Raw genomic sequence first — 60,948 nt, 5'->3', positions numbered from 1 at the left:
AGAGTATACCCTTTGTTAATGCCAACAATAAACAGAAGTGAGAGAACAAGAAAAGTAAGAAATTACAGAGCAGCTAGCAGTGCAAAACAGATATAAACCGATGTTCAATTAGGTGTGGGTTGTACTGCGTCTGGTTATCCACCGCTTACCAACCTCAGAGTCTGATAGCTCTAAAGATCAAAACCCCCACGCATAAAGCAAAGTATGTAACTAACTACATCTCATACATATATGAGAGTACAGAGTCTTCCCGAACTTTAGTGCTTATTAGAAAGTTCCTTTCAAAAATTCGAAAGTAGAGTCGGATGTCGGATGTCGTTTAGTGTCAAAGAGGAAAAATGTCTAGAACACGTTTATTAGAGTATTATAGAATGCAATATCTCAAGCTAGTTACAGAAAACACTAGAAGCAAAAAACAGAAAAATAGAAAGGAAGAACTGATCACAAATCACAAAGTGTACATAGCATTTCCTGAGGAAAGACATGCCTCGGTTGAAAGCATTTGGAACCAATTCAGGTTGAAATATCTTCTTTGGTCACCTTTATGCTGAGTTTGGCTAAGAAGGGCTCCCATAAATTTTCTGTCACTTCATCACATAGCACTTCCTCTAACTGCTTAAGATTCAAAATTGACTGAGGAAGCTTTTCCAGTCCGTTGCACTGTCTCACGTCGAGCTTTCTCAAACTTTTCATTTCACCAATGTCTTCAGGCAACGTCCTTAGGCTCAAGCAATCAGATATGTCAAGCACGTCTAGCATTTTGAGTTTCCTAATTGAGTCTGGCAACTTGTGCAAGTCTCTACAAGACCTTAGCCTCAGCAATTCTAAATCTTTCAACTCTCCAATCTCTTCCGATAACATAGATAGATCACAGTTGGTAATACTGAGTTTCTTTAGGCTAGTAAGACTACAGAACTTATCAAGCGATTTCTCCAAATCATTGCAACAATCAATATTAATTTCCACTAAATTTGGAAATGCATCTGAAATCTGTATGCGACGGGCACTGAAAGCTTTAGCCATACTGCACCTGGATAAAGATATCTTCTGTAGACTCTTCAATGCAAGGCTGTTCTTACTGATGGAAGCTAATGAAATGTTCTGTAATCTGATTGTCTTCAGATCTGACAACTTATCCAGTAAATGAAATTGTCTTAATTCAGCAGGTTCGGAACCATAATTTGTGACTATCAGAACCTTCAATTTATCCATTGTCTTCACGAATCCAGGTAAAGCATAGGCCTTTGTATGAAAATTCAAAATTAGAACTTCAACCTCTGGTAGTTGCATGTTGTGCCAGTTCTCTGTGAAGTTGTTATCTACAAACAATATCCTATTGTGAGTAATGGAAGGAGTATCTAAATGTAAACGTGCACCGTGCACTCAAAGTGTCATATACGTGTGTGTGTAGTATTTACTTTCTCAAGAGAGAGATGGGACTACCAGTTGATATAGATAGTAGGCGAGCCTTGACTGGTTGATCTTTATGTTCCTTCAGCCACTTGGGAAGATTGTTTCCACAGATATCTATAATCATCCTTTTTCTATGTTCTACTGGGTCCTGTCCCGTTTCATATATGGCCAGCTGTCTAAGCAGATAGTGCTGGGTAACAAAGTGTTCACTGTAGTAGCCATTGACATCTATCTTCTCCTTCCTGTTTATGATCAAAAATTCAAAACCAAGTCGCTTAGACGAGATCATCTTCTTCAGTATAGATATTGTGATAACAAATTATGAGTACCAACTACCAACTAGAGGCGATAATAAAGGAAACTTAAGTAGAAACTTGCATACATTGTGAAGATATGATTAGCCAAACTCTGGTTAGTGAGCTCGTAGAGGTTCGAAATGGATGGAGCGTCCTCTAGCTTATATAACACCGCCCAAATTTCAATGAGGGCAGCAACAGGTATTCTTTGATTTTCAGGAAATGAACCAAGGTCCATGAAACATTCCTTTACTGTATCCATCTGTTCATTCAAGGTATCTTTGCTGCTTTGGAGAAAGCCAAAGAAATCAGTCTCTGAGTCAATAATAGTCGAATTTTCATACCAATTGCTTAGACTTTTATCCCAGGATTCTGTTGCTCGATCACCTAGTGATCTTCCGACCTCCTCAATGGCGAGTGGAAACCCCCTGCAGCGCTCAACTACCTGCAATAAAAATTTCAATTGAAGTCGGTTATTATTTAGTTTGCAGATTCAAAAATGATTTCTCTAAATGTTCTCAATGGTGTTTCATGGAAGAGTAAGACATTGGTTTAACTGTAATTTAGTTTTAGCTCATGAGCTTTTGACCAAAAGAAAAATAGTTTTAGTTTATAAGCAAGGTAAGCATATATGATTGCAACCTGATAAGATAAAACGAATATGTACACTGTTGGAATAGAATGGTTGGCATCAAAATTACCTTTCTAGCAAAATCATCTGTAAAACAAGCGGGCTTATATCTGGATGCTGAATGTTGAAGAAGAATGATTGCGTTGTATTCATCCAATGGTTCAAAATAATATCGGCTAGAAAATCCTGGAAAATTGTAAATTGATGTCACCAAAATCTTGCAATTCGACATTTTGCATTCATTGAACTTCTTAAGAAGGAATTCCGATCCAGGCCAAACATCATCCAAGACTAACAGTATAGGATTTTGTCCTGCTTTATTCAGAAATTGTTGCAGCCACTCAACTGCAATTACTGTGTCATCTATGTTGTCTGGTGACTCGGTTTTCTTGTACTTATTTAGTTTTCTTACAATCCTTCTTACAATATCTCCACAGCTGAGCTGTTTCGAAACATGGACAAGGAAGATATTGTCCTTGAATGTACCTGTCCACATACAAATGATACAATACAAGAAATCTGTCACTGGATGGTCATTGAAAATTTTCTACAATTAATGGTGAAGTCACAAGTTCATTATATATCTTAAGCCTTAAACAAATGATACAATTTATTTTTGTAACTATTGAAAGATACGATCAAGGAAAAACATATCTTTGAAAGCACTCTCCTTCTGCCCAACTAGAAAGCTTGATTGAAATTTTGAATCCAATGAGACACGTTATTGTACAGCCAATGAGAGTATATCTATTCAAAAAGATGCAATGATGTTAAAAAAAGATAGTACCTTTGACATCCTTATCTTCACAAAAGTGTTTTGCCAAAGTGGTTTTCCCGGATCCTTGAAGACCAGTCAGAACCAACATTTGGAACCCATTTTTGAGAAGATCTGTCTTCAATTCCTCCATAGGTTTATCAAATCCAACGGGAAGTGTGGAAGCTTTGACTTCATCCCAATTAATTGGAGGCAAGTCATCCTTTGAAGGCACATTGACCATACTCCACTCGACCAACCCTCTGAACTGCTTCTGTTCTTTCTCCGATCGTTCAATCTGGTCGTAGTTTTTCCGGATCAAAAGCAAGCTCTCCTCCTCACCCTGTAGCAATTCTTCCAGTAGGCCGCCATGTTTCTCCGTCCCAAGCAAAATCTCCTTCACATCATTTGCCATTTCATCTACTTTTTTGGAGGTTTCCTTTGTCAAAAGTAAGTTCAACATTACGTTCCTCGTTTCCTCTACCTTGAGTTCCTGTAACAGACTTTTGAGGAACTCATCCAATTTCTCAAGTTTTTTCTTGTATTTTATCCGTTTGAGGAAGTCGACCTTGGAGCACTTGACGCACTTGCGGACAAGAACTAGGCCCTCCAGGATTTCATCTTGTAACTTATCTAGTGCCTGGCTTTTCAGTTCCAAACCCATGTTTAGACCTACCATCTCTTCGATCAATGGTTTCAAAGAGACTAGAGTGGATTCGATCTGTCCTAGGATGGGTTGAAACTTCATGGATTTGGCAAGTTCCACAGCGACCTTAAACAGCTGTACAAATACTACTCCAATAAACTCCATTCTTGAATATCTATAAGAAAACCCGATACTGAAATCAGAGATTTTTTCTCTTGTTTTCAATTTAAACTTCAGACAACATTACTTGAAAAATATGAAGTAAGGAAGACGGTAAAAGAAATTTAAAAACCAAACCTAAAATACTTTTATATGGTAGATCTGGTATAGATCTGGATTTTGTTGAAAAACACAAAGGTGACGATAGTTGAGACTTGAGAGGAAGACAGAGATGAGAAGTACAAAATGAGATGCCCGTATGGAGTAGAAACTCTCTTATATAGATTACTAGCAGGTGCCCACACTCTGTGTGTGGGTGCTTTTTTTTTTTGGGTAAGGAAGTGGGTAGTTTTTTAACCAAAGCAGTTTTCTACGACAATAATTACTATTTATTTTATTTTAAAGAATTTAATTTTTTTTTATTTTTTTAATTTGACATTATTATCCATGTTGGTTATTTCAGTTTATAAAGTTTTTTAATATTAGAGGGTTATAATCGTCAAATTATTCAATTTTGGAGAGCAAGCTCTATTCACTTAATAATAGTATAGATGAGATCGGAGAGATCTTATCTCATTTGACTAATTACAAGAATGTCTATTAATATATAACTATTTACAACATATTCAATTAAATCATTTAAATTTTTTAATTAAAAATGCCACCTCATTTATAGTTCAACTAAAATTACACAAAATGACCAACTCTTATGGAACTGACAAAAGAGCATCTTCTAAGCAATTCAAACATTTCTAAAGACCAATAAAGCACTTCCAACACTGTCTACAATACCCAGGGGAATTAAATGACATCGATGCTGCAGCTACTGTTGGCAACAATTCTGAAATCCTGAGAACCTGATGACTCCCTTCCTTTAGAGTCACAAGCAATAATTCTGTCTCCCAAGCCTGAAAACTTACAAATTTCTCTCTAGTAAATAAAGAAATTCTATCAAAATAAAAACAAAAATAAATACCCAAGCATGTAGCCCTAACCCAAAATGTGGAACCCAAGCCCAACAGACTCCAACCCATGAATTTGGTAACCCTAGCCCAAACCAAGGCCCAACTGTAACCACCTTCAAACCTATACAATCCACTGCCCTCCAACAGACCACCCTTTAGAATATATTCCGGTCGGCAGTACCATTCGATACATCATTTGGTCGGCAGTACCCTTTAGATGGCATGCGATAGTTAGTCGGCAGTACATTCTAACTATCTATAGTTAGTTGGTAGTTAATTTCTAATAAATTGATTTTTTTCAAAAACGACATTTTATTATCCTGTATCCCCTATATATCCTCGATATTTCCGATATCTCCCTTTTTACCGATATTTAAAACCTTGCTCCACCGACTGCCGCCTTGAATAAGACATCACCAACATCCATCCTAGAATCCATATTCTAATTTGGTATTATGTAATGTCAGTTTGCCAAGTTCTGCCAATCATTTTCTATTCACACTATCATGCGTTCACGCATTACAGCATGGTCAATCACAGAATCAAACATAGACAATTTCCAAATAAACTCAAAAGTCTCCTTCACACTATCAACTATTATATTATTATACATATATAAGTTGGATGCACTGTTCATATAACAGTGAAGTGATGGTTTTGCCCTTGAATTTTGACTGAAATTACAGTTCTGACTTTTTATTTTTATTAAAATTTTTTTTTAAGAGAGAACAATTTTGTTTTGTATTTCTTAATTTCTATAAATCATGTAAAAAGTTTATTATTGTTTGCATTTGTTGCTAATCTATTATTAACAACAAAATAAATCATATTCTAAATAGCGTCGATGTTTATTAGATTATGAATATTCATCTATTATATATGAAACTTGAAAAAAAAAAAAAAAAACCACAGCATCACGCAGATCAATTTGCTAGTAAGAAACTATGCATTCATTTTCCAAGAAAATATTCAGAAGTAAAAAGCTAGGACAGAGGAAATTATCTAGCACTTTCGGTGAATTATCTTTCAATCGTTCAAAAAGTAAGCGATTCAAAGGCCACCATTATTGCTTTCACCGACTGTTTAAAACAATAGAAAATTACATAGTAGCACATGACCAAAGATGTAAACACAGAAAACCTACATTCAAAAAGATTTATACAAATAAGGACATGAACCCAGGCCCAAAAGTCAAATAATGAAAGCCTGACTTCTAATTTTAATGAAAATGACCAAAATACTCACTTTGATGAGATATTTACACGTATGCCATTGACCCAATACCAACACCCCAAAACACGCCATTATCCACGCCCTCAAACTCCTCCTTCCTCTCTCAAACCCTTCGCTGCCTCACAGTCTCTCTTCTTCTCCCGCCACTGCTCATCTGCCGCCGCAGTTTCTTCCGTCGATATCGTCACTGCCAGTAGCACCGAATCCCCTGTGCACCACCCATGACTGGAGTGGGTGACCTTCGTCGACCGGTTGAAGACCAAGGGCTACTTCATCAAACCGCCGCCGGCTGCAGAGGATGGCGAGACTGACCGCGTTTATACTGACATGAATCAATTGAGGGATGCTCGCCTTAGCTTTGCTAGTGACTGGTTTGATATATTCAAGTAATATTCTTTATTTACTGCTCTGTTTGAATTATGAGTCTCATTTCAATTTGGGCATTTTATTTGATCAAATTCCAAGGCTTTCTGGATTATAGGCTAATATTTCAGATCAAATTAGCTTAATTAAACTTAATGGTCTAAGAACACTACCGTATACTATTGAGTTTTGAGTGGATTCTATAACAACAATTAACTATGAGTTTTTGAGTGGATTTTTATAGCTAAATTGTTGATGCAGGTGGGGTTGTCTGTTAGTGGGGTGCTACTGCTGGCGTTTTTGTGGATGTTGAAGGCAGTTCTTGAGGTAATGTATACAATTTTTGGTGTATTTTGTTGTTAAGATGCTTTGATTGAGTTCACAAGACCTTGTGATGCAGGAACATCTGTATAGTCAGAACATGAACTTAGTGAACCATTACTTTAAGGAGCTGCATATTTGAAGTAGGGGACATCTTTTGAATAGGAATAAAACTCTCTTTATAGGCCTTCTCAACTAAGGTTAACCTCACTTAAAATATAAGGCTTGAGTTAATAGCAAACTTAATTAACTAAGAGACAAAAGCATGAAGTAGTGGATAGGAATCTGTTATAGTTAACAAACTACAACATGAAGTAGTAGATGATTTCTTACCAGAGGACTTGTGTATGTCATCAAATGACCCTCCCTATTTAATTGCTTGAAACGTACATGTGACTATCTTCAGATATTTAATGCCCTATATTGAAACATTTGCAGGATGATCCTTGCTATGCTTATCCAGCCTATAAGTGCTATAGAACTGTTGAAAAGAACAAGCCAGAGAATGAACAACTTCACTTTTGGTGTCAGTATTGGTATAGTTATATGAACTGCTACTTTTGTCTGAAATAGTCTTTGATGGTTCCTAATTAATGTATCTTTTAATCTTTTTTTCTTCTTGAGTTGCAGGATTTTGGTGGCTGTTTTGACGGTATGTGAACAAGTTGGTGATACAAAAAGAAATTTTAGTAACCCGAGATTCAACCAGAGGCTTTAATTTCATTCATGGATTGATAGATCTAATTGCTCTTGCTACTGCTATTGCTACTACTCCTACTCATGCTCTTGCTACTGCTACTGCTACTACTAGTGAAAATGAAGCTGCTACTGAACCAAGAACATATTTAGCAACAAAGAAGAAAAAGAAGTTTGACGAAGAGATCTGAGATTCTCTCTCTTAGCAACGTGTAAAAGAAAGAGTATGAGTGCAGTAGCAGGATTGGATTAGTGCAGTAGCAGAACTGGATGAGTATGAGTGCAGTAGCAGGATTGGACGAGTGCAGTAGCAGAACTAGACGAGTATGAATGCAGTAGCAGGATTAGACGATGATAGTAGCAGGATTAGATGATGACGAGTGCAATAGCAAAACTGGACGAGTATGAGTGCAGTAGTAGGATTAGGCGATGACGAGTGCAGTAGTAGGATTAGGCGATGATGAGTGCAATACTTTAGGTTGATACATTATTAAAAAGAATAGTGATAAATGATAAGTAATTATAAATTGAATGGGGCAATTGTTTCAAAGTAATAATAATATATTGTCAATGAGATGTGCCCAAGACTTATTTTCTTGTGAAATTACATGAGTACAAGTGCAGCAGTAGAACTGGACGACACGAGTATAAGTGTAGTAGCACAACTGGACGAGTATGAGTGTAGTAGCAGGATTTGACGAGTGCAGTAGCAGGATTAGGCGATGACGAGTGCAGTAGCAGGAATAGGCGATGACGAGTGCAGTAGCAGAACACGAGTACAAGTGCAGTAGCGGAACACGAATACAAGTGCAGTAGCAGAACTGGACGAGTATGAGTGCAGTAGTAGGATTAGGTGATGACAAGTGCAGTAGCAGGATTTGACGAGTGTAGTAGCAGGATTAGGCGATGACGAGTGCAGTAGCAGAACACGAGTACAAGTGTAGCGAGTGCAGTAGCAAGATTAGGCAATGACAAGTGCAGTAGCAGGATTTGACGAGTGCAGTAGCAGAACTGGACGAGTATGAGTGCAGTAGCAGGATTAGGTGATGACAAGTGCAGTAGCAGGATTTGACGAGTGCAGTAGCAGGATTAGGCGATGACGAGTGTAGTAGCAGAACACGAGTACAAGTGCAGCGAGTGCAGTAGCAAGATTAAGCAATGACAAGTGCAGTAGCAGGATTGGACGAGTGCAGTAGCAGAACTGGACGAGTATGAGTACAGTAGCAGGATTAGGTGATGACAAGTGCAGTAGCAGGATTTGACGAGTGCAGTAGCAGGATTAGGCGATGACGAGTGCAGTAGCAGAACACGAGTACAAGTGCAGCGAGTGCAGTAGCAAGATTAGGCAATGACAAGTGCAGTAGCAGGATTTGACGAGTGCAGTAGCAGAACTGGACGAGTATGAGTGCAGTAGCAGGATTAGGTGATGACAAGTGCAGTAGCAGGATTAGGCGATGACGAGTGCAGTAGCAGAACACGAGTACAAGTGCAGTAGCAGGATTACGCGATGACGAGTGCATTACCGGAAGAGGGGATTTGTGTTGGGAAATGTACTAGTGAGACGAAGTTTAGAAAATTTTGGTACTTCAAAATTGTGGAAATTTCAATGGATATTTTGCTTAAATTAAAATTTAGAAAATTTGATGGAAGTTTTGATATATGTGGTAAATATTCGTATCTAAAACTAGTTTTGAAGATATTTTGGAGAGTTTAAAATATCGATAAAGCTAAGTTACGAAAAAAAATAACATAAAAAAAAAAAGTAATATAAAGTGATTATTCTAAAAAATAAAAAAAAAGTAACATAAAAGGAATTAGAAGTAAAAAATAAAATAAAAAAGTCAAAAAAAGTAGTTAATAGTAAAAAAATAAATTAATTCATGACATGTGGCAAGTGGAGAGCAGATTGTCCCTATTTGTAATATTTAACCTTATAAATGGATTAGAAGTCAAAAGAAGTAGTTAAGGGTAAAAAGGTAAATTAACTCATGACATGTGGCAAGTGGAGAGCAAAATGTCCTTATTTGTAAGATTTAGTCCTTATATGTTTAATTCAATCTTTAGATGATGTATTTGTTAAGTCATCTTTTGTCAATAACTTATATGTAATTTGTTATTAAAACAAAGCATGTCGTATGAAGTGACTCATCAAACTTAGCAAGGCACCTTACACACTATGACACTAATCAAGATAATGGAAGTTTGGTCCACTTCACTGGCTTGGCTATGATGCATAGTACAGCTTTCATGTGTCAGCTTTAATCTGTAACTTGGTCTCGGACCTCTTACCATTGACTCAGACTTTGAAACATTGCAGCTACAAAACATTTTGTTAAGACCTTCATTACAAACGGAACCTCCCTTAAACCCAAGTGTTTAGAACACATTCTAAAGTCTAAACTAGATTTTCAATTAAGTTGAATATTGGTATCATTTCCAACTCCCAAACAAGTTGAATGTGTTTTCAGGTCGCTTATATTTTGACCTTCCCTCAGAAACTTTCTTCATCTACTCTGAACAAACTTTGATCCTTCATCAGAATCAAACTAGATTAATAAGAAACCATACTGTTTACATATTTTTCAGGAAAGTATACAGCGGTAAAAAGCAAAAAGCAGAAAGGAAAATTTCCCATCACTTTCGGCGAAATATCTTTCAAGTTTCAATCATGCAAGTCACCAAGTTAAAAAGCAAGAAGCCGAAAGGAAAATTTCCCATCACTTTCAGAGTTAAAAAGCAAAAAGCTAAAAGGAAGTTAAAAAGCAAAAAGCAGAAAGGAATATTTCCCATCACTTTCAGATTTAAAAAGCTAAAAGGAAGTTAAAAAGCCAAAAAGCTGAAAGGAATATTTCCCATCACTTTCGGCGAAATATTTTTCAATCATGCAAGTGACCATTATTGACTAAAGTACTGTGACTTGCAAAAATGGGTCCCTAATTTCCTCCTTCCAGATGGCTTTGACCAACTTCGATAAATGAAGCGTGCTGTACGTGTATGGTTAACAGAACTGTAGAGATGATATGATGGATGATAATGTGCTTTCTGTGGTTCTATCCCGCTGGGGATTCGGCTGTCATGCAGATGCATATAGTATGCAGATCAATTGTAGACCATTCATTACAATCCTCTTTTGATCCTGCGGTTCAAAATTCATCTCATCCTTAACTTGTAACATTCAAGCTGCGTTGCACTGTTACACTGTTCGTCCCGCATTGTCACTTCTCCCTCCTCCTCCTCCTACAGTCGTGCAACCCTCTTCATCAGTTATCAAGAAGGATCGAGAGAGAGAGAGAGAGAGAGAGAGATCCGTTGTCGTCGCCGCGTGAATCCAATTGAATCCGGTAATTCTCACCCCTAATTTTCAGGTGATATTCAGAGGCTTTGCGTCTTTGTTCCGTAGAAGTACAGAGAAGGTGAGAGAGGGAAAGAACGATAGGGAGAGAAGACCTATTTCGATTCGATTCGTTTCAACTTCCGCTAAGCTGCGCTCTCTTTGGTTATGTTTTCAGGTATTTTGATCCATTTCAATTCGATCACTTATCAAGAACGATCCACATGCAGAGGGATAGAGAGAAGAGAGAGAGAGAGAGAGAGTGAGAGCTCATACTCAGAAAAGGGGATTCTCACCTCCTCATCTCAGCACGAGGTTAGTTGTTTCTGAGCCGATTTGCTTTTTAATTTCTGATAGATTAGTTAGTTCTTTTTTTAATTTCTGTTTCTGAATTTGTGATTATGTTCCTAATTGCATTGAAACAAAGAGTATAGCTATTTCAAATACTATAGAAACTGATAGATTTGATAGATTTTATGTTTAGCTGTTTCAAATTGTTTTGGGTTTAGGACTTTGGGATCAGTTTGTATAGATTTGATCCGTTTACTTAGTTGTTTTTCAAAATAAATACAACATCCAACATGTTCTATGTACATTCAGAAATGGAAATCATATGAAAATACGGTTATGATTCAATGAGATTGTCGTCCCAGGTCCAAATAGAATAAAAATAAAGATTTTGATTCTAAGAGTGACCCCTGCATCAAGTATGGGAAGACCAAGTCTCTCTTCTTCCAATCTCCTATCTTTCTTTGATTTTCTTCTCTCATTTTTTATGATTATTACTATGTCTGTTTCTGTTAATGGTACATCCTACTATAAAAAGGTATAAGGGGAAGTCTATACTTTCATTTTGGTTGAAGCTGGATCGTGTATTACATCAAATTATGCTCAAATCTTTATGGTTGGCCATCAAATTACAGATTTTCTACCAACTAATTAAACCAAGGGTACTAATACAATTGAGTAAAGTCATCCTGTGAAAGCAGATTATCTTATAGGTTATATATTAGGCATGGTCTTGAATGCAGTCAATTTGAATGTTTTGTAACTACCCTACAATTATTTACTTTTCTCAATGAAAGAAAGTGCATGCATGCTGAAATTATAAGGAGGAATAGAAAAGCCAGAATTGGTAAAGCAAAATGCTCGCTTATGGATTTAAATAGAATAAAAAAAGTAATACATGGTTTAAGCATCTTCGTTGTAGGTGATCCAAGTCCTAGAGTGCTGGTTCAGCATCTGCCTATTTTTGGGTTTTCAAGTTCTCTTCTTTAATACCAATCCGTGACCCGTATTATGTTGGAACAATTCCATCTCCTAATGTCTCTTGACATTGTCTTTCATGGATATATATACTTCTGCCAACACACTCTTTGGTGGACTTTATTGATTTAAGGAGAGATTGCGCGATATTTTTGCCCCTACTTTACTATGGAAGGGGTAATGATGCACCATGCATTGTTTCCTATACAGGGATATTCCTTTTTCTCACCTCACTTCATCTTCCTTATTCAGTTATGCCCCTGTTGAGATCGTACCCTTTCTTAACATTCATTAGACCCCCTTCCCCTCCTCCTCCTGCTCTCCCCTCCCTCCCTCCCTCCCTCCCTCTTCTGAAATTGGCAAGGGTGACGGATACTCTTATTTGGAGGCTGATATCAATGTTTAGACATGTTCATGTACTTTTATCAATATTTGCAAACTCTGTTTGCCAGAAGTTTCAACCCGCTTTTGCCATAGATAACATATTAATTATGACTTTTGTATTCACAGTCACTTACAGTAGAAGAAGTGATCCATAATTTGACTTTCTTATATTGAGGAGCAATCACTTGGAAGATCCTCCAAACTGATCTTGCCGCAACTCATACTTCCTAAGACGTTTAGGACAAAAGCAGTCAGATGATGAACCCAGGAATTGGATCTAGAGGATAATTGTGAATTTAGCAATTGACTTGGAGAGGACTGAAGTATAAAATTCCCTAATAATCTGGTCAAGATGCCAGATTTTGGGCTGTATAAAAGAACCCTTTACCTATATAATGCATCAATATTTGTAACCGTTGTCTTATAATGCATGAATAATATACCTGCAGCATCGCGCGGGCATAATTGCTAGTGCACATCTACTCATAGGTTGTCTTTATGTGCTCATTTTCACTCGTACAATCCCGCGTCCAAAACACCCACTAGCAAATCAAGATCCCAAGCTCCTTGTGCTTACCAAGAAAAGATTTTCCTTTCCCAAGCTCTCAAATCCACGAATCAAACAATATCTTATGAAGACTTATGTTTACCGGGATAGCTTTTAATGAAGACCACTACAATGAGAACTTTATAAAGGTTTTCTATTTGACAGTTGTGAAACTCACTTTTTTATTACATTTTCGTAAATAAACTGTTATATATTTAGATATTAATCAGTAGATCATTTATAAAATTTTTCAACCAAATTAAAAATTATTAAGCCATCATAATTGTGGTGATTTATTATTTATGGACATGAAAAGGCTCATGCTGGTTTGAAAATTTTGATTCTTCCATTAATTTGATCTAGTTTGGTATGTTAACAGGTAGCAATTTGGAAGAAATTTTTTAAAAGTGATTTACTAATGCATACATAGACATCTATAAGTTGATTTGTCATAATGTAATCGAAAATTGAGTCTCACAATCGTTGATTAAAAAGTCATCATGAAGTGCTCATTTTAAAAATACTCATTAGAAGCTATTTACCTACTGTTTGGTTTAGTTAGGTAGTGGCAGACTTAATTGGCTTTTAAAGATTAAGACTGGATCGCTAATATAAAAGGCAGGTATAGCTCTTTTCTCTCCGAATTATACATATTCTTGCATGATAGAGAAACTTTAGTTTTCAGTCATGTATTGCTTGCTTTTAAGTCTCTTCTTGTTCGTTGTTCTGGGGATCTAATTTTGTGACCCTGTTTTCCTAATTTCCGTAATCAGCCAAAAGTCACAGACAACCCATATCTGGTTGTCTATAAGCAGTGTAGATAACCGCTTGTTCATCTCAAAAGCTATATATATAGCTAGTTTGGGCGTCTTGTCTATTCTGATCACCAATACAGAGGTAATGAGAGTCTATTGCTAAATTTTATATATATTATTTGAGTATTTTGTAAGCTATGCTGTCGATCTAAAAGTTTAATCGATTGAAATTAACAAGTACTAAGTCTTCTGGGTTTTGTGTTGGCTAATTTTGTTGTAAAGAAGCAAGAATGGCGGACCTTGTGGCAGGGGGTGCTATAGGAGTACCATTTATTGTGCTGTATGAAGTCATTAAAGAAGCGATGGTCAAGAGTACGATGTTTAAACCCCTGCTTGTGGAGCTGTATTCGATAATGAACCATTTGGAACCACTGGTGGAGGAGGTAGGTAAGTATGGTAGAGAGTTAAATCGTCGAGAGAATGAGCTTAAAGACTTCAAAACACAAATGGAGAAGGGCATCGAGCTTATTCACAAGTGCTCAAATCCTAATCGGTTGCAAATCTACAAAAAGTATAGATACAGCAAAGAACTTCTTGAATTAAAGAACTTTCTTCAGAATCTGCTATCTATTCTGTCAGTGCAACAAGCAAGGGATGTGAAGGAGAAGTACTTGGTTGCAATGAAAGACGAGATGAATATTATGAAGGACTCCTTGGATGAGCTCAGAAATATAGAGGTAAAGCACCAAACAGACTTTGAAGTACCTGAGCTTCCTGCGTTGACAGTTGGATTTGATCTGCCTCTCAGAGAATTAAAGAAGAAGCTTCTTAAGAATGATAAAGTGTCAATGCTTGTGCTCACTGCTCCAGGAGGATGTGGAAAAACCACATTGGCAACTATGTTTTGTCAAGATGAGCAAGTCAAAGGTACTATATCTGTTTTAGTTTTTTTTTAAATATCGTAAAGTGTTGCATTGGTTGTTAAATATATTATTTCTGAAGTTGAAGCTTTTTCTGTGAGTGCTGAATTCAACACTAACTACACTAGAGAGTTCCTATATATAAATTCATGGCCAAGCTATTAATTTTGTAATCAGTTGTTTCCTAAACTAATATTATCTCTTTTTTGGATTCAAATATCTCTCAAACTTTTTTATCTGTTTACTGATTACTATTTTATTAGTTATACATAGGATTATTGAGAAACTTAATACAACTTAAATATTAGAATATGTTTAGTTTCTTAAGAAATTTGCTTGTTCATTTCTTAATCTTTGTATATGCTATAACACAAGACATAATGTCTTATTTTTGTTGGAGCCCAATTACTATGCATATGCTAGGACTGCAATCAGGATCAAATCCATCAAAAAAAGAAAAAAAGAAATTCTCATTTGACCTCTCTTATTTTTGAATTTTCAAAGTATCTATTTATCATAATATAAAAATTACTATTATAGACAACAAATCATAGGCAAAAAATTATATCTCTACACTCCTAATTTATAAATGACATAAACCTATTTTCATATATAATTAAGGGCTAAATACTGATTACTACCTTGTTGTTTAGGTCAAAAATCAATTCAGTTTCTGAACTTCTAATTTAATCAAAAACACCCTGGCATTTTCAATTTTGATCTAATAGGTCAAATCCGTTAGTCTTCGGTTAAGTGAGCCTGTTAACTCGCTGACGTGGCTCATGTGGGGCTTATGTTTTAAGATGTGGTGTTGAGGTGGCGTGCATAGTCAGCTTAGGAGTACTCCCACTATTAGAAATCTATCAATTCAATTGTTTTTCAACAAATAATCTAACCATAACTTGAATCCACAACCTCTTACATACTAGTCACACAACCTCCATGTAAACTCTTAAGCTGACTAGGCATGCCACCTCATCGTCGTGTCATAAAATATGGGCCCCACATGAGCCATGTCAACAAGTTAACGGACTCAATTAACAGAAGACTAATGAATTAGACCTATTAGATCAAAAGTAAAAGTACAAGGATGTTTTTGATGAAATAAGAAGTCCAGGGACTGAATTGATTTTGGACCCAAACAATAAGGTAGTAACCAGTATTTAACCCTATAATTAATGCGACTATCACTTTTCAAATTTTAGTCAGAATACTCAATTTCAGCATTCTCTATAAATAGAACACCGAGTCATTGACCAATGCAGGATGCAATCAACCCAAGAAAAACTATACTAAGTATTTATTCACGTGAATGTAATTGAATAAATATGCATTTTGATTTACGCTCTGGGCACATAAAGAAAAAACACTACCTTCATAAAAAAGCTTGCATGTGTGAAAACGAAATCACCTTAAGAATTTTGCATTAGGAAGACCTTGAACTGGATTTACTGGTAATTAATAGTTTTGCATCAGAAATCAAAAGTCATGGAGGTTCAACAAAAATGGAGGACAGGCTCAAAAAAAAAAAAAAATTATTATTAAAGAAAAATTAATAAATGAAGTTACTCGTGACTCGTGAGTAAATTCACCTCAAGTTTTTATGTATTTCAAAGTTTCTCTTTTTATATATGTAAACTATAAGAATAAGCAGGCTATAATTTAAGAAATATCTAATGAGTAAATTTGTATAATAGGTCTTAAGAGAAAATTTTGAAGTCCGAGTAGTAACTCTAAAAAAAAAAAATAGATTCGATCAATTTACTCATATCTAATGTGACCTCAATTCACAGTATTATGATTGTGTATGTCTTTTCATTTGCATGCATAGTAGATCAGATTTCTTTTTTTCTTTTTTCTGTTTTAGTGAAAATGAAAATGTGGCAAGTCCAAAAGAAAATTCCACAATATGTTTATATGACATATATAATTATGTATACCATTCAACTTACTTGCATAATATTTTTTCCTTTCTTTTCTTTATTGATACATCCAAATCTGCTCAATTGACCTCACTCTATTATGAATTATTAAATTATATATATAACCTGCTATAAAATAACTATTATAGAGCCCAGTACCATTTGGTCTAGTGACATAATTTCCCCTTCGTATGTGGGAGGTTGTGAGTTCGACTCACAGAAGACTAGTTGTAGCATTTGAGTTGTTTATCTGATAAAAAAAAAGACTATTATGGACAATAATTATATCTGAAAAATATATATTTTTTATTTTCTCTAGATTTTCCAATTCAATAATATTAGATTGCATTCTTTATTATTTTCCTTATCTATTTTCATTTTTCAATTTTACTACATACTCATTAAAGCATTAATACATATTTAATAAGAATTAAAACTATGATTAAGATCATGTGACATAAAATCATGCATATTGGTGAAGGAGAAGAAAATAAATTCTATTATGACCTAAATCTAAGTCTATCCATTATATTTGTAAAAAAAAAAAATTAATAATAATAAAAATAAAAAGATGGAGCAATTAGAAAAAAAATTAAAAAAATATTTAAATAATTAATCATGAGGTACAGAAAATAGAGAAAATTAAGAAAAAATTATTAATCTTTGTCTTTTTTTTTACACAGCTAAAAGAGAAGAAAAAAAAGTTTTTTTTTTTTTTAAAAAAACCACAGAATAGTTCATGTTATTTTCTTGTTGATTAGAAATTAATTTTTAAAACTCAATACCTTGTGTTTGTTTTGTTTTTTATTGGATAAGAGATTTATATTGTCTGATTAAGGAATGAACATGTAATAAAGATTTATAGAGTAATTAAATTATTGAAAGACTAAGTGTTTTTTTTTTTAAATAATAATTTGTTTGCAAATTATATGAGTGAGGTTATTTAAGGAACTATAGTGAGGTTTAATGAGTAAATTTAATACTTGAAAATTTGATAGGAGGTGTAAAAAGCATAGGAGGTCAAGTGAGTAAATTTGGAGGTTACAATAGAAAAACTCTTTCTTTATTCTCTTCACTTGGAGAACTTTAATTTGAATTCAAAAACAAATGAACAATCTTATTTCTATTCTGTTATAAAATAATAATAATAAATTTAAAAAAAAATCTAATTTGCTCAACAGTTTTAATTGATCCTCTCAATGACACCTTTATTCCATTTTGATAGATATATTCAAGGACAATATCTTCTTTTTCACTGTTTCAAAGATGTTGAACTTCAACCTCATTGTACAACGACTACAGCAACGCAATGCTACCGAAGTACCTACTTTCCAAGACGAAGCAACTGCCCTCAAGTGGCTGCATAAATTTCTGGAGGAAGGACAGACACCTATGCTGTTGGTCCTGGATGACGTTTGGCCGGAATCAAGATCTCTTCTTGAAAAGTTTGATGAAGTGAAGGTGCCAAATTTTAAGATTTTGGTGACATCAAGATCACATTTTCCAGGATATGGTTCTCTACATCGTCTAAATTATTTATTGGATGAGGAAGATGCAATGAATCTTTTTCGCCATTCAGCCTCCCTGGGAGATGAAAGCTCCAATGTTCGATGGAACAGTCTTGCTGCAAAGGTGGTTTCTTAGTCTGGAACACTATATATTCTTAATTATGCCTCACTTAAAGGGGAACATAGAAAAAATTATATTTCACTCTTACACAAAGCATCCACATACACAAGTGACATCACCATATCGACCTCCAAATACTCTTACATTTATGCTTTACCTTACTCATGAAAACAATAGTGGACAGTAAGTTTTAACTAGTTCTTCATGAAATTGAGTTGTTTTACCCAAAATTTAAACGTTTGGTCTGCAACTCATATGATTGACCACATTTAGGACAACTCAACTGCAGATAGTAAAGCACTGTAAGGGACATCCACTAGTTCTTCATGAAATTGAGTTGTTTTACCCAAAATTAAACGTTTGGTCTGCAACTCAAATGATTGACCACATTTAGGACAACTCAACTGCAGATAGTAAAGCACTGTAAGGGACATCCACTTGCCATTAAAGTGGTTGGAAGATCACTTCGTGGAAAATCGTTTGAGTTCTGGCTTAAAAGTGCAGAGCAGTTGTCTCAAGGTGATTCTGAAATTGAAGTGCTTCTTGTGCTTCACCGTAGCTTGGATGCTTTGGATGAAAACGAAGCTCTCATCAAGGAATGTTTTGTAGACCTTGGTTCATTTCCTGAAGACCAAAAAATCCCAGTTGCTGCCCTCATTGATATGTGGGCAGAGTTATATGAAGAGCTAGATAAAGATTTTTTGGCCTTGGAGATTCTGCAAAAGCTTGCCACTCGAAGCCTGGCTGATCTTGTAGTCAGTAGGTATGCGGCCATCTTTATTTCTCATATGATTATTCTGACTCAAATTTTTTCCTATATTAATATGTAGATGCTAATTGTACACGTTGCTAGTGGATCCTGTTTGTTGAAGAGATGTCTTATGAGTGAATGGGTGATTAATTTAGTTTTGATCATAACCAGGAACGAGAATGCGGAGGATGATGGCTACTACAGTGAACATTTTGTGACCCAACATGATCTTCTTAGAGAGCTGGCTATCTACCAAACAAAACTAGACCCAAATAGAAAAAGACTGGATGATGGCTACTACAGTGAACATTTTGTGACCCAACATGATCTTCTTAGAGAGCTGGCTATCTACCAAACAAAACTAGACCCAAATAGAAAAAGACTGTTTATTGGAAGCAGCAGAGACAATCTGCCCAAGTCCTTGACAGAACAGAAGCATCGACCTATCAAGCCTCGCCTAGTATCTATCTCTTCTGGTTGTTCCATCTCACTAAGCAAATACATATACATGCCTACACAGTTGCGCGCACATGCGCCTCATACTCGATCGGGCACACATACATGCATAGACTTGAAATTTGAATAATACTGTCCTATTCATTTTGTCCTTATACTGACATCATATGATGATGTTTGCAGATGGGATGTTCTCAACAATTTGGCATAACATTGAACTAGCTGAGGTTGAGGTTCTAGTTTTGAATTTCAACAGAGAGAACTATGCTTTGCCCGAATTTGTGGAGAAAATGGAGAACCTGAAGGTTCTAATAGTCAGAAATCATGGTTCCTTGCCTGCTGAATTGAGTAATTTTCACCTACTGGATTCTTTACCAAATCTGAAGAGAATCAGACTAGAGAACGTTTCAATTCCTTCCATAACCAAGCATCCCATACAGTTGAAGAGTCTAAAGAAGATCTCTTTATTCATGTGTAGCATTGGTCAAGCTTTCAGCAATTGTTCCTTCCAAATTTCAGATGCATTTCCATATTTAGAGGAAATGAATATTGACTACAGCAAGGATTTGTTGGAATTGCCTGACGAGCTCTGCAATCTGATTTGGCTGAAAAAGCTCAGTATCACAAACTGTCATAAGCTATCCGTCTTGCCTTATGAGATTGGAGGGCTGATTAACTTAGAAGTTTTGAGGCTAAGGGCTTGTACAAACTTGGAAATACTTCCAAGATCTATCAAACACCTGAAGAAGCTAAATGTTCTTGACATAGCTAACTGTGTCAGCATTGTGGAGTTGTCTGAAGACATTGGCGAACTAAGCAGTTTAAGAAAGATCAACATGAGACAGTGCTCTAGATTGCAAGAGCTACCACTATCAGTTTGGGATCTTAAGCAACTAGAGAAAGTGATATGTGATGAGGACGTACGAGGGTTGTGGGAACCCTTCCTACCCAGACTCCCCAACGTAAGGGTGGTGATCATGAAAGAAAAATTTACCCTAGATTGGCTCCAAAATCCCACGGTACCTGTACGTCCAGCTGTTCCTGAACGCCCAACTATTCCTGAACGCCAGGCTGTTCCTGAACGCCCACCAGTTCTTGAAGGTCCACCAGTTCCTGTTGGGTTGGATTTGCCTTTAAAGGATTTGAAGAAATTTTTTCTTAAGGAAGGTAAGTCAAGGCTCGTGCTTATTGCTAATGGAGGACTGGGGAAAACTACGTTGGCGAGAAAGTTTTTTGAAGATCAGGACGTCAAAGGTACGTATATACTAATTAAGTAATTATCTAGGATATGTTTTCCCAAGAAACTTGCTTCACTCAATTTTTAGTCCCTTGCATATGTTGAAACCACAACTGAGATCGAGACATTGATATGTATTACTTCACCATTTTGTATGTGTCCTTTGTATTTATAGAGTTTGTGTCTGAAATTCTCTGCTGGACACTGTAGTAGGATTCTATTGACTTTCCATTGACGGCTTTGCTATTTTTATTGTATTTGGATAGGTATATTCAAGAAGAATATGTTCTTTGTTGTTGCTTCAAGTAAGCCCAGTTTGGAAGCTATTGTCCGAGAATTATATCGACAAAAGCAAGAACAAGCAGTACCGAAGAAGATTCGCGACTATAAAGTTGCAGTTCAATTGCTGGAAGACCTTCTAGAGGAAGCGGGAGAAGACCCTTTGCTGTTGGTACTGGATGATGTTTGGTCTCCCAAACTTCTTGATCTATTTAACAATTTCAAAATGCCAAATTACAAGTTTCTGGTGACATCAAGATCTCAATTTGAAAATTTTGGTGAAACATATCCTTTAGAGCCTTTGAATCGTGAACATACAATGGTACTTTTTCGTGATTTAGCCCACTTGGGAGAGAAGATTTCTCTTTTAGAAGAAGTTCAAGAAAAGGTACTCTTAGTGTCTAATGCAAAATTTATATGCTTATTTATAGAGTTGCTCACCTAATAGACAGTTTTTAAGAGATTATAAATGATAAGTAAATCTGACAACTAAGTGTAAATACAGAGTTTTAAGTTGTCATGACTTCAACATTTAAATTTTATACATGCGACTCAGATTTGCTTGTCTCTCAAGAGTCTTATAAACTTGTTCCTTAGATGATGAGAACTAATATCTTTATAACTTACATGAAGAAATGAAATTTGGTTAGCTCATTTACACAAATAAGCATCCATATATACTTTAGTGATGCAAATTATGGATATATACATCATTTCTTTCTTGACCTATAAATCAAAATTAATGGGGCAAGGGACGCTGAAAATTATTTGACCGCTTTCTCATCTTCATGAGTCATCTCCAATGCAATTATACAAACTCAAATATTTGGGTCCCAACACTTCAAACAGTTCTTAATTGATTATTTGGGACAATTTATGAATTGCAGATTTGGAAGATATGCAAGGGCTATCCACTTATCATTAAAGTATTTGCAACATCAATTTGCAAACAGCCTATGGAGAATTGGCAAAAATTTGTAATGAAAATGTCTGGAGCTTCTGTTTTGGATTCTGAGACTGAAGTGCTCATCTGCCTCCAAAGAAGCTTAGATCCTCTGGATAAAATCACCAGGCAATGTTTCATGGACCTTGGTTCATTCCCTGAAGACGAAAAAATCTCTGCTGCTGCCCTTATTGATATGTGGTCAGAGCTCTATCCTGAGCTAATTGAGGATACTTGCATTGAGAACCTCTACAAGCTGAGGAGCCGGAGTCTGGTTGATCTTCAAGTCACAGGGTATGATGGTGTTCTAGTTTACTCTTGTTTGATAATATCTCTCTTGAGTACTGTAGCTACATTTTGCTTCATATTCATGCATAATATCTGACGTAATATTGGTGCTCAAGAAATCTCTGCTAAACAACTTGGTTTGGTCATATTCAGAAAGGAGAGGATACAACGGGATGGCTACTACACTGAACACTTTGTCATCCAGCATGACGTGCTTAGACAACTGGCGATCTTCGAAGCGAGACTAGAACCAATTGAACAGAGACAAAGACTGAATATTACAGACACATCTAGCAATCTACCCATTGGCCAAGAAAAAGAAGAAGAACCAAATTCAACTCTTCAGCCCATCAAGACTCGCCTATTATCTATCTCTTCTGGTAGTTCCCTCTCTCTCTCTCATGCTCTTTCACACACACCAAGTCTTGAATAGCATTTTTCACATTCAATTTCTCCCTCACTGGATCTGATGTAAATGAAAACACAAACACAGCAACTAAGTGTGGAAGTGAACACTTAGAGCTAGGTGAGATTACTCCAAACACCGTTGGAGCCTAGATTTCTAAGGGAAACCTGGGAAAAGCCTTGAAATATTTCAATATGGGAATACTTTGAATAATACTTCAGAACTGACTTTTTACAGGCCTGGGCTAAACCCCTATTTAAAATACTACCAGACATTCCCTAGACCTTTCTAGACATTCCATGCACCTGTCTAGAGCCCACAAAGAACATTAAAGACTCCTAATTCCCAGATTACATTAAATGCTAAGACTGCTATCAGATAACTACCCCCTTAGACTCCCTAAACAACATTTAATAAAGACATTAAAGTAAACAGACAACTTCCAAGAACTACATATAAAATTACTTGCATCAGGATCTCATCATATAAAACGTTATTTGCAGATGGTGTGTTCTCAACGAAATGGAATACTGTACAATTACCAGAAATTGAGGTGCTCCTTCTGAATATTAAGTCGAGTCGTAACTATGCGTTACCTCAATTTCTGGAGAGAACATCCAGATTAAAGGTTCTAATAGTCACAAAGTATGGTCGTGATTCTGCTGAGTTGAGTAATTTTCAACTACTGGGTTTGTTACCAAATCTGAAGAGAATCAGATTAGAGACTATTTTAACTCCTTCCATAACCAAGAACCTCACTCAACTGAAGAGTCTTGAGAAGATAACTTTGTCCTGGTGCGACGATATTGATAAAGCTTTCAGCAGCTCTTCCATCCAAATTCCACATGCATTTCCGAAGCTAGTGGAATTAAACATCGACAATTGCAACGATTTAGTGAAATTGCCTGCCGAACTCTGTGATCTTGTTTCTCTAAAGAAACTCAGTGTTACCGAGTGTTATAATCTGGTTACCATACCAGAAGCAATTGGAAAGTTGGTCAAATTAGAATTGCTGAGGCTAAGACGCTGTACGGAGTTGCAACAGCTTCCAGAATCGCTTCACAGCCTCCCAGAGCTGAACTTCCTTGACATAGCTGATTGCGTCAGCATGAAGAAGTTGCCTCAGAACATCGGAGCACTGAGCAGTTTAGAAAAGCTTGACATGAGAAAATGCTCTGGACTGGAAAAGCTTCCTTCATCAGTTATAAATCTTCGTAAGTTACGGGAAGTGATATGCGATGAAGAGAAAAAAAAGTTATGGGGACGCTATTTGGACTTTATGGAAAACCTAAGGAAGGTGGGTCCAGTGGAGTTCTAAGTCGGATCGGGGCTCATGTTCTTCAGGTTGATGAGGTTGTGTCTATTTTGCCTTGCATTCGAGTGTACGATCGATGTCCTTACCAAAAAAAAAATGTATAAGCTCGATGTGTAACTTTTTTTTTCTTATGTTGTAATTTTGCTTTGTACGTTTTTGAGTTTGGTGATTGTCTTTTTTTTTTTTTTTTGTAATGTTATAAACAAATAACCTTGGAATCTTGTGAATTTTCAGGGAATGCTTTATCGTCAGAGAATATTCTTTTGTAAGCGCTTACCTATTGAGCGTGAATATGAAGAAATGTCAGTAATCAAAGTGTCGAACATGACAAAGTTTGATGATCATTGATAAAGTAATCTGGGGTTCACATCCAAAACCAATTGGCAATGGATGGAGTGGCCCAAACCCTTATAAACCCATAGACAAGGTCCCATTTTTCCCATGTGGGATGTATATATTCTCAACACGCCCCCGCACGTGTGGCGAATTTTCAAGCCATACACGTGGACAACTTTTGGGTGACGTGGAGCCCGTGTGGCCGTTAGGCATGCACACGTGGGTAACCTGGCTCTGATACCATGATAAAGTAACCTGGGGTTCACCTCCAAAACCAATTAGCAATGGATGGAGTGGCTCAAACCCTTATAAATCCATAGGCAAGGTCCCATTTTTCCTATGTGGAATGTATATATTCTCAACACATTTGTGATATTTGCCCTATAAAATATATGGAAGATTGGAGGTAAAAGTGTAAATGTGTATCTAGTGTGACCGCAGATAAATATCTTATCTACATGTGAGAGGTGTGTGGTACAGATTACATTTTTTTATTAGTTTTTTAGTTCTTATATATTCATTTGTATTATTTGTGTTCAATAATATGGGTAAAGCAGCAAATGAAGATAATATGGCAGCCAAAAGAAAATAATCGAATCAAAATCAATTCCGATGGTGCTTCCTTGCCAACATTGACAAAGGGAGAACTTAGTGGTGTTGTACGTGGCTCTCAAGGTCAGTTCATTGCTGCTTTTGCTCACTTCATTCAACAGGTTAGTTCTGCCAAACATGTGGAGCTATTAGCCATTAGGGAGGGTCTTGATCTGGCACAACAGATGCAAATGTCACAGGTTTCCATCGAATCTAATTGTCTTGCTGCAGTTCAACAGATTGCCCATTCCGGCTCGAGTTTCTCTGATTTTGGTAATATCATTGCTGACATTCAGGAGGACCTAAGAGGTCTACAAGGTGTCCAGATCATTCTCGCTCCTAGAACTTGCAACCAGGTTGCTCACAGACTAGCAAATATCGGCTTTGAATCCACTCAGAAAGAAGCTTGGTTCACTCAAGCTCCTAGTTGTATTAGTGACTTACTTCAACATGATTGTAACCAGCAGATCTAGTCTCTCCTTTTAATGAAATTTTCTTCATTTCAAAGATAAAAAATAAAAAATAATATGGGTAAAATATGGATAAAACATAAATAGCATAATAGTACTTGTATAATATTTTTGACTTCAAAAATACAAAAAAAATAACGAGTCGTATTTTTAAAATACAAAGTACGTAAATACATTTAATAAACAAAAACACGTACTGATATTTATTCGCATATTATATGACAAATTACTATAGTATGTGTTCCAAGTGATACGGAAATTTTGTGTTCCTTTGCTCCGTGATGATAGTCCTCCAATTCAATTTCACGTAATCTGGTGGTTCAAATGTCAGGGGCTTTAGATGTCACGCGAATAATTGGTCTTGGTCTTGTCTATGTAACATTGTCGTTACTAGTTCTCATATCTTTTATTTTCCAGTCAGTATGGTTCATACGCGTCGTAACTAAGCTAATATCAGACTGACAAATTGAGAAACAGAAAAGTACATACTTGACAGTAAAAAAACTAAACTGAACTAATCGACAATAAAAAAAGCTAAACTGAGCTGGTAATAAATGGAGAAAGAGGTTTTCTCTCCTGGTGATAAATTTCCGGCTGTAGGAGCTGCTTCCAAAAAGTTTGTCATATATCAACTCCAGTTTTGAACAAAATAGGCAAACGGCAACATACAATTGAAAATCAACAGGTGAAAAATCAAAATGGAACTACAGAGGCAAACCCAATCCACACCAGCAGCCAAAAAGGGAAGATTTCCAGAGCGTGAGCTTGGATTTTGAGCAACTAATGTAGATTATAAAGTTGCACAGGTCAGCTGTGTTTCCGACCATAAAGATCAAAGCTCCAGCAGTATATAGAGGGATATTCAAATGCTAAGAAGCACCGACCACCAGGATTCTGGATCTTTATCATTAGACTAAGATAGATTAAAGAGTTGCAAAGGCCAGCTGTGTTTTCGACCATGAGGATCAATTCCAGTAGTTTCTAGGGAAATGTCAATGTTACGATGTTGAGAAGCACGGGCAATACTTATACGCAACTGAATACTCGCAGCAGGACATACTTCAGTGCCAACTGCTGCTGATCTGTCCACCCAAGATTTTCCTGATGTCACAGCAATTGGTTCCTGGAATGTCAAAATTGTTTGCATCCAGTGTGTCTGAGGAGTATATGGGGACGTGGACAAAACAGCTGGCTTTTCCTTGCAGAACCTGCTGGTAAAACCAGTCTCAAACCACAAGACAATTCCGTAACACCAAGTAGTTTCAGATTTCAAGTCATTTGAGCCACTTGTTGCACCATCACAGTTTGGTTCCAACACAACACTTGCAGTAAAATCGACTTCATCTGGCTTCATAGTAACCAAGTCAAAGGTCTGCACAGCAAAAAAGAGGAAATCATTGTCTACCTGATCAGAGTCGGAGGTACATATATTGTCTAGCTCTCCGCACCACTTCAGCTTACAAGGAATTTCAATTGGACACAGATACAAGAAGTATGGAGGTTAAAATACAAAGTTCATAAGATCCTTCAAAGATGCTTCTAACATCAAATATCTTGGATAGGTTACAGGTAAATCTTGACACGGCTTTCATTTACCTTTGATATGCTGAGCCTTACTCTCATGCTGTAAGTTTGATATGTCTATTATCAAGGCTTGGGAGCTAGCCGCTGCCATATTAGGGTCTCTACTTTAAATAATTTATTGCTTGATCTTTTAATTTATCAAAGACATTCTGCAACTTTAATACAATTTAATTATGCAAACCAACTGAGTCAAGAACTTAGAATTGTAAATGATGTGAACCTAAATGAGTAAAGCTTCAACTTGAAAATTGGAATTGCAACTAGTAGTTTATCAGTTCTATAAATGTGGCCTTTAGATATGGAAGGTGAGATTCTCTTTCCAATATTGGTAGCTTAGTCATTGGCATTGGAACATAAGCTTCCCTTAGCAAAAGATGCCACCAGCCATGCAAAGGCATGGGGATACACAAGCTGAATGATAAACAGGAAAGAAAGATAAGCACAAAAAGAAACTGATTATCACAGACATACAAAAAATGGCTGATCCATCACATACTCGAGGTATTAAACCAATAGCAAATTTGAGACATGATGTACAAATTTCACAATTAGATAATAGCACAACACCAACCTGGAGAATAGCAGCACTGGTCACCAAACCATGATCTTCCACGACATCAACTATAGGGACTTTAGCAGCACCATCAACGAGCTCCTTCCCAACACAAGACATGTTGAAACCATACACATTTTCCCAAAATGGAAGACTCGTAGCACCTTTTCCAAATCCAGCAACAAACTAAGAAGAAAAGGAAATAACAAATTAGAAGGGAAAAGAAAAAAAAAAACAAAAAGGACCATGAGGACATCATTTGGAGAAGCGTGTAAAGAACTGTAGAATCTAGAGGTGAGAGGACTCACAATGGTTGCTGTGTCAGGGAGGATGGCGCCTCCAGGCTTCAACCACTTATCCCGTGCAAAGAGCACTGAACTGAGCATTGCCTCGTAAAGTAGGCAATACCCCATCCATTCACTCAGTAATACATCAACACTATGAGGTTGAATCACCATGGATTTATCAAGCTCCTCAACCATACCTTGAACCACTTCTATTACCCCAGTGCCATCGGTAGTACTGCCAACTGGACTCTTCCACAAAAGACCATTATCTTTTGCTATCTGCAATTAACAAAACCAATGAAGTAACTTGCAACAAATTCTTAGGATATGAAGGAACAGATTTAAGAAGAATAATGAGATAGTTTACCCGAGTTGCCACTGAAGCCATCTTTTTACTTGCTTCAACTGCAATTACCCTTGATGCCCCTGCTTGCGCTGCAAAGAGACTATTAGAAAAAAAAAAGAGAGATAAAATTAGATGTTGCTTAGTAACAGATCGTTTTCAAAATTGCACGAAATTAATATCTGTAGATTTTGTATTGTGTTCTGCTTCTGGACAACTTTTTTTTTTTTGGGGGGGGGGTTAAATATTTGTGGACCAGCTAACAATGCAAACATTTAAATGTCTCACTCACATTAAAGTGAACTCATAGATAAAATATAGTAGCAGTAGCACGTTAGCAGCCCAGATAATCACATGCCCATCAATGTGATATGATTAAAATTGAACAAAAGTATTCATACATATTGCCACATAGAATTCAAAAGTATGCTTAGAATACTATTCTTCTAAATTGGTTAACTGTCAGCTGCAAGAGCCAACTCAAGACAGGGCTCGGCAACCCCCATGGATTCCCTCAGCACATAAACATTAAGCATCTTGCAATGCAATGATTTGTCTTCCAAGTACGGGAAAAGGCCTTGATTGCCCATGGATCAATAGGTACCTTCCAACCCAAATTCCTTTTTCATGCTATCATTACTACCATGGTACTTTAACCAATCATGTTTTATTCACATGATTTCAACACAATGTGTGCACAAATTAGCACACTAGTCGCAAAGTAAACATTCCATGTTCAACAATCATGGTAATTTAGGATATTAAATCTACTACAAATGTTACAATGATACAGATAGTGAAAAGCAGAGTGTGTTTTCAATATACCATCGATGTTGAGAGTAAGGAAGGGGTGGATTGGCACTGATCAGCCCATAATAAATTAAAGAATCACAAAAATTACTGATAGGTGGTCTTACCTAAGTATGCCTGTGCCACAACCTACATCCATCACTATCGCACTCTTCAAGAGAGAGGGATTCTTTAAAATAGCTTGTCCATAAGCATCCATTCTTACCTGCATAACCACAGCAAAGAGGTCTAAATAATTCTTAAATACAAACAAAGTCAGCCATTTTCAGTTCAGACTTTCTTCTGTGATGAATAAAGTAATGTAACTGCATTTTCAATTCTGCAAGAACCTAATATTAAGTGTTTTTTATATACCTTATCACTGAGCATTTCTCTGTGAATGCCATATGAGCTGTAAGAGGCAAAGTAATCGTCATTGATATTCTTCATATCCTTTGAACCATGATTTGGAATATATGCTTTTATACTCTTCCCTTTTGTCATTCTATCAGCTGACCCAACATGCTCTCCTGAATTCACACCGTTGGCAGTCACCTTTCCAGATGAGCTAGCTGTGTTCAAGTAGCCATTCGATGGTGAATCAACATCCCTTCTCCCACTCTCACAAGAGTTGTCAGACTCACCAGCAATCTTTTCCACATGAATCTGATGATCAATGCAAATCTCTTCAAAATGCCGCAAATCACTCATAAGTTCGTCCTTGTCAACCGCTACAGCATAGTCATCGTCGCCTTCTTCATCTTCACCGAAACTAAACAAGACTGAATCATCTTGCAAAAAAGGCTTGAGATACTCATCGCTATTCCACATAGGTTTAATGTCTTTCAAATTGACTGTTTCATGTAAATGATTTTGTAAATCTTTGTTGGACTGACAGCTTAGCCCGCAACTCCAACATCTGTTTTCCGCAACCTGGTTACAAATGTGAATCAGCACATAATAAACTCTCAAAATTATCTTGCAACAGAAACACACTGCTATGCAAATTCACATCCAAATTCCCAATACAGAACACTATACTATCTTGCATCTGAAAAACAAAACAAAAAAATACATGCTGAAAGGGAGCATAACCTCATAAAAAGAATTAAATAATGAAGGAGTGACTGACCTGAGAGCGAAGGTAGTTAATAAGCTTGAAGGAGCTGTAGAAGCTTAAGCCCAGGGCTTTCCGAATGGCGGGAAAATCGAAATGGTGAGTGGCGCTGCAGTGGTCGAACAGTTCGTCGCAGGAACTGAACCTGGAGTGGCAGAAGAAGCAGAGAAAGTCTGAGTCCAAGTCGGAGCTCTCTTCTTCTTCTTCTTCTTCGGCGTTCCAATCGTCCCAGTCTTGGAGCTCCTCAACTTCGTCTTCGTCGTCTGTCAAGGTCGGGTCGTATTCCGTACGGTTCGCCATGACTGATTTGAGAGAGAGAGAGAGAGAGAGAGAGAGAGAGGTGAGAGATAGAAAGTTAGAAACGGCTTAAACCCTTCACAAACCCTACGAGTTTTTATTTAAAAATCCAGACGGTAAATACTTGCATTTTATTTTATTTTACTTTTTTACCTTTGACCAATTATGTAGTTACCGAGCTACAATAAATAACAGTTACCTTTGGCCAATTGTTTGGTTGCCGAGCTACTATCTTTGTCTCAAGCTATTGAGATTTTGTTAAAGTAAAATTGAGATTGGAATGGTCTACTCATTTCATTTCGTAGTCCCTTTATATAGGGATAGAGTTACAACGGAAACATTAATTACATTAAATACATTGAATGCTGATTGATCTATAATTGTGCTGATTGATGGTAATCACTGATTCCTTGATTCCCTCTCCGTCAGTTGCTTTGACGAAGGCACACAATATGTTTTTCCTTTAACACTCCCCCTTGTGCCAAGTCAAAGACGAAATGGTGCATGAGTTGTTGCCTCACTAAAAACCTTGCCAAGTAACAATAAAAACCCTATGGGACAAAAATAAAACTTGGTCGAAGGAAAAGAGCACAACGCACCTTTTACATTTGAGTATGACATGTGTGTGTTAGACTCCCCCTAACGTCTACACCTCCCCCTGATACTTACATTAATCTAGGGAGCTTGGAAAGTCTTCTCATTCCTATGTTTTTCACATGTTTCTCAAATGTGTCCTTAGGCAATGATTTGGTGAACAAATCTGCCACATTCTCCTCAGACCTTACTTGATTCATTTGAATCTTGAGGAGAGTCTGTTGTTGCTGATTGTAGGACAACTTTGGCGATATGTGTTTTGTGTTATCACCCTTAATATAACCTAGCTTCATCTGTTCGATGCAAGCTGCATTGTGTTCGTAAATGCAAGTAGGCTCTTCAGTGGTAGAACTCAAAACCACTAGTCCCTTGAATATGTGCAATGATAGTTCTTAACCATACACACTCAAGAATCGCCTCATGTAGAACAATGATCTCTGAGTGGTTCGAGGAGGTAGCCACAAAGGTTTGCTTGGTTGATCTCCAAGATATCGCTGTGTTCCCATTGGTAAATACATAACCAGTTTGGGAACGATATGTGGGTCAGATACGTATCCAGCATCAGCAAAACCGACCAAAACGTCATTTGGCGTTTTAGTGTAGTGAGTGGCGTTTTCGTCATCAACATTTCCTTTAGGGATTGCAGTTCCATCTGCGGTCCCTCTTGTCTCTCTGTAGGGAAAGAACAGTCCCAAGTCAATGGTTCCTTTTAGGTATCGAAAATGTTCTTGATACCATTCCAATGACGCTGCGTTAGCGCTGAGCTAAATCTAGCTAACAAGTTCACTGAGAATGCAATGTCAGGTCGAGTAAATTGGACTAAGTACAATAATGCGCCTATTGCACTTAGATAGGGAATTTCAGCTCCCAACACTTGTTCGTCATCTTCCTTTGGACGAAATGGATCTTTCCTTGCATCCAAACTTCGACCGATCATGGGAGTGCTAGCAGGATGTGCTTTGTCCATGTTATATCGCCTGACTTTTGGACATATGCAGACTAGTGGATTAATATTCCACAAACTCGGTGTTCTAGTTCAAGACCTAGATAGAATCGAGTTTTCCCAAGATCCTTCATCTCAAATTCGGATTTCAAGTAGCTCGCGGTTTCTCTTATTTCATCAAGAGTACCAGTTATGACATATACTACTACAATTTGCAAATCCAGAACTTGTTTTCTTTATGAATACGCAGGGGCATAATTCATCGTTCTTATATCCCTTCCCAATCAAGTAGTCACTTAGACGGGTATACCACATCCGTCTGGATTGTTTCAATCCGTAAAGTGAGCGTTTCAACCTAGTTACAAACGCACTCCGTGGTTTAGAGTCACTTGGCTTGGGTAATGTAAGGCCATCAGGCACTTTCTTATATATCTCTGAATCTAGATCCCCATAGAGATATGCAGTAACCACATCTATGAGCTGCATTTCCAGTCCTTTGGAAACTACTAAGCTAACTAAGTAGCGGAATGTTATAACATCCATTACGGGAGAGTATGTCTCCTCGTAGTCAATTCCAGGGCGTTGTGAGAAACCTTGCGCCACAAGGCGAGCCTTATACCTTAGGACTTCATTCTTCTCATTACGCTTTCTGACAAAGACTCATTTATGTCCTACAGGCTTTACACTTGGTGGGGTTAGCACTACCTGACCAAATACCTGTCTCTTTGTCAGAGAATCTAATTCTACCTGGATTGATTCTTTCCATTTAGGCCAATCTGCTCTTTGTTGACTTTTTTCAACAGAGCGGGGTTCGATATCATCGTGCTCTATGATTCCTTGAGCAACAGTATATATCATCAATGTGTATGGAAGATCTTTCTATCAACTCATACGTACTCTCGTAATCCTTTGAGATTTCTTTGTTCTCTGGAATCATTTCAAACATCGGAGCGTCCTCCAGTATTGATTCATGGACATAACTATAATCAGAGACAATCTCATGAGAGGGATTCTATACATTGATGATTGGTTTGTGCCTTACTCACCCTCTTCTTCCTTGGGTGAGTGTCAATCGAACCAAGTGGCCTCCCCCTCTTCCTTGGGGAGCCACAGCCTCAACCACACCTCTACTAAGTGGGGTTGCAGTGCCTCTATCTGCGGCACCGTGCCCCTTGTTGGGGATTTCTAACCTTGCAGGCACATTTGCAGCTGGTATATATGATCTCGTCACTTTTACGATATCAGTAAACGCATCAGGCATCGAATCTGCTACGTTCTGAAGATCGATTATTCTTTTCACTTCACTTTCACTTCGTGAAGTGCGGGGATCAAAATGAGACAGAGTGGGGACAAATCACGACAATTCCTGTCGTTCCCTTGGAAAATCCTTTTTCCTATCTCCCCCTAACGACGGGAAGACTGTCTCATCAAAGTGACAATCCGCAAATCTAGCGGTAAAGAGATCGCCTGTCAAGGTTTCCAAATAGCGTATAATTGTTGGGGATTCGTATCCAACATAAATATTTAATCGTCTCTGAGGACCCATTTTGGTGCGCAGTGGGGGCGCAATAGGCACATATACTGCTCAACCAAATATGCATAAGTGTGAAATGTCAGGCTCATATCCAGTTACCAACTGGTACGCAGATAATGGTTGGCTAGCTGTGGGTCTGAAACGAATGAGTAAAGCTGCGTGAAATATTGCATAACCCCATGCAGATATGGGCATGTTGGTTCGCATAACCAATGCCCTAGCCACCATCTGTAGCCTTTTAATGGTGGCTTCTGCGAGACCATTTTGTGTATGCATATAGGGTACAGGATGCTCTACATCAATCCCGATAGACATGCAATAATCATCAAATGCTTTTGATGTAAACTCTAGCGTTATCAAGCCTTATAGACTTGATAGGGTGATCAGGGTGGTGAGCCCTTAAACGTATAATCTGTGCTAGGAGTGTTGCAGCATTTCTTGTGGACAATAAAACGACATGTGACCAGATTGTCGAAGCATCCACCAGAACCATAAAGTACTTGAATGGTCCGCATTCTGGATGGATAGGTCCACAGACATTTCTTTGTATCCTTTGTAAGAATGGAATGTTTTGTTTTGTATCTTTAGCATAGGAAGGTCTCGATCCTGTTTTTGCTAAATAGCAGGCTTTGTAAAACGAGTGATGTGCCTTTGAAATAGTCAATGAGGCATAATGAGAGAGAGATAGTGCTTCTGGTACTTCAGAAAGCAATGACTGCATTTGAGCAATACTAGAACCGACACCTTGCAGTGTGGCGGATTTTTCTCTCATTTTTCACTCGAAAGAAGGGATGTCCGTGTGAGTTCTTGAAAAATACGGATCATCATGTCATGACCTCGGTGCCAGAGGCGGTCATGCAAAAGCCTGTATGAGTCAGTGTCCCACATTTCATTTTTGGTGACAATATAGGATTCAATGATCCGAATCGTAGTGAGGTACAGTCCACTAAATTGACTCATAAGTTTCTCTAAGATGTGTTTCCTTCCACAGTCATTAGATGTAATATCAAGGTATTCATTTCCATTCTCACGGTGTGTTTTTACATGATAACCGTTGGCACAAATTTCTTTGAAACATTAACAAGGTTCGATTAGCTCTTGGTGCATATAGAGCGTCTGTGACTTGAAATGTTGCGCCATTAGGCAGCAAAAATTTGGCAGTTCCTCGCCATTTTATTAGTTTTGATAATCCAATCATCGTAGTCACAGAGGAATTATAGGCTATTAGTTCAATGAATAATTGCCTATTACTTAATATTGTGTGGGTTTCCCACTATCATCTAATCACTCAAGTTCTCCTCCATTCATTCCTACAAATAAATGGGAGGTATTTAGAAAATATAACTCATATTCTTTAGAGTATTTCTATTTGCGTAGAATGGTATTCTTTTCATTCTAATAATTTTTCTCTAGATGTATTGCTTTACATCTTTATAGTGCTATGTCGAACCATGTAAATATGTGTAGTAAATAAATTTGAATAAATTCAGTGCTTCAGAATAAAATTCAAAATTTATTAATAAGCCAACGATAATCAAATCAAGGTCTTGTTCAGAAATCTTATTCATCAATCCATGATTGAAAATAAACTTTAAGACCAAACAATAGTCTAATTAAAAATGAGGCATGCCTTCACAACTGTCTTTGGAAAATAAAATGAATAAAGCAGATCATTCAAGATTGAGAGCATCCATTGACTTAGCAAGTTCCTCTTTGCCATTGGAGTCTGCAACTGTAAGGTTGACGTCTAAGTCATGACCTCCTTCTTCCATATAGTGAGCCACTTGTTCTTTAGACTCTCTATACCTCTTGTAATTGGCTGCTACTCTGTTGTTTGCTTGGCAGTTCTTGTACCAATGCCCAATGAATCCACACCTATAGTATGGTTCATTGTCAACTCTTTCCTTTTGCATCTTGTTTTCATGATCCCCATGTCCCTTTCCACGTGGTGCATGGTTGCCACGTGGGTAGGGATCAGTACGTCTAAACCCCCTTGCATTGGAGTTATTTCCACCTTTCATTTTTCCATAATTAGCCTCGGGAATTTTCTTTGTCCCAGTGGGCCTGGCATTGTTATTCAAGAGAATCTTATTTTGTCTCTCAGCCACTTGCAGTAGGCTTATCAACTTATTGAAAGTTGTGATTCTTTTGTTGTCATAATCCAACTGATACTGGTTCGCTAGTATAAAAGCTGAATTAGGAAAGGTGGTGAGAGTCTTGTAGATCATATCATCTTCTGTGATTTCCCTTCCACAGAAATTGAGACGTGCCTTTAAGCGCAACATGTCCTTGTTGAAGTCATTGACCTTTTTATAGTCAAGCAAGCGGATTCCATTCCACTGAACAGCCAGTCCTGGGAGCAAAGTATCGTGAATGTTCCCAAAACATCCTTTAAGGGCATCCCACAGTGCTTTGGGTGTCTTCAACTGAAGGTACTCCCAGTGTAGGCTAGGATCAATATGTCGCCTCAGAAAAATTAAGGCATCTGCTTTCACCTTATTAGATAGTTCATCATCTTTGGGATCAGTAACGATGGCAGTGTAGTCTTTTGCCACAAAAGCAGTTTCCATATCGGAAACCCAACGATGGTACTCAAGTCCTTCTAAGTCCAAGATGTCAAACTCAGGTCGAGTTGGATCAGCCATCTACATAAAACAAGATAGAAGATATAAATTACGCAGTCATAAAGACATCCACGTGAATTATTTTCCAAAAATATGAGTTAGATTTCAAGACCAAGATTAGTAATGGTCACACATTTTTTTTTTCGATGCTATGTGAAAATACTTTATCACGGTAATGTTGTGTGTATAATGCACATGAAATTTCATTATCATGGCCAAACGGTATTGATATGTTGCCTTAAAATAATCATAGTACATTTAAATATAGCATATAAAAATAAACTACATGGCATGCTCAAATTTCACAAATATACAACAAATTATATACTACACATAATAATAGCAATAATATAACATGCGTAAAATAAAATATAAACAATAGCAATAGCATAATTAAAGGCATGCTTAAGAATATAAGCGTAAATAAAATTCACAAAACATGCTCAGAATTGCATAAATAATATATAACAAAATATATATGGCATGTTCAAAATAAAGTATAAACTATAGCATAATTGAAACATGCTTAAACATAATTAACAAGGCATGTTGTAAGAGGATTAATATTATCGAACAAAACATGCTTAATAACAAAATATAATAAAAGCATAAACAATAAAGTATAAAGCATGTTTTGTTAAAATCATAAAATAAAATATAGAAAACATACTTGATTTCGAGAAAATAAAACAATCCTAGCACACGCGCGTGTTGATGCAGGCGTGCGTAGCGATGTTTTTGGACTTGAGGAAAACTGGGCCGCTTCCTCTTTTTTCAATAGTGGGCCGCAATGCCTTATTTTTTTCTTTGCTTTTTTTTTCTGGGCCGCAGGCCTACTTTTTTTTTTAATTATTATTATTGTTTCTGCTGGGCCGCATCAAACTCAAGGCCCTTTTTTTTTTTTTTATTGGGCCGGGATTTTTTTTTTTTTGGGCCGGACCTGTTCTTTGGGCCGGGTCAGCCTGTTTTTTTTTCTTTCTGTTTTTTTTTTTTTTTTTTTTTCTATCTCCTTTTTTTTTTCTTTTCTCTCTCTCCCTTCTTTTTCTGGGTTTTCTTCTTCGATGCAGAGCTGTTGCGTCGATGCCGGAGACTGCAAAACGAGCTAGGGGACGAAGGGCCTGGGCGGGCCGGTGACTGGGCTAGGCGGGGTGAGGGTGCCGGGACGCAAGTCGGCGGGGATGAGAGGCTGGGCGCGCTGCTGCAGGCCGGGCTGTAGGAGACGGCAGAGTGCTGAGCAGAGGCCGGTGAGGTTTGGTGGACTGCTGCAAAGGTGACAGGCCGTGCGTCGAAGGCTCGACGCTGGTGGCTATGCGTCTGGACGGAGCAGGGCTATGCGGCTGGGCTCGGTGGTGGGGTCGCTGCACAGGGGCGGTGGAGCGTCTGTGTGGGCCGGAGACCCCGGGGACTAATCGCTACAGGTGGAGGCGCGGGATCTGCGCAGGAGGCCCGGGCTGTGGGGCTTCGTGGCCGGGAGGATTAGGCAGGCTGTGAGGGGGTTGCTGCTGCAAGGACCGCGGTGGCTGGAGGCTGCGGCACTTGGCCTGGAGAGCTGGGATCGAGGGGGAAGGCCGCCGGATCGAGATGGATGCCGGTGATGTGGGCTGGCTGTCCCCGATCTGGACGATTTTTTTTTTTCAATTGGTTGTTGGTGGCGGCAGAAAAAGAAGAAAATATTGTTTTTCTTCTAGGGTTTTTTTTTTTTTTTTTCGATAGAAAGAAAACTAGAAAATTAGAATTTTTTCTCTTGGCTATTTGCTCTGAGCGTGCTGATAACGTGTTAAAGTAAAATTGAGATTGGAATGGTCTACTCATTTCATTTCGTAGTCCCTTTATATAGGGATAGAGTTACAACGGAAACATTAATTACATTAAATACATTGAATGCTGATTGATCTATAATTGTGCTGATTGATGGTAATCACTGATTCCTTGATTCCCTCTCCGTCAGTTGCTTTGACGAAGGCACACAATATGTTTTTCCTTTAACAGATTTGAATTTATTTGAATGTTTTTAAATGTATCCAGCAAATTTCTTAATAGATTCAGCTACAAAATAATTGCCCAATAATGTCCAATTTTACCCTTCTTTGAACCCAGCACGGATACGCCGACCGTCGCTGATAACTCTCCCTCCCTGCCTCCCTCTCCCTCCCCCTCCCTCTACGTTCGCTCTCCTCTCTCACTCATTACCCTTTCGTTTTCAACTTTTCATTGCCTTCTCTCTCTCTCTCTCTCCCCCTTCCTCCCTCCCTCCCTCCCTCTCCTTCGACGTTCTCTCTCCTCTTTCACACTCATCACCTCCTTCACAGTACAATATTACAATATTCTGTCGAGCATTACTCGGTCACAATCGGTTTTCTTGTCTAAAGAAACAAGACACTAACAAGTTATCCATCCACCGAAACCTGACCACCACTCCTGCGCCAATCCTTTGACTAAAGAGAGAAATCGATCAAAAAATGGAGGTAAGCCTTCCCGCGCACCCCTACTTCATTTGTGAGAAAGCTGAGATAAGAATTATGAGTCATTATACTTTATAAGTTTAAGCAACTGCCTGCACTTGAAAATTTAGCTCCAACTATTGCTGAGTAGCATTCTTAAACCCAAACTTCATGCTTAACTGAGAACGAAACCCTAATCACACACAACAGAGAACGAATTGAAACACCGAACAACCCAAACCCTCAATATCATTACATCAACCCAAGTCATGCATTATGTTTTTCCACTTTCGCACACATATCAAACAACACAAATAGTTACATTACAAACATAAATTACATACATATCAAACAACACAAACAGTTACATGGCAAGTATGATGAATTCTTTTTCGTTTGCAATTTGGGGTTTAAATCAACTCCCTAACAGGTGCAATATTCTCATACCAAAGACTTATTTGCGAGCGTTTCCCAGTTGTCGTATGTCAACCTATACATGAAGTATGTGGAGGGCATTAAGTCGGAGATGAGGGGGGTTTGGTTGTTGAAGAAGAAGAATGGTGGTCTATAGTTGAACTATTGAAGATTAAGATGGTTAATTCTTCTCTAAACATGCGCGAATATGATGAGTATATGTCGCAAAATTTAAGAAGAAGGGAGGCAACTCAGGTGAGGAGTTGAGGACGGCTGGCTGAACATTTTTCCAACAATAGGGGTAAAATTGGAAATATAGAAATAATTTTTACTTGCCGGGTCTAAATAGAAATTTGCTGGGTACGTCTAGAAAGACCCATTTATTTTTGGGTTAAATTTGTTGGTGATACACCATAGGATGATTAGGATCAGGTTAGAGTCCCACGATACCAAGCTGGGGCAAGTAGTTATATTTCACTAAAAAATTAAATTAATAAATCCAACCAAAAGAATTAAAAGCAAGAAGTGTGGAAAATCAATATAGAGAAATTAAGACTAAAAACTAAGTGATCGATCACTTTGTTTTAAATGAATAATAAATATAGCAAATTACCACTACCTACACTTTTAGCCCATAAATTATCATTAGCAGGCTTATTTTTTTTAGGGCAAAATACTGGTTACTACCCTATGATTTGAGTCCAAAATCAATTCAGTCCCTCGATTTTCAATTTCATCAAAAACACCCTCACACTATCATTTCTAACCTAATAGGTCCATCCGTCATGAATCTGTCAAATTCAGCCGTTAAGTTGCTGACTTGGCATTCCAACTCAACTCTGGTGGGGCCCACATGAAAGGAAAATCTCCAAAATAACCCTGGCTCTTTCTAACCTAGAATTCATCCAAAATATTTCTTTCTAACCCAGATTGATCTGTTTCGTGAAGTGCATTGGACCCCATAAATGTCATCACATTTAGCATACATATCGATCAATGCATTCCAAAGAAAAACATTGATTCTCTCCGCCATTACGAATAACTTTTCCGTGAAATTGCTTTCCCATCCTAAAATCCAAGAACTTGGGGTACACTTGTAACAAACTAACGAATGAAGTCTGAAGAGTGAAGGCTCAACCCTTCTTCCGTTTTCAATATTCAAAAGAAGAAAGCTATATATATATATATATATATTTGTGTAGCAGAAATGATAATATATTGGTCCATCACTGCCCCACTCGGAGCAACTCGAGATTCCGCCTGTAACTGGTCATCTAGGTCAACGACGAAAAGGAAAGGACATAATGTTAATTTGCTACTATATGTAATATGCTTGCACTAACGTATCTGTTAGGTTTCTTTTTACTTACCTTACTGAATGTCAGTAGCTTTAACTAAATGAATACCTTCACTTTGATTTCTCTATCATTTTGTAGTTTGACTGTGGAGCATATATATCCTAAACTCTATACAACAAGTTGCAAATAACCAAATAGTCAGGGACAGAAGTGTTTACGGAGACAATGTGCTACAAATTGAAAAGAAAATCAAAGAGAGCCTCAAGCACATGAGGAAATCCTGCTGGAGAAATTTCTTCACCATGAGAAGAGGTGAAATTCAAAGCAACTTGTATGTGAAAGCAGCAAAGCTAGAGATAAATCAAATAGTGTTCAAGTTTCATATTGTAATATGTATAAATAATTTTTGGGATTATTAAATAAATGAGTTGCTTCTAAGAAAAATAAAGATGCAATATAGTCATAATGCTACTGACATTCAGCGGTATTAATTCACATTATTCAAATCACAAGGGGCAGTTTCATAATTTACTTGTCAATAGAAACAATTCAAAAACAGAAGGAATTTGACCCATGGGCCTTGCATAGTAGCATGGGAATTAAAAAAAAATAGGCCTGCTAATGGTAATTTATAGGTTAAAAGTGTAGGTAGTAGTAATTTGCTATTAATATAACTGGAAGATAGTTACGTGTATTTGTGGAAAATAGATTGGATTTCTTGTCACTATGGCCATTGCTACATAAGAAACAATTGGCGGCGGACCATCTTATTCCTTTGGGCTCTTGACTTAGTACTCCTTTCGTTGATGAATGAATTGAATTGATCCAAGATCAAAATTCTTGGCTAGTTTCCCTATCCTTAACGAATATGATCCTATCCTTGATGGATTTGAAAATTAATTATTTTATTTTTTTGGAAAATTAATTTTTTTTTTCCTTTCTTTCTTTCTATTTGAAAAAATAAATAAATAAAATAAAGAAAAAAGAATTAAAAAAAAAAGAGAAAGGAATAAATTTATTTTAAAAAAAGAACTGAGGGCATAATAGACATTTTGCCGCGACTTTTAGATGGCAATGACCTATTGGTCTGAAATTTTGAAGTACATGGACTAAACGTGTGAAATTAGAAAGTCAGAGACTGAAGTGTTTTATGGTCAAAAACTCAATGACTAAACAGTATTTAATCCTTAAAAGAAACAATATAGTTTTAGTCACTCAACTTTCGTTTGATTGACACTTTAGTCACTCATGTTTATAAAATCTCACTTTAGTCACTAAACTTTAACTACGACTATCACTTTAGTCCGCCAGTGAATTTTTCTGATAAAAATGTCACATGTCGCCTCACATGCCATTTTTTAAGGGTTATTTTTGTCCTATAATTTCAGAAAATTTCAACCTATATTCAAACCTAAGGTCTCACATCTCTTCAACATCTTAAAATAACCCTTAAAAAATGCCATGTGAGGCATTATGTGACTTTTTTTATTGGAAAAATTCACTGGCGGACTAAAGTGATAGTCGAAGTTAAAGTTGAGTAACTAAAGTGAGATTTTATAAACATGAGTGACCAAAGTGTAGATCAAGCAAAAATTGAGCGATTAAAACTATATTTTTTCCATATTTAAAAGCCATATAAGCAAGAGCACCAACAATGTTTAGAAAAAATATTCAATATAATGAGTTCAGCTACTCCATCCGAAGAAAGAGAAATTACGAATTCAGGTACGTACGCTTTCTCAACGAAATTTCTGTTTTTTTTTATCTAATCATGGGTCACTAAACTTAGATGCCTGATATGGTCTTCCTCTCATGACAATATTACTAATATTCCTATAGATTTCTAGGTGAAAGAAGATTATAGAGATAGATGCATATATATAGAAAATATATAGTTCTTACTACGTTCTGATAACTTGTAATTATCTCTGGTAGAAAATTAATAACAAAGATATAACCATATGCATGATTGGTCACAGAAGAAGGTAAACAATGCATAAATCAATGATTTAGCTACACACGTGCACCCAGATCAGCTGGTTTGCACTTCTGTTTTATCATCAAATCGACTACCAAATTTTTATGCTTGTATAGTAGAAGTGAAAACTTTTATTGATCACGATAGATGACACAACTATATGTCACAAGTCTAAAGCACCGTAGTATTATTACTCTTAAGTAATTTAATTTTGGTAGAATCGAATATTGAAACTTTGTTGTCTTTCTCACATTGGGCGGAATTGCCTAAGCACCTTTTGGATTCTCTTTTAGAGAAATTGGTATCCGCCGTGGACTATTTGCGATTCAGTGTTGTTTGTATGTCATGGTATCATGTAGCAAAAGATAACTACAAGAGTGCCCGTGTTAGGATGTCTGGTCCAATGTTGCTCTTGATTTCTAGTGACGAAGAAGATACATGGAATTTATTCAACGTCATGGAAGATAAGGTTCTTAATATGCAAGTAATTAAGATTACCAAATAAGCGATTTTGTGGGTCTTCAAAAGGATGGCTCGTAGTAGTGGAAGAAGATTATGATGTGACCTTACTTAATCCATTCTATAGGGTTAAAGGGAGGGAGGATCAAGAAAATTCAATCATTCGCCTTCCTCCAATGATCCCTCCAGATTGGTTTAAAGTTAAAGATGCTGTGACTATTTGTCTATTTTATCCATAGGGCAACAATTTTAGCAGATCCAATTTTAGATGCAAACAAGTGCATTGTTGTGGTTATATATGAGGATCGTTGTCAATTGGCTTTTATTAGACTGAAAGACACAAAATGGACTTACCTTGATAAAAGGTGGTACCCAGTTGAAGAAGTTGTTCATGTTGAAAACAATTTTTATGCCGTTGATAATTTCAGCCAACTTTTATCTTTTGAGATTACTAGGGAGTCAAACTCAGATGTCACATTGGCTGCAAAGGGCCTTCCAGACGAGTACGTCAATAGGAATTATCTGATTCATACAGATGATGGGGGATTGTTGATGGTTCAACGGATTCTGGGCTGGCAAGTTGACAAATGTGTGACTATAGAATTTAAGATTTTTGGACTGAACTCTGAAAAGTTTGAATGGACTGAGAAAACAACCTTAGGTAACACTGCTTTCTTTGTGGGAGATAACTCTTCGGTATCTGTGTTGGCGTCAAAATTTCCAGAATGTCAACCAAACTGCATTTACTTCAACCAAGATAATAATCATATGGACAGTGAAATTAGACCTTGTGGACCTCATGATTTCGGTGTGTATAATGTCAAAAGTAAACAAATTTCTAAGCCTTATACCACAAATGCAATGAGCTGCTTGAAGAAGACTAAGCTGCATCCAATCTGGGTTGTGCCAACTTTTTTTCTCTAATGATTGTTTTCGATCTTCACCTGTTGCTTCAAGTATGTATAATGTATATGTCCATATAGTTAAACTTTTTCTTCTACTGTTTGATATTTGGTTCTATCATTTTTGTATTCTTTTGCACAGATGTTATACTAAGATCCTTTTGGCTTGGCTTATTCTAGGTGCTGATCAGATAATACCAAGTTTCTGCAATAAAATTTGTCCTACATGCTTTTAATTATTTGTTGTTCTTGTAGCAACTCGTTTATGGTTGGTGTTTGTAATAATTTGCTTGCTTCGTTTAAGATGCAGCAAGCAACATCTCAATGATCTCATTCTATCTGTATCTGTGTATAAAGTTCACTTTATTTTCAGTCTGCGTCTTCACCCAGAAGAAAGAAAAGGAAAAGATTAATTGGCCGGACGTTAGTGAACTAAGCCACTGTAAGCCAAAAGCCAAGGTGGGAAAGAAAATAAGTTATTAATATTTGAATACAAATTCTTCATTTCCTGCAGATTAATTATCAAGGTTGATCTAGGTTTGCCAGACTTCACCTCATGCACATAAGGACATTGCAGAAAGCAAGATGAGAGATTGTGTATGACACCTAATAATCTCATGTTTTCGAGAAGGTTGTTGTGGTTGAAATTTACTCTAAACAGTTTACAATATTGTGACGGATGTTTCTTGGTGACATTTGGGAAATCTCCTCTTATGAAGGAGATTAAGTAGTAGATTTAAGGGGAGCTAAGATGGCACAAGGCGTTGGTTGAGAAGAACTGTGAAGACTGGTAGATTTGCTTGCTGTGGAAGCTAAAAGGAGGATGGCCTGATCTGGGTAATTGGGTGCTTTTCCCTCCATCGTTAATTAATTTGGTCAGTGAATTGCCCCCTCCTTTGATGTCAACAATTGATGTAGAAAGAGGAAGTCATAAAGTTGCGTCTTGTCATAAATCTGCACAGTGCTGGTGATGTATTTTGCAGCTTCCTTCTTCTCCAATTTTAGAAATTTTGGTGCTCCTCCTTCGAAAAAAAAAAAAAAAAAAAAAAAACAACAACGGAATGATTTGATTAAATGACAACATCGATCCTAAATTAGGATTTTTGAGATTGAGTTTTGATGGCTCAGTAAAATGAAATCTGCACAATGCTGGTGGTTTTGTGTTTATAGATGAGCATGGTAACCCAATTCTATCTGTTTCTAAGAATTTGGGATCGAATGATGTCTTGACCTGTTAGCTAGGCACCAGAGCTAGTCTGCATGCTGCTATTATTCATGGCTTTAATAATTTAGAAATTGAAGGAGATTACAGCATTCTCGACAACATCTCTCCTCTTTGGCGTATCAAATTCATCCTAAAAGAGAGGCTAATTTTTTGGCAGATGCCATTGTAGAATCTGGTCCTAATTCTAGAACTGCTAATTTTTTGGAGGAATTCCTTTCCACTTTCAGCTTGTAATGCTCTTTGAGCACCTTGCTCTTGGTTGTGTAAGAGGAACCTCTATGTAAGTTTTATTTCTTTAATAAATTAAAAAAAAACAACGTAGAAAGTAAAAATTAAAAAGATACTACCAGAAGATCATCTGGTCTTGCCAATAAACCAAAAGATCAGGGAAAACAAAAAATTGAACTCTTACAATATCTTTTAGTTTTGATGCTTGGTAACGGTGACTACTTATAATATCAAAATTCTATATAGTTATTTTTTGTTTGGCTGGTGAACTCAATTTTTAGTCCAAAAGTAAGGAAAATCTAATGTAGATAAAGTGAACGGCAATTGAACTCATATTGACTTCTGGGGACGGAGCAGTGATAAGCTTCCATCAAGCTGCGCTTTCTTCATTTGAGAAGCTAATGAGTCATTCTTAATTACAAACAAGTAATGTAGAGGCTAACGATTTAGATTTTTGGCCTTTCGGAAGAAGAGGTTCAGCTAGTCCACTCAAGGGAAGCCAAGATTTTAAAATTTCTGCAATGCTCCCATATATGGTTCAAGAGAATAATACAATTTGGTGTTGTTAAATTTTAGTCCACCTAGCTACTCAGATCTTTGTGAAAGAGATCGAGGTGTCAGTATTATTAAAGAAGTACTCAAAGTGATTATATCATCACAAATCTAGTGTGGAATTGTGAGATTGAGAGAAAAGGACCCATCAACATCATATAAACTGAGAAGTTTCCTTCAGAATTATCATGTCCAAGGCATCCATTGTAATGACAAAGGGAACACTGACCATTTGAAGATAGTGGATGTAATGTTTGAGTATGGTTCAAAGTTTGTCTTCAATACTTACAGTATATTTGAGAGTGCAATGCTCCAATTACTGTGTTCTGAAAAGTGGCTGTCTAGTGAAAACTATGGGAGCAGATGAGGAAGATTTATCCAAGATGGGTTATCTTATTGAAAAAGCAGAAACAACGTTTGGAATGAACCCTAGTTTTGATCTGTTAGTGTTCATGTTAGTTGACGGGCAAATAAAGTGGCATGTGCTCGCTCAGCTAGTCTACTCTCTTATATCTAGGGATGGCAATGAGGAGGGTAGGGTAAGGGGATAAAATTACCATCCCCATACCCGACTTCATTTTCCATCCCCGTACCCTCCCCAATCCCCGTAATAAGATATTGGGGATTCCCCGTCCCCATCCCCATTGGGGATTAGGTCCCCGTACCCGCCCAAATCCCCGTTAACAATATTACTAATTTATTATATAAAAATTTATATAAATAATTATGGATTATAAAATATGAAGTTAAAATTAAACATAAAAATAAAATACATTTCTTATTTCAATTAAGGAAAATTAACATGTTGATAAAGATTTCTTATTAAAAGAATCTTCTTTTTTTTGAACATATTTATTAATAGAATTTAAATATTGACAAAAAGATAAAGTTTACATAAATATTTATTTATAAATAATATCAAAAATATATAATATATAAATATGTATTTCAGATAATTTTTATTGGGTGGGTATGGGGATGGGGATCAAAATACCATCCCCACCCGGTACCCGATTTCAGAATTCGAATACTGGGGATCCCCATCCCCGTTACCCGATTTCCCCCGAATTTCTCCCCGTTAGGGTCGAATACCCGATGGGTACCCTACCCGATGGGGATTTTTGCCATCCCTACTTATATCTAGGCCAATCTTGGCAAATATATATGTATGCTCCAATGTTTATTTCCGGGATGCCTTTCTAAGCAATTCCAATTACTACTTTAGCATATTTGACTTTGATTCAAAAGGAAAATATAGTGGTTTAATTTGAATATTTATATGGGAGAAAGAGAAAAAAAAACAAAAAACAAAATTCTTTAGGTGTTCAAGTAAATCCAGAATATGTGTCTAGCTCAAACTCTAGGTTACGTACTCTAGTTGTATCAGGGTTTATAGTAGAGTTATTCGTAGATATTCAATCATTGTACGATTATGTTTCTATGTACAACTCTACCTATATGCTTGTAATCCTCTATAAAAAGAGACTTTTATTATCAATGAAAACAAGACTCAATTCTCTCCTAATTTCAGTTTTCCTAAAACATTAGGAAAATAATTGCAAAAATAAACTTTGTGATGAAGACGAACAATGTTCTACTGTAAATCTTGTCCTAAAATTGGTAACAGATTTTGAAGGGTAAGTCTTGTTATCTATCCAGCCAAACGTCTTAGAAGATTCGGGTTCTAATAATTAAGTTCAGTTTCCTTATAGTAGTTGTAGCACGAATGGATTGACTCTAGTCAAATAAGATTCAAAGTGCTTAATTTTGTCAAAACTTTATTCTTGTCTATGTTTTAGGGAATCGATATTTGGGAGAAAATTTGTTGTGCTTTCATTGAAAATGGGGGCCTCTTTATATAGAGGATTACAAAACATAGAATCAGAATTGTACATCGAAACTTAATCGTACAATGAATGGATATCTACTAAGATTCATCCGAGATTATTTTTAAGAGTATAAGAAATGGATATCTACTAAGATTCTCCGAGATTATTTTTAAGAGTAACCCTATTACAACTTGCACAAGTAACCTAGAGTTTAGGTCAAACACATATTCTGGATTTACTTGAACAGTCTAAAGATTAGATTCCAACAGATAGTTTTGCATATGCATTTGTTTTCATGACACATCCTTTGTATCTCTAATTCATTAAAAAAAAAAAAAATTACGTGATCGTTTTCCTGCGAAGCATTTTTCTGCCATATTATATCAAAGAAGAAAAATTTACATAATTTCATAAATATTCATAGAAAAAGTGGACTGGAAGTAAACCACGAGTTTTTGATCAAAATATCAAATGAATGAAATGGAGTGGATAAATATTGATCATTTTAAACAGAAACCTTTAAAAGCAAACGACAATGTTTAGACTATTTGCCGCCAAAATCTGTCTGTGACTCACTGTAGCTGACATTAGTCTCTTCGGCCATCTCTAACAAACTTCTCAAGCTGAATATTTCGAATTCCAAGTAGTGTCCACCATTTCACCCATTTCACCTGACAAATTGAGAGAGAGAGCTCAATGAGCTCGTTTCCTCTTGGTGGTTCAGGTACCTTGCTCATAAAGAATTGCTCTATTTGCTTTCATCCTCTATATTGTAATCGCTTTCTTGATCAAATCTTGGTGTTTTCATTATACAGAGTGCGAGAGTTCGTCATCGTAGAGTAGTTATTCGGTGTTCGCTTTGGTATGAGCGAGCATTTTCAATTCATCTCTGGTTGATTCATCTTCGCTTATTAGGTACCAGTAGTCTCTTCGCTTACTGGCTTGAATTTCTTTGTCTGTAGATGAGTGAATCGTAGCACTTTTTCTTGTTTCAATTCCTTATGGGCTTGAATTGCTATGGTAACCAGTAGTCTCTTTATGGAATGAGTGGAATCATAGAGGATTTCATAAGTACCAAATGGGCAAGGATCGTTCGATGCCATAGATTAAGGGTAAATATATTAATTACACAAAAGAAAAGAAACTAAAAGAAAAGAAAATTAACACACAAAACAAATAACAAAATCTGAAACTTCACTAAAGAAAAACGTCAACAACAGAAAAGAGAAAAAAAAAATGGCAGAATAGAAAGGAGGATAGAAAAGTATGTTGCAATCCTAAAACGAAACTGATTGGGGTTTTCGGTTTTAATGAAAATAAACAGAAAACAAAGTAAAGAAAAACAACTTTCGAATTTAGGGTTTGAAAAATATATGGATGAAGATGTTAGAAACTCGGCAATCCACTACCAAAACATGCTTGAGACAAATTTATCATCCTAGTTTCAATTACTAAGTCGTGAAAAAAGTTTCAATCAAGAACAAATCATGAACGCATGCGTAAGTTCTTATTTCTTCCCTAAATTACTTAAACAAGATGAACGCACCATTACTAAGCCTTTAGAATAAACAATCAAGATATAGAACGCTATCCTATGAACAATTTATTCTAAGCATTAATCACATGTGGAAGTTTGATCGAAACAAGAATCCAATTCTAGTGTGAAACGCCTACCTAGCATACAATTCCCATTATTTGATTTGGTCTATTGTCCTATAGACTTCACTACCTTTGAAATAAATATTGTTAACTTTTTAGGAGATTAAAATACCTATTTCTAGCCTCACTCACGTGATCATAATATTATATGTGCGCATTCATAAGCCATAAACATGCAAGAGTTATCTGTAAAGCAAAATCAAATAATCAATTTCACAACATAGCAACCACGAAACTAGGAATCAAAATATTGTCAAGAACATGTCTTAAGGGCTTCAAATCTCACCCCTAACAAGAGTAAATTAGCCACACATTGTCTTAAAATTCACAACTAAAAACATACGAGTTTGAATTTCAAGAAAGTAAAAACCGTAAAGGGAAGAGTATGAGAGCCACAAATTCACTTTTAGGTAGCCTTCCTTCAAGATGGTACACGCAAAGCTTGATGAAGATGGATGATGGTGTGCATGGCTTTTACTTCTTGAAGTTGAGGAATTTATGACTTTGTGAACTAGGGATTCTAGGGCAGAAGATGGCGTTGTAGGTGGGTGGTTTTTCATGTTTGCAAAAGCTTTATATTTATAAGGAGCACAGCTCAAGATTCCTTCTCCAACTTGGCTTTGAAAGCCTCCCCTAGTTGCTTAAAGATTCCTTTGATTGGTGCACAATTTAATGATTTTCAAGCCTTGGTAATCTTGCCATAATCTCGAGGAAACATTCTAGGACTCTCCTTGATATATGAAACATTAATAATATTCCAAAAACGCACAAGAAATCCGTCCAAAGAAGATTCTAGGCCAAACTGCTCTGTTTTGACTAGGACTCAATTTCTGTCTCTGAAGCTTATTTTTTGGACAAGCTAGGAACGACTTCCTCTTGCCACTTTCTGGATGGTTCTTCACTCCTACATGTTCTATGACATCAAACATTCTATAATAATCAATAACCTTCTAGAAAAACTCCAATTAAATTGCCGGAAAAGATATCCCAAAAAATTTCATGAAAAGCTAACAGTTTCTGCCTTATCGGGAAGCCTATTTTATGCTTGATGTCCTGCTGCCTCGTTGACACTTCTGACCAGTTCTTTGGCTCTTGTTGAAGTACAACATCATGAATTTAAGGATTGCTAGCCCTTTCTGCAAAGGTGCAGCTGAAACAATGCAAGAAACTCTCCCCAAAACTGTTCCCAAAAAGCTGATTCTAAAACTGCAGTTTTCTACTTAGCAGCAATTGTTTTGCACAACGTTTTCCATGGACTTTCCTTGTAATTTCCGACCAAAAGGGTAATCAAACTTACTCCTTTTCATTAGTACTTCATAATCCATCCCTTTAAGCTCTTATTTTTCTTGAATCACTTCACGAACTACCTAAAAAGAAACAGAGTTAAAATAGACTTTTTAAAGGAAATAGCTAAGAAAAGTGTAAATGATTGCACATTATATTTGTCACATTTTATGCTCCTATCAGTAAGGTGAGTTTTAGACTTGGCTTTCTCTACTGTGAAATGATGTTGAAGGCTTTTTTTCAGCTTTCTAGCAAGAATGAGATGTATTTATTTCGTTCTCCAATGAATATCAGTAATGGTCATCAGCATGAAACATTTGAATACTTCAATAGGGTGTTGGCTTTCACTACCTAGTCTACTGCAGAAATAGTTTCACAGTTATTCCTATTGATATATATGATTCAATGGTTCTTCATTTCTTACTTGCCTAATCTATCTGTTCATCGTTGCTCATGTTGGATTTTGATCATAAAAGCACTGAATTTAAAGAGTAGTTCCTAATTTTTTTTTATCAATTTGGCTAGCTAATAATTAAACCACTTATGTGTTACTGGGAACTTAATATGTAGGAATGATGTTGCAAAAGTGGAGGTAAAGCTATTATTCTGTATAATACATACTCCTGTTTAGAATGTAGTTGTGTACATTTTTTCAATGCCTTGGTTGGGTGGGTTCAATAAAAATAGATGCCTAATTGTTTGCACGGTAATCAATTTCTTTACCTGAAAATTTCCTCTCAAGCTAAGCTAGTACACCAAGTGGCCTGGTGAACAAGAACTAGTGCTTATCTAAAGCACTCCTCTTTCAGAACATTTGATGAATCAAAAAGTGATATTGGCAATCTTTGTTACAAACTCACTCTACATGTATGTTCAAATAAAGCAAGTACTATATACTATATGTACTAGGATAATAATCAGCCACTAAGGCAGAGCAATATATCGCAAGTGTTACTACGTACCCTATTTATGCATGTAGAATCAATACAATCAATGAAGATGTGTGACTATTAATTGCATGCACAACCATTACTGTATAATCAATGAGTTGTGATGGTACCCAGTGCCTCTGTTATTCTACTTAAAAGTAGAAGGAAGTAAGGAAGTCGCTTGCTTCAGTTCTTTATGGTTAAATAAAATTGTTCCAGCAGTCTCTTCCTTGAATCATAGAAGTAGCCATTATGGTTGCTTCAACTCTTTATGGCTTGATTTCCTTTGTTTCTTGATGAATATATTGAATTGCTTTGTTTGCCGACGGATTGAACCATACCAGTATTCTACTCATTGAATTTTAGAAGTAGTATATATTTCTTGATTCAATTCTCTATAAGCTTGAGAGTCCTATTCTTGTTAATCACTAACCTTTCATTTTATGGCAGTGGAGTACTTGTGATGGAAAAGTAGGAACAGATCAATGTCAATCACATCCATTGTCTATGCTGCAGTGCTAAAGTTTTGGCAGTTAGATCTGTGATGGAGAAGCATGAGAGGCGACATGAAGAGGGGAGGAACTTTGAAGAAGAAGAAGAGGGGTATGACAAGGAGGTTGAGAAGAAGGTGCAAACACCTCTGGATGGCAGGGGGTTGAGAAGAAGGAATAGGCACCTTTGGTCAAGCAAGCACAGCCAATAATAGCATGCTTACAGTACTGCCCAAAAATCATGAAATCAACCACTGCAATAGAGAGTCACCAACAAACTCACTATATCAAATTCTACAGAGCTTGTGGGAAGTGCAAGAACAGAATTGTGACTAAAGCTGAATACAATCTTCACAAGAAGAAGTGTGAGATCTGAGGATGTCCTAATGGTGTAGAGAAATTCGGCGACACTGTGTAACCGTTGTGCATTTGAGTTAACACCATATTTGATTCCTTTCTGATACACTCAAAGTGAGTGCTAATTTAAACCCTGCATCAGATTGTAGGAATAAGTAGGGTATCGTTCTAAACCGGGGATTGGGGTATACTTCCTGTCAAAAATGTTAAACAAATTAGTATTATTCACAAAGTATAAAACAAAGTATATTTTTACAAAAATTACAAGATAAGGGGATTTCGAAAGTAGATATTCTAATCTAACTATATAATACATATGATCGATCAAACCATGAATCAAGATAGAAGTAGAGGATGAAAAAGATGTAAGATGTAGTTATCAACCATTAACACGAAAACAGAATATCAAATCATAAATCACGGATCAAAATATGATGAAGATAGAAATCAATCAAGAACAGAGATAAACGCATACAAAGTTCTTATTACTTCCCTTAATTAAATTAACTAGATGAACGCACCATGGTTAACCCTATTAAACATGCAATGCTAGTCATAGAACGCTACTCACTAACAAAACATATTTAACGCATAAAGATCAATGAAAGTTGGATTGATTTAAGACAAACACACAAGTTAGAACGCTAATCAAGTATGCAAGACTCATTGTTGATTTACCTAAGGAATTATAGGTTTTCCACTTTAATTAATTAAGACCTAGAACACTAGAAAATCTTAATTTGGATTCAATTACATGCAAACCCTAATTGTTTCGAACCAACTACGATAAACACATAAAAGGTGGGATTGAAGCACAAAATCAACAAACAATCATCATCACATAGAGATATCGCAATTAACAATCTAAAAATCCTAAAACGTTTATCATCCTTTATGGTTATAGAAAACTAAACATCAAAACATAAACTTTATTCTCACAAAATATCAAAACATCCATTTAAAACAAAAATCTAGAACGCTAGTATAATTGTTTTTAACATTACAAAACAAAGAAACCAAAAACAAAAGATAGAATGATATGGTTACACTTTTGAAGAACTTCAAGGACGCAAGATGATCTTCAAAAGGATGGAGGATGTTGATGATGACTACAGCAAGGAAGTGGAGATGCTTCATGGCTTCAATGCTTGAACAATGGAGAGGGATCGAAATTTAGAGAGTAAAGGGAGAGGATTTACGTTTTGATTCTAGGTTTGATGATGATTTTTGAGTTGTGGAAGGGGTGGACGTGTATGGAGGGAGAGAGATGGCTGAATGGGGTGAAGAAAAATGCTTGGGACGTCCAAAATAGGTTTGTATATATAGAGAAATTTTAGACGTCAACCCTAGCTCTCCCTCTTCAATTCTGATTCACTTCCCTTCTTTGTGTTGATGTAGATTTCTTCTTGAATTTTCTCATTGGTCCACATCACCATGGCTGCAATATATCCTCAAAATCAGATCAAATATGAAGTAGAAACCTTCCCAAACTCATCCCAAAAGATATTCACGTCCAAACTCTCCTTATTCGCGCAAAACAGATTTGCAGATTGACCTGCTTGCACTAAATTAGCCATAACTTCTTCTAGAAAATTGATATTGACAAACCGTAAAAAGATTTGGAAACTAGACATCCATAGCTTTCTAACATATAAAGATCATAATTTTCTTCATTCTGAGCTGCTCTCAGGACTCTGTCGAAGTTGGCTGATCTGCACAGGCAGATTCCTAATTTGAAATGAATTTGACTTTGATGCGTTGTAACTTGCATCCAATCCTAATTGTCTAATCTTGATTGCTTTGTCACCACATGCCTTGCACGTGTCGTCCATGACATCATCTAGAAGCTTCATGAATGTTCTTGGGCTCTTCTAGTCCACTTAGGTATCCTCGTATCATCAGGACTCGTAATGCCAACAGGTTTCCTAGCCCAATAAGGACTCTTACATTTCCGCGATTTCTCATCATTTTTCCGAGCTTGACTCCTAGTTGACTCAAGATTCCTACTTTAACTGTGATTCCTTTTCCTAGCCTAGTAGAACTGGGAAAACATCATTTCTCCATTTTCGCTCATTTCTGCGCCATATTTCCTCCTTGCCTTCATTTTATACTCAAAATTACCTAAAAACACAAACTAAGTTAGAAATGATAATGTTAAAAGAATAACTAAGTAAAATGTAAAGAGAAAAGTATTAAAAACATAATAAATATTAGTCCGATGACTTTGTAATCTTCTTTCCCTTTCCTTGATCATATTCTATTATGACTTGTTCCTTTGCCAAGAATATATGGTTACACTACCATGATTGCAGCTTCCATTAGGTATGGTAAAACCACCAGAACTAGAAAAGACATCATTGTCGTTATGAGAACCATCACATTGTTGTTTAAACATGAGGGTTGAAAGAATTATCATTGTTGGTGCAAGTGTTGTTGTTATGAATCTCACCCTTGAATGATTGTGCAGCTTTAAGACAGCTGACGAAAGTGCCACCTTTGATGAGTGCAAAAATACTATTATCCTGTGAATTGTAGGTTTTAGCCACTATTGGAGGAAGTAGTAAACATGGAGCTAGCAATGTTCTGCTCATGATATCTCTGTCAACTGCTACAATTTAATTCTAAATTCTTTCATGGGCTCTCTGTCCCTGCTAATCGTTTTAAAAATTTGATACTCCATTAGTAAGCCATACAGCGCCACAACTACAATATCCTCATCAGCCTATTTTACTCGAAGCCTCCAAGTTTATTTCTAGCAAGCCTTATCCTCAGATGAAATTTTTCTTTCAACACTATCAAATCTTTTGTGAATGGTTTGGAGGTTAGTCGATCTCCAACTAAATCACACTTGACCCAGACAATGAGGCATACATCTCATTTATATTAAAAACCAAGCTCTTTGGCGGTTTTACTTCCCATCACATAGTCCATGGCTTCAAGGTGACATCGTAGCAAGGAGGACATAATTATAACAGCTTCGTCAAGTCTTTGTCCATTCCAACCTCTTTAGCTTGGTCTCATTTGCTGTAGATTCGTTGTCTCTAACCTCTCTATTTCTTTACAGCTTAGATCTTTGAGATTGTCTGCAGTAACTTGGAGCAAGAATTAAATCATGTAAAGTGGCTCAGTCATTTAGTATCCGAATATGAACAAATAGGATATGTTTTTCACGATCAAAATAATAGGAATGTGATACACATAACCATTTAAAGACCAACACACTGTTATCCCTTTACTTTCAAACTTACATCTAGATGCAATATGATAGATAACATGTTTAGAATTAATACTTCATGGAACTAGTGTTAAGTGATGGACGTGATATCTCAAGACATTAAAAAAAAAAGTAACGAGTTGAAATATGCTCCTATTTTTACAAACGGCGCATTACAGCTATCATCCAAGTAATATTCAATATATACTTGATGCTGCTAAAGCATTAGAAAAACAAATAATAAGAGCTACACCAATCAATTTCAAAAATTAGAAGCTGGAAATCTCAAGAAAATGCTAAAGCATTAGAAAAACAAATAGTAAGAGCTACACCAATCGATTTCCACTAGTTACCAATAGTAGGCGTCTTAATTGTTAACTTGTCAAGGAACTAGTTAAGGGCAATAAGTTTTCCGACTCTGAGATCCTAAATATGTACTACGAAGCATATCCAACTCCAAATATACAAACAGAATAATAATGCCAGATCTTAGTTTGAAGAAAAAGAAACCTGTTGTAAATAATTATGGATAAATCATGTAAATAGATGTTGAGTAATAAGTGCATATTCCTATAGATTAGTGATTGATAGGTTGTAATTGTAGGAGTGATTGAATTGTAATTAAGCATTACCTTGTTGTGTACACCATGTAGTATTATATAAGGCTCCTCATGGTGAGAAGAATAACACACATTCTATTCTCTACGTCTAAACTCTCTCTCTCTCTCTCTCTCTCTCTCTCTCTCTCTCTCAAATTCTTTCACTATTGTTTTACAACATGTTATCAGCACGAATAGTTCTACCATTGAGACAAGATTGAGGATCGTCAATCAAATCTGTAAGATTGTGAATCGCCAACAAAAGAAGGATGATCGTTCAACTTGCTATTCCAAATCACCATCTTGCATGTGAAAGGAAAAATGATTTGATTATATTGGGGTTCGAACCCAGTCAATATGTATGTCAATAAGGCACTCTAACCACTTTGACATTATGGCTGTTGTAAATAGATTCATCATATTTAATATGTGTAATTAATTGCTAGAAGCATTTATTCACATAATTGTGTGATAGTTAATTAATATGTTAACTTAGTGGCATGCAATTAATATCAACAATGATTCATGATTCCTATTTATGCAATTTTTGAGGTATTATTTAAATCATTTTGTTACTTGTCTAAATTTTCGCATTAGAATATATATATATATATATATATGTGTGTGTGTGTGTGTGTGTGTGTGTGTAGAAAATGCAGGTACCTAATGAACTAGTAGTTCATACATAAATGGAACTTTTAGTTTCAATAATGCCATTTAAGAAACTTATTTAAAAAACTTGAAGTTTCCTTCATAAATTCACCACACATGATAAAACCAGTAGATTTTACATGTTTAATCTGATTTGTCATACCATGTTATAAGAACTCGAAGTTCCCATTTGTTGCTCATGGATTTTTCCAAAAAGCACTCACCACGATTATTTGTTGTTTAATATCAAATTTTAGCAATTGAAAGTTTCTAGAAGAAATTATCTAAAGTTGGCATTTTTTCTTGCCTGAAGCAAAACATGATTAGCAAGATATTGAACAAGCCCATCCGCCCAAAACAATACAAGGAGAGGCACTTTACTAATTCTCAGAATTGATCACTATCTTGTTGCTCACTGAAATGAACAACAAGAAAGGAGAAATTGTGGCCATGGAAGGGACAAAAAAGATTAGATCTTTAGAGACAAGGAAAGAGAGGTGGGCCCATATAACTGGCCCAAAACATGGCCCCATGTTATAGTGCCCCTGCCCAACAAGCTAAAGTGGAAAAGAACACTGGTTCGGCCCGCCGCCACCAAAATTAGCATGATCTTTGTTATAGATGTGGAGGAATTGATTGCTGGTCCCTCACCCGCTGTGCGATAGCCGAAGCAGTAGATGAGTATTACACCGGTCGCGGAACTCGAAATACCAACTTTATTGAAGGGTATTTTCTATTGGTTCCACACTAGAGATCATGGATTTTTGGGCAATTACTGAACATACCAAGGATTAGAACTCGAAGACATGGGTTGTCACGCCCCTGATTTTTAAACATAAATAAAAATTGATATATATAACCCCATAATTATATATGTGTGAACGTCCAGTCATCAATACAAAATACCTGAAATCTTTTTCCTTTTATACAGCATACATATTGATGTCCTGAACCCACTATGTCAATATTGACCTGCCCACAAGGTCATATATTATATAAGCTTACGAATTAAATTGCCAACAACAAAATAAAATGTAAATGCTCCTCAGAGCTTACTACAACGGAAGTCCAAATAACAGTAAAGTCACAAAACTGGCTTCCTACCTTTAAGCTGCAAAGGCACTACCTCAGCATCAGCCACGATTATCCTAACCTGTAGGATTAACCCCTACACCGTTTGAATGGTGCACCGGGTTGCCACACAACAAACCCGGTAAGCTTTTGCAAGCTCGTATGAGTAACTCAAAAACACCCAACTCATGCAAAAAAGGAGGAAAACCTTTCAACTCAAGAATAAGGAAAACATACCATGCTTCCCAAAACAATACTATTTTCCCAAAAGAAAACAACGAAAGTCACACCGTGACAAAATCATATAAATCGTTAACCTAACAATTCAAATATGATAAGTCAATCCAACCTGGATAAAACAACAATTTAGTCCAACCTGGACAAAGCAACAAATCGGTCCAACCTGGACAATATATCAACACACATCAATCATACCTATCGTTAACCTAACAAATAGAATATGATTCTTTGGTCCAACCTGGACAAAATACGTACCCAGGAGTCGTAAGTAACCTACTTAGATCCATAAAGTACTATGGCAGACAGACTAGAGCTCTAACTGAATCGTAACTTGTCACCCGGCCAAGGTTCAACCTTACGATATAACATTGCCATGAGGATGCAACCTGCAACCCCGGATCCTTAGGCCAACCTGACCCTCAGATCAAAACATTAAACGAGTCGCACTGGACCCCAAATGTTAAATCAAATCACACGGAGAAATCACAACCTGTGACTCTCACATCCTCGACCACCGGTTGTCAGATCAAAACATTAAATCAATCCAAAAGGAGAAATCACAACCTGTGACTCTCACATCCTCAGACCACCGGTCGTCAGATCAAAACGTTAAATCAAACCAAAAGGAGAAATCACAACCTGTGACTCTCACATCCTCAGACCACCAGTCGTCAGATCAAAACGTTAAATCAATCCAGAAGGAGAAATCACAACCTGTGACTCTCACATCCTCAGACCACCGGTCGTCATATCAAAACGTTAAATCAAACCAAAAGGAGAAATCATAACCTGTGACTCTCAAATCCTCAGACCACCGGTTATCAGATCAAAACGTTAAATCAAACCAAAAGGAGAAATCACAACCTGTGACTCTCAAATCCTCAAACACTTTTCAAAATAATAGAAATACAATTTCCCACGATTTGTTTTCCGAAAAGCCACAACCCAAAACAATAAAACGCATCATTCATGCATATTGTTTCCATAAATCCACAAATCCACCAAAACATATATATTTCACGTAAATATATATATACGTAGTCATCCGCTCAGGAATGCCTACTAATACCAACAATAGTTTGCAGTTAATAAATAATTCTCAAAATAATAAAGGTATTCCGTTCATTAATGAACCTTGTGAGATTACTCACCTCGAAACTCCCTCTGCGTCTTCAATATAGAACAAAGCAGCCAACCATAAGATAACTGTCCAATAATACTTGGTCAAGTACCTAATCACATACGGTTTCAACTTATTAACGATTCACAAACGATTTAAGTTCGAAACCCCTGTTTTGAACTAAAATCCCCAAAGTTGCACCAATCGAGGCGAAACCACATCTGAGACCTCCCAAAGTCTCCGGAACACTTCCACGATAGATATGCCAAAACCATAAGTCGATCGGACACTCGGATCCTCACGGATCGAAATATCGAACGGTCCGAAACCGTAAAAACCCTATTATGCTCATACGATCTCCAAAAATTTCAAACAATATATCGAAATGCTCGTATCAACGAGTAGATTGAACTCAGGAACAGAAACTATCCCTAAGGTGGCCGGAAACCACCGGAAAACACCACCACAGTGGCGGCGCCGTCGCCGGCCCAAAGTCGAAATTTGACAAAACTCCTAACACCAAAGTTCTTCATCTCAACTCAAATTTCAACTTTCATACTACACCAAAGTCCAATTATGAACCAATCGATCAAATTTTACCTTAGAACAAAACAGCTCGACCCTAGAATTTCAATTCCAAAATTCGACCTCCACGAGTTGAATCGATGCAACCCACCTTGTGGGAAGCATCTACGTCCTCCGAGCTCTAAAAGCCCTTAAGAATCACCGGCAAAGGTGGCCGGAATCTCTAGTTCCGACGAAGGTGATTTCGTCCTCGACGAGGCTTCTTCTCGGCCTTGCAGCGTCCACCACAGCTCGAATCGTGAAGAATCACTTCCAAAGACGTGTAGAGAAGGTTGAGGTGAAGAAAGCCCACTTGGAATCGCGTCCGATGGTGGCCGGAGGAGGAAGAACGAAGCTGGCGAAGTGGAGAGCTACGCGCGGGCTCGGGAGAGAAGAGAGAGAAAATATTTCCCAAAATGGAAATCTGACATTTTTTTATATATTTTTCCGGAAAAATCCCATATATACCAAAATGGAAACTTTTTCCGACGGCCATAACTTCTTCATACGAACTCCGATTTCCACGTTCCATAAATCCACAAACTCGTATCGACGCGCCCTATAACTTAATTTCATGAAGGAAGTTTTCGGAGAATCCTAAGAAATAAAAAGTCAACCTTTGCAACCCCCCCTAAAACCATATTCTTCGAATAAAAATTCGTCTGAAACACTTCCGCTCTATTCACGAGCCACGAAATCGTCCAATAACCACAAATTAGATTCCGAAAAATCCTCGGAAAATAAATACGAATTTCCGGGGCGTCACATGGGTATAATTGGCCCCTTGTGCCATATCTATTTCATCTTAATGAATGAAACATCTTCGAATTTTGGTGATTTATGCTTCCAATTATTTTGGATTATGGAAATGTGGTTTTGTTCGAATAGATTTAATTCAATAAACTTATTTATAAATGTGATCCGTTGAATTAAACAAATGAATAGGCATATTCTGTGGGGAAGTTTGTTGTCTGCCTAATAGTGTTATTACACACACCATACTCCCAGATCGGAGATATTTTTCAAACTTATTGCTTATTCATACCTCTGTGACAACCATACCAGGCCAATCCAACCTGATAGAAGGCTATGGCAACACCCACTTTATGTTGTCCAATGGTATTGAACTTACCATTAATGAGGCCATATAATCTCCAAGATCCAGAAGAACGTTATTGAGTATTAAGGATATTCGAACCAACGGTAATCACGTTGAAACCACTGAGAAAAATGAGTGTAATATCTTTGCATAACCTCCAAGTGTGCGGCCAGAAGCGTACATTGGAGAAATTGAAATATGTTAGCTAGAAGCTAACTAATTCGAGCAACTACTTGCTAAGGCATGACTGTTTGAGACACCCAGGTCAGAGTATGATGCACCGTATCGTCAACTCATCACAGGTGCATCCCCTTCTGAATAAGGGTCTTGTGTATAATGACACATTATGCCAAGCTTATTCGTTAGGAATGTTTAA

At 36.8% G+C, this 60,948-nt stretch overlaps 4 protein-coding genes and 1 long non-coding RNA gene across 9 annotated transcripts; 3 read left to right on the top strand and 2 right to left on the bottom strand.

Annotated features, from left to right (window-relative positions):
* Window positions 1-325: 325 nt before the first annotated feature.
* LOC112188280 (probable disease resistance protein At5g66900) lies at window positions 326-4,164 on the bottom strand. Its single transcript, XM_024327374.2, has 6 exons — window positions 4,038-4,164; window positions 3,128-3,915; window positions 2,411-2,826; window positions 1,796-2,154; window positions 1,444-1,655; window positions 326-1,319 (listed from the first exon to the last, which is right to left on the bottom strand). The coding sequence occupies exons 2-6, from the start codon at window positions 3,903-3,905 to the stop codon at window positions 514-516; spliced, it is 2,571 nt and encodes an 856-aa protein (XP_024183142.1). The 5' UTR covers window positions 3,906-3,915; window positions 4,038-4,164; the 3' UTR covers window positions 326-513.
* Window positions 4,165-6,277: 2,113 nt separating this feature from the next.
* LOC112188296 lies at window positions 6,278-7,717 on the top strand. Its single transcript, XR_002931382.2, has 4 exons — window positions 6,278-6,483; window positions 6,722-6,787; window positions 7,220-7,317; window positions 7,412-7,717. It is a non-coding gene; the product is annotated as an uncharacterized LOC112188296 (long non-coding RNA).
* Window positions 7,718-10,459: 2,742 nt separating this feature from the next.
* On the top strand, window positions 10,460-24,250 carry LOC112188265 (probable disease resistance protein At5g66900). Of its 5 annotated transcripts, none has more exons than XM_040511795.1 (12): window positions 10,460-10,818; window positions 10,987-11,123; window positions 13,779-13,902; window positions 14,043-14,687; window positions 17,828-18,234; window positions 18,642-18,994; window positions 19,154-19,458; window positions 19,622-20,692; window positions 20,942-21,342; window positions 21,842-22,191; window positions 22,339-22,565; window positions 23,095-24,250. In XM_040511795.1, the coding sequence occupies exons 4-12, from the start codon at window positions 14,051-14,053 to the stop codon at window positions 23,907-23,909; spliced, it is 4,566 nt and encodes a 1,521-aa protein (XP_040367729.1). In that variant the 5' UTR covers window positions 10,460-10,818; window positions 10,987-11,123; window positions 13,779-13,902; window positions 14,043-14,050; the 3' UTR covers window positions 23,910-24,250. The 5 variants fall into 5 exon arrangements, with proteins under 5 accessions (XP_040367729.1, XP_040367731.1, XP_040367727.1 ...); XM_040511797.1 differs by having other exon boundaries at window positions 10,460-10,842; XM_040511793.1 differs by having other exon boundaries at window positions 10,460-10,890.
* Window positions 24,251-24,685: 435 nt separating this feature from the next.
* Window positions 24,686-25,385, top strand: LOC112201988. Its single transcript, XM_040511807.1, has 2 exons — window positions 24,686-25,033; window positions 25,130-25,385. The coding sequence occupies exons 1-2, from the start codon at window positions 24,803-24,805 to the stop codon at window positions 25,304-25,306; spliced, it is 408 nt and encodes a 135-aa protein (XP_040367741.1). The 5' UTR covers window positions 24,686-24,802; the 3' UTR covers window positions 25,307-25,385.
* Window positions 25,386-25,880: 495 nt separating this feature from the next.
* On the bottom strand, window positions 25,881-30,336 carry LOC112188286 (probable protein arginine N-methyltransferase 3). The gene is made up of 7 exons (XM_024327386.2): window positions 29,992-30,336; window positions 29,235-29,792; window positions 28,988-29,085; window positions 28,095-28,173; window positions 27,749-28,006; window positions 27,459-27,626; window positions 25,881-26,675 (listed from the first exon to the last, which is right to left on the bottom strand). The coding sequence occupies exons 1-7, from the start codon at window positions 30,274-30,276 to the stop codon at window positions 26,217-26,219; spliced, it is 1,905 nt and encodes a 634-aa protein (XP_024183154.1). The 5' UTR covers window positions 30,277-30,336; the 3' UTR covers window positions 25,881-26,216.
* Window positions 30,337-60,948: the final 30,612 nt, after the last annotated feature.

Source organism: Rosa chinensis, chromosome 1 (assembly GCF_002994745.2).
Source record: "Rosa chinensis cultivar Old Blush chromosome 1, RchiOBHm-V2, whole genome shotgun sequence".
NCBI lineage: Eukaryota > Viridiplantae > Streptophyta > Magnoliopsida > Rosales > Rosaceae > Rosa > Rosa chinensis.
Note: the sequence above shows the minus strand (reverse complement) of the source record. Positions and strands in the feature narration are given on the sequence as shown.

Bases quoted from the DNA above. Each gene is read 5' to 3' on its own strand.
- LOC112201988 (XM_040511807.1), top strand. From the start codon at position 24,803: ATGAAGATAATATGGCAGCCAAAAGAAAATAATCGAATCAAAATCAAT. The intron at 25,034-25,129 runs GTTTCCATCGAA...GCTGACATTCAG, and splicing joins AACAGATGCAAATGTCACAG to GAGGACCTAAGAGGTCTACA.
- LOC112188265 (XM_040511795.1), top strand. From the start codon at position 14,051: ATGGCGGACCTTGTGGCAGGGGGTGCTATAGGAGTACCATTTATTGTG. The intron at 20,693-20,941 runs GTACGTATATAC...GTATTTGGATAG, and splicing joins TGAAGATCAGGACGTCAAAG to GTATATTCAAGAAGAATATG. The intron at 21,343-21,841 runs GTACTCTTAGTG...TATGAATTGCAG, and splicing joins TAGAAGAAGTTCAAGAAAAG to ATTTGGAAGATATGCAAGGG.
- LOC112188286 (XM_024327386.2), bottom strand. From the start codon at position 30,276: ATGGCGAACCGTACGGAATACGACCCGACCTTGACAGACGACGAAGAC. The intron at 28,174-28,987 runs GTAAGACCACCT...TTTTTCTAATAG, and splicing joins TGTGGCACAGGCATACTTAG to TCTCTTTGCAGCGCAAGCAG. The intron at 26,676-27,458 runs GTTGGTGTTGTG...TTTGCTGTGCAG, and splicing joins CCAGTGCTGCTATTCTCCAG to ACCTTTGACTTGGTTACTAT.
- LOC112188280 (XM_024327374.2), bottom strand. From the start codon at position 3,905: ATGGAGTTTATTGGAGTAGTATTTGTACAGCTGTTTAAGGTCGCTGTG. The intron at 2,155-2,410 runs GTAATTTTGATG...TTTTTATTGCAG, and splicing joins CAGATGATTTTGCTAGAAAG to GTAGTTGAGCGCTGCAGGGG. The intron at 1,656-1,795 runs GTATGCAAGTTT...GATCATAAACAG, and splicing joins GCTAATCATATCTTCACAAT to GAAGGAGAAGATAGATGTCA.